The 52,156-nt window shown below is 41.9% G+C and overlaps 1 protein-coding gene across 1 annotated transcript; it reads left to right on the plus strand.

Annotated features, from left to right (window-relative positions):
- The first annotated feature begins 3,164 nt into the window (after positions 1-3,164).
- RPIA (ribose 5-phosphate isomerase A) lies at positions 3,165-28,009 on the plus strand. The gene is made up of 9 exons (XM_063078190.1): positions 3,165-3,500; positions 7,689-7,749; positions 9,278-9,333; positions 16,277-16,336; positions 18,544-18,608; positions 19,846-19,914; positions 20,698-20,839; positions 22,427-22,526; positions 27,055-28,009. Exons 1-9 carry the CDS (start codon positions 3,216-3,218, stop codon positions 27,150-27,152), a joined length of 936 nt encoding a protein of 311 aa, XP_062934260.1. The 5' UTR covers positions 3,165-3,215; the 3' UTR covers positions 27,153-28,009.
- The last annotated feature ends 24,147 nt before the right edge of the window (positions 28,010-52,156 follow it).

The following is a 52,156-nucleotide window of genomic DNA, read 5'->3' on the forward strand; positions in this document are numbered from 1 at the left end:
TTTTCTTCTTTTTTTCCTTAACCATACTGTCTTAAGATTTGTTGCTATTACTTGTGACTTTTAAAAAGACAGGCATTACGTGTGTGTTTTATACAAAGTTCAGGGCTATATTGGGTAAGGAGTGGGGCAATCAATAAATTCTTATCTAGGTAATTCTACCAGGTCAAGGTGTGGCCCTAGAGTAACTGAAGATTTGCAGCCCAGCTTCGCTTACAAGCAGTATGACCTTAGGTAGGTGAGGACATCTTTCATGCTTTATCGGCCCAATGGGATAATAGTATGCACAATGGAAAAACTTCTTGGAATTGTTGAAATTAAATACGATAACATTTGCAAAGCATTTAGCATGGTGCTTGGCACTATTATCAATTATTATGCAGATGAAGTATCATAGGAACAGGATACTCATACTATTCCAAGGATCAGCATAATCTTCAACCCTAAACACTGCCAGTGGGATTTCAGTGACCATGAGAGACCCTGGGCATCACTAACAGACTTAAGGAAAGGGATTAAAAGGAGCGCAGGGATGGAGAAATAAAAACAAGATGGAGAGACTGAGAAGGAAAGAGAAATGAAAGAGGCACAAATAGGTGGGCCTTTGTAGAACACTGTTCACCCTAAAATATTGAGTCAGCTGTTGTGCTTCCTCTGAGGAATAGATGGTCTCTGCCATCAAGGGACTTGTAGTCTTCTGAGTGACTCTCAAATGAATAGAACAAGAGAGACTATGACAGAGAGGGTACAGGTGATTGAAACATAAAAGAGCAGCTGATCCAACTAGGAATGGGGTTCAGGGCTACAGAGTAACAAGTGACAGAGTGGAGTTTTGAAGAACAACTGAGTTAGAAAGGTGCAAGATGTGTGAAGACATGGAGGTGACAGCCTGTGTGCAGAGACTGTAACTGTCTGAAAGTAGAGTGTGGGCTTGAGGCATGAAATTTATTTGTTATTTGGTAATGCTTTGGATGCTTGTTGAGGACTATCTACATGCCAGGCACTGTTTTAGGAACAGAAGATTCTGTAGGGAAAAAAACCCAAAGTCCCTTTTCTCAGAAATATTGTTTTCTAAAGAAGATACATGATAAACAGGTACAAAACCAAGTAAACAAATACATGACCAAGGAGAGTTCTGTGATGGAAATAAATCATGGGTAAAGTGATAGAGGACGGGTGGGTGAGAAACCACACCCGGTGGTGTGGTCAAGGAGACTTTTCTGGGAGCATTTCAGCTGAGTCTGCGGGATAAGATGGACCTGGCAGTGCAGAGATGGGCAGGTGGCAGGTAGAGCATTTAAGTGGTTAGAAGGTGCTCAGGCTGGAGGAGTAAAGAGATTAGCCAACACTTGCTCCAATCTTTTGGTAGTGGGTGCTGAGAAGCCTGAGTAAGGGAAAGGCTGCTCCCATGGAAATACAGAAAAGGTCACAAATTTGCCTAGGGTGGCCTTCAACTTTGCAGACCAACAGTAACAGGAGTCAAGGTATTTTGTCCTGCATCTTAGCCAGCACCTTGTGCTAATTTCTGAATTAGGCCCCAAACCAAGGATTCAAACATCACCTCAAACAACTTTTCCTCCTATAGATCAAGTGGATGTCCATGGGCTGGCAGCCTCAGCAGCACAGTGTTACCGAATTAGGCTCTTGGGTCACAGTGTCATCGAAATGAACAAAGTACCCAGCAGAATTTAAGGCAAGCAATGCTTTATTAAGAAGTAATGTCTTATGCATTAGGGAGACAATAATAGAAAAGCTGTCTCCCTGAGAGAAGTTGGGGAAGGGTTTTTAAAGGCAAGCAGTCCCCAGTCCCTCAGTTGAAGTCAGTATCTTCTTTTGATGATTTCAGATATCTTCACGTGGTCATGGGGCAAGAGTGGGGGGGTCTGTCAGTTCCATCAGTGTCCTGCATGCAAATCACAAAGGGGTCTTAAGGTTAACCTGTGATTTAGTTTTTACAGTCACAGGGAAAGAACAGGTAGGCAATGATAAGTTTTAAAGAAAGAGCAAATCTTGGGGAAGAGGTTTTGCAACTCAGTGAATATCTGTTCCCTTCTTATCTCAGTTTATTTTATCAGGGCGGGCCATGGGGTAATCATGTGTGTGTGTGGGGGTGTGTGTGTAGGGAGGAATACCATGACTGAGGAGTGGAAAAATGACATAGTGTCCTCTACAGGGAAAATTGAGTCAGTTTGGTTCACAGGCCTAGCTCTATGCTATCTCAACAGCACAGTTAGGAAAATCTAAGTGATGGGAGGAAGTAGCAGCGGCCCATACTGGGGGCCTTGCATACAGAAAAGGGAGAAGGCCAGGAGTGAGTATGAAGGAGATGAGTTCATGAGCAGACAGAAGAGATTTCACTAACAAGGACGATTAGCATAAAGGCTATGTGCTTTTACCGATCTCCAAGTGGTCGTTGACGCTGGGGTCAGCATTAGTTTATTTGTCTGTAAAATGGGGGCAATCAGAATTTCTCGCCCCTTACTATTCCCTACAGCAAGAAACCTTAAAAGTAGAGAAGGAAAGAGAAAGCTGTTAAGTTCAGTGAAAGTACTTGTTAGTCACCAAGGATTGCAGGGTCTCTAAAGGACACACTTGCATGTGTGGAACCAGACTCGATCCGCAAGAAGCATTCGACACCACCAAATGCAGAACAATACCTAAGTTAGGGAGAGGATTCTCAATGTATGGTCCTGGGCCTGCGGGGGCCTAGAATGATCTTCAGCAGCACCAGAGTCGCGTGTGCGTTTCCCTGGTGAGTGAATCTAAAGTAGTCACCCTAAAAGGGTCAAGACGTCTACACAAGAGCCACGGCTCTGAGGTCTCAACCATTCTCATTGCTGGGAAAAAACAATATGGTCAGGTCTAACACCCCTTTCTCTGAGGAGTAGGCAGACAGAAAAATTCCTGGGACTCATCTAACAGTGGCGTAAAGACACACCTCCCCTGCGAAGGGAGTCGCCAGGCGTCTCTGCAGGCGGATACACCGACCTCCCAGACCGACGCGCCAAAGCCGGTCGCTGCCGATTTGCGCACCCATTCGCGGAGCTTTGTGGGGCTGGTAGTCCAGACTGGAGCGCGGCTACGGGCCTCTGAAGCCATAGAACTACATTTCCCAGCAAGAACCGCGCGGCAGTGCGCGCGCGCCGTGAACGTGAGCGACCAGACTTCCGGAAGAGCCGGGGGCAGGACCGCGGCGGAGGCTGGAGCGAGGCGTAGGGATGCAGCGCCCCGGGCCCTTCAGCACCCTCTACGGGCGGGTCTTGGCCCCGCTACCCGGGCGGGCCGGGGGCGCGGCCTCCGGCGGAGGCGGGAACAGCTGGGGCTCCCTGGGTTCCCATGTGCAGCCGCCGGGGCGTGCACAGTCCGGCACTCGCGGCGGCGCTGGCACCACAAGCACCAGCGGCGGGGACGCCGGTAGCGTCTACCCGGCCCCCTCCACGATGATGAAGGCCGAGGAGGCCAAGAAGTTGGCTGGCCGCACGGCTGTGGAGAACCACGTGAGGGTGAGCGGTTCGGACCGGGGCTCTTGTCCTTGGCGTGACGGGCTCGTGTTGCGCACTTTCGGTGCTTCCTGCGTGCGCTTAAGTTCCTGGCAAGGCGGGGGTGCGTGAGAGGGGAGAGGGTGGGCACTTGACCCGAGTTTAGACTCCTTTTCCCTGCTCCTTAGATGTGGAATTGGTTGGGAGAGAGTCCCTTAAAAGTTGAGCTTTCTTATGACTCCTTGTTCCTTGTCTGGCTGAACAGTTGGCCAAGTGGAGCCTGGTGGTGTCTGATGTTTGGAGTGGGGGCTAGAAGCACTTGCCCTGTGGCCTCCTCCTCAACAAACGGAAAGTGGTGAGCTGGGAGGCTGCCAAGAGGTCTTCATTTCTCTTCACCGCCCCGGGAAGCGGCGGAGAGCTGGTTTGCAAAGTGCTTTGAAATTTCACTCCAAGGAGGGTCTCAGCTTGGCGCGTGCCCGCCTCTGAGTGTACTTGACGGAGGGAAGGGAAGACGGGCATTAAACCTCCTCCCTTTGCTAGGGCCGGGTGGACACTTGAAGTCTGTTGGATGCTGTTCTTAAGGCGGGGCTACGGAAACGTTTAGCTGTTACTCAATGAGGTCGTGGCCCCTCTTGTTTGTTAGGTCGCAGGTGTGGGTGCCGTTCGTGGAGTCTTTAAACCCAAGTGGATTTACTGTCACTAATCAAATTAATTATCTTAATTATATTACTAAGACAGGGAGGAAGCCAAGTGAAGTATTTCTGCCTCGTGGTGGAGTTAACCCAGCCTTGTTGGCATTTGTTTCTTCTTTTCTTGGAAAGTGGTATCAGATTTCCTTTTCTCTTCTGATAGTTCTTTACATTTGTTAGTGCTTTACAGTACAAAGTTATTTTGCGTAGATGACATCGTTTGAGCTTCACGTCAGCTTGGTTAAGTGGGAGGGGCCAGTGTGGTAACTTGCGGCTCAGCCTGTTCTGCACAAAGGATGACAAATGAGCCACTCCTGTTCCAGTGCCCTTCCACCTGTTCCACTGCCCTTCCACCTGTTCCACTGCTGCCCTGTTCTGACGTAGCGTGTTGCTCAAGTCTGGTTAGCGATAGGATTTTCAATGGGAACTAACAGAGAGAGGGTAAAATGTGTAATTTGGCCCTGTGTTTGGGATTCAGTGTTTCAGCTATAAAATTGGGACAATAAGGTAAAATTTCAAAATACCCGCATAGAAGGAAGAGTTATAGACTGGTGAATGAAATCTATAAGATTAGAAACGCTCCATTAGCTAAGTTATCCTGTTAACTTATATTCATATTTGGTGGCACACGTATCACTACCTTCTGTTGTATAAGTTATGTATTTTATTAAATAAAAATCCGCAATCCTTCACCTCAGGCTAGAGCCCCCAAATACTGGACTCTAGCTGCTTCATTTCATTAAGTTACTAGGTAATCCTAGGGAGATCTCCACTGGCCTTTGGGGGCAGCAGTAGAAATCTTATATGTCCTTCAGAGTTTGGTTCAAAGGTCATTTCCTTCTTTCAGTTTTTCCTTAGCTTCCTAAGGAGGAGAAGATTTCTCCTCTGCAATTCTGTAGCACTTTATACCTCTTAGGTGCTTTATGTTGCTGTCTTATATTCTAGTCATCTGTGTGCTTGTCTCTCCTAACCTCTTAAAGGGTAAACTCCTGGAAGGTGGTTAACCATATCTTCATTCAGTGTTGGCCACAGTGGGGCCTGCGCAGTAAATGTTTGTTGTGTAGAGTATGGATGCAGATATGGAGGTTGTAAGGTTATTGGTGGCCCTTTGCTTAGACTCTTTCGTGTTCCGGTGTGGTGACCACCTGCACGTCTGGGTGGATAGAGAATTTGGAGAGTTCTTGAGCCGAATCCTTTGTATAGCCACCCTGACCCAGATCTGTCTGTTTCTGGGGGTGTAACTGCCCAGGATGGGTCACCATGTAGGACTGTGCTTTCCTGTAGGTCTGTAGCCTCATCCCTTTGTTCTGTTTGGAGCCTGAGCTTTGTTTTTTGACTGGCTTAGCTTGAAAAAGCCGGTGGGCAGTGGTTCCAATTGGTCTGCAGGAGTAGTATTTTTGGGGTTACCCCTTTGGATAAGGTGAGTGAAGTTCTGATGTTGCACATACAACATGTGTTCTAATATTGTGCATTAGGAGGGGCCTGTTCTTCCAGCAAGGCCTGCTTGGCAGCCTTCTGTTGGGCCACCTTGTAGGCAGCCTTTGGCAGCTTCTGGTTGGCTTTGGCTAGGGTGCTGATTTTTGGGCCAGTCATTTGATTCCAAGGTAGCAAGATCACATATTTGAAGAGCTTTGGGCCTGGCAGGCAGTTCTTCGCCTCTTTCAAAAGCCAAAGAAGTCTTGCAGAGAGCTTGTCTGATTCACCCAAGTTCATCTGTGTCCCACTTGCTTGCTGGGAGCCAGTGAGTGACATGAGTGTATGGCTAAGCTTGGTAATGAGAAATCTGGCAGTTGAATTACTAAATAGTTGGAGCTCTCAGCTTCAGGTCAAGTGGGAAAGTCAGGTTAAGCCTACCTAGGAATTGATAAGTCAAGGCATTTTCTCATTACTTGAAGAGTTTTACATGTTGAGGTATTCAGTCATTTTGAATGTTTTCATGCTGTGATGTACCATTTACTTGTCTTGGCATCCTTGCCTTTGGAGTTTGCCCAGACAGCTAAATGACTTTATTGTATACATTGCCTTCTTGAGGGCATCATTGCAGGTGGAATCCTGACCTGCAATCTACTCTGATGGCCCAAGCCTCTTGTGTATTTGGTGACAATCCCTTCAGCCTGAGGACCTTTGAACCACCTTAAATACTCTACCTGCCCACCTGCCATCTCTGCACTGCCAGGTCCATCTTATCCCTTAGCTAAGCTGAAATGCTCCCAGAAAAGCCTCCTTGACCCTGCAGTCTAAACTGGGCTTCCCACCCACCCATCCTCTATGACTTTACCCATGATTTATTTCCATCGTAGAACTCCTCTTGGTCATGTATTTGTTTACTTAGTTTTGTACTTGTTTATCATGTATCCTCTCTAGAAAATGGTATTTCTGAGAAGAGGGACTTTGGGGGTTTTTTCTTACAGAATCTTCCGTTCCTAGAACAGTGCCTGGCATGTAGATAGTTTTCAAGTATCTAAAGCGTTACTGAATAACAGATAGATTTCATTCCTCAACCCCACACTCTTTCAGCCAGACAGGAACTTGGGAACTGAGCTCCATATTAGTTCCTAACTGTTAGTACCCTGGTCATGTTTTGCTGTTTGTGGTCTAACTGACTGACTGGTTTGCTCATTGGTATCTTCTCCCTTTCTTAATGTGGTATGCTCAGTATTGTGATGCCTGTTTCTTGTCCTTTATACTCAGGAAGTCCTCTACATCTATTGCACATTCTTCCTGTTGCAGATGAAGACCATTTCTCATGTTCTTAACTAAGTCTTTGCCCTCTCCCATTTTCTCTGAAGTTGGCTCATGCAAAATGGGGACCCCTTGGCATCAACTGGACAGATGCTGGCGTGATTTACTATTTGGAGGTTACTTCAGACCCTCTCCCCTCTTTTCCTGATGACTTTGGGAGAGCTCTAGATGGTGGTCTTGGTGTGTCCCTGAGGTTTTCTTTGATGCAACCGACTTGAAGGTGCCTGTGGTCAGTCCCCTGCCTTCCACATTAAGCTTGTGTGAAAAGGTACTGAAGCCAGAAACCCCAGCATTCCACTATTACCCAGACTCTTATTTTTCCCTAGGGCCTTTTCTTTCTGATTAGCTCCCTGGGACTGGCCAGGAATCTTACAGTATATATCTGCAGGCCATTTCTGTGAGGCCAACCTAAGTTGCTGAAAAGTTGCTGTGTGACGTAAATAATTGAGCCAATCATTTTATTTGGTAGGATGAAGGGAGGAAGGGAGGAAGTGATTTGGCAGTGTCAGAAATGAAGTGAGGAGGGCTCTGTTGATTAATTGCTCACTGGGCAGTAGGATAAAGCTCTGAGGTTCGTGGTTATGTTTCTGTAAAATAAGCACAGTACCTACCTCGCATCTGCATTGGTGACTTGCTGTTCATAACAATTTTATGTTATTTAAGAAGAAAAAATAAAAAAACATTTTTGTTCATAACAATTTTATCGCTCTATGAATTGGGCTGAAGAGGAAATAAAATATGGTACTAATAAATTTTGTTTTTTCTTCCCCTTTTTTGGCAGAATAACCAAGTGCTAGGAATTGGAAGTGGTTCTACAATTGTCCATGCTGTGCAGCGAATAGGTATGTTCTGGGACTGTCTACTGGGTGTTTTGTGTCTACTTGATGTTTTGTATGTGATGATGGGAGTGGGGAGATAGTGGAGAGGGAGGAAGTGAGGCACAGATTTGGCACTTGCCCAGTTTGGCTCCAGCAGTGCAGAGCTGAGGAGAGGGGAGTGCCTGCCCGAGGTCAGTTGAGAGTTTCTGCTTTTCTCTGGAGAGAGGAATTCTTGGACCTTTTCAGCCAACTTTGGGGGATGCCCTTACTTTTGTTTACTCTTCTCGGCTGGAGGGGAGGAGCTGATGCAGCTTGAGGTCCCAACAGAATTTTGATCACCTTGATGGCACGTTCCCATCAGGGGTCCTATGTGTGGTCTCAGGCTTCCTCTGAAGCCTGTGAATTCCTCAGGCAAACAAATTGAGGTCAGCTTAGGTTTGCCCTGTCCATGACCCTGGAGTGGATGTGGAGCTCCTTCAGTTGGTATGTGGTTCCTGCAGCTGTTCTGACTTTGTTGTGATTAGGGTATCTCTGTGATCAGGGTATCTCTGTGCTTAGGAATGGCTCAGGAATTTTTAGCCTCTGTGGCTGCTCAACAGGTTTTACTGCTCTTCTCTGTGTTCCTGAGAACAAAGCCCAGGGGAGAGGTTTGCTTGAATGCTGATCTCTTCAAGGAGCCAAGGGACAGGGCCCCTAGGCAAAATTAGGAATACTTTGTCTTTAAGGAGTTGTAGACTGGCATGATGGCTTCTGGAAGCCTTCTCATTGGCCAAACAGGAGCTTTAGTGCTGTATACCTTTGTGCCTTAACCACGTGTGTGAATTTTAGGCACAGGAATTACTGTGGGTTTAATACTAGTGCCATCTAAACCCCTGAACATGCAGACTCAGTGATTAAAAAGACTTGAAATTTTAGCAGATAGTTTTTTCCTTAAGAAAAAACTTTTTTAAAAAAGAAATCAGACTTTTCTGAAAGGCACAATCCAAAATGAATAAATTTCCTTTAATCACTCTTTGGGGCCTACAAATGATTATATTTTTTGTTAAATGCAAAAGTATAGCTCTAGCATTTGCCTGGAAAAGGCAATATCGGGTAGTAGTTAAGACTGTGGAGCTAGACTGCCTGGGGTCATATCTGAGCTCCGCTACTCATTAGCTATATAAATACCAAGTTACTTTACATCTCTGTAACTCAGTTTCCTTATCTGTAAAATGGGGCTAATTATCATAATTCACCTTTTGGATTGTTAGGACTAAAAGAGTTCACATATACAAAGTTTTTAGAATATTGTGAGGCATATAACAATAGCAAACACTGACGTTGCTCTTTCTGTGGCTAGTGCTTACCTCTCTACCTTTCTGGTGTTCCTGTCTTCTAGTATGTGAAGTGTGATCACCAGCTTGTTTACTGAGGACGAGGACACAGAATGAAAGGCAGCAGTCAGTGGGAGATAGACCTTTCCCTTTCTGTTGGATTTGAGCAAATGCATATGTGACAAGCAAAGTAAAGCAGGGAGAGAGAAAAACCACCAATTTGGCTTTTGTCTCCACAGCTGAAAGAGTGAAACAAGAGAATCTGAACCTTGTCTGTATTCCTACTTCCTTCCAGGTATGTCCTGCTTTCTATTCTGCACCTTGGCAGCTGCTGCTGAATTATCTGGTTCCCTGAGGACATAGACACTTGGCTTTATGTTGTACATCAGGGTTCTAGGTGAGAGAGTCAGGAGCAGAAGAGATTATTGACCAAGGATTGTTCCTTGAAAGTGTGGATTAAGATGAATTCATTCATTCACTCAGTGAATATTTTAGTGCATTTTGAGTTCAGGCACTGTTGAGATACAGAGATGACCATGAGGTCTCCATCCTCATCCTCATCATCACCCATTTATAGATGAAGAAACTCAGGCTAAAAGGAATTAAGTGATGTGTTAGTAAGGCAGGCACAGTATTTTGATTCCATATGTAATGTTCTTTTATCATAAAATAGTAGGAGCTGGTGGAAAAAAGCAGTGGAGTCAGTTAATTATAGGGAAAGATAAGGAAAGAGTAGACTTCAGGAAGTGGAAGGTAAGAGAGGTTCACAGATATAGCCATTTGCCATCCCTCATCTGGCCATTGCGGGGAGGGGTATGTGTATGATCTCCCACGGAATTAGTCAAGGTGATAGTATGAACTGGGGTAGCAGGTTGGACTTGCAGGTGGCTGGTGCACCTGGGACTTTATGGACTTAGTTGTGGACAGCTGGGTTTTCTTAGACACCCTCCCCCCCGCCGCCCTGCCTCCCCACAAGTCCTGGAGGCTCAGAGTGCTGGCAGCCTGCAGCCAGCCCTGGTGAGGAGAGAGAGAGGTTAAGGTTCCTTATAAGCCAGCCATGTGAATGAAGGGGAAGGAAAAATTACTTCTTCTCTTCACCGTAAGTTCTTCGACTGGGCCACAACTAAAATTAATATAAAGCATATTAACAGGAGAAAAAACATGTTGAATTATGTGCATACACATAGGAGAAGTATCAGAAAAACGAGACTGGAGGAAAAGCCAGATGATTGAAGCTTATATAGATAGCATCCTGTGCTACAGAAAGTAATAGGGGCTTGGGGCTTCTGGGTGGTGGTGGAGACAAGTTATGGGAGGGTGAAGGGAGGAAATATCTGTTGAGTAAAGGTTGTCTTGTTATGCAGATAAGAAGTCTCTCTGGTAATAAAATTTGTCTGGAGCATACTTTCACTACTGTAGATTTTCTTTATAGATGTAAATTTCCTTTACAAAAGGACAGCTTTTCAGAGCTACTCCTATGTCTGCAATATCTAAGAATAACCAGCTTGAAATATACTGAAGAAGCATATTTTGAGGTGGCATATCTGGTCTCCTATAGTCATATTTTGGGGTCCTGAGCCCCAACATGTACAAGCTGAGACTAGTCTGGAGAATAACATACCATGTGGAGATCCGCTCCAGGCTTGTGAGTGAGGCCATCTTACACCAGCCATCTCAGACCAGAATTCCCAGTCAGTCCACAGAATCATGAACTATAGTAAATATTTGCTCTTTTAAGCCACTGAGTTTTATGGTAGCTGCTGTGCAGCAAAAGCTCACTGATGGAGTATGCTTGTCCTCACCTGTGCCTGGCAACTCAGTCCTAAGGCCTGCTGTTTGACATCTGATTCCAGAGAATCATTGTGCTACTTTGGGAGGAGGATATAGAGGTATAACAGGGTCTTAAATAGCCTTTCAACCAGTCTTCCCTTTTTTACTCCTACCATTGTATGTGCTTCCTGGAGTTCACCATATCACTGATTCCTGAATGTTTTGGAAGGTTCTGTGATGTTTATTTGGTCTCTTCTTAGCTTTTTCCAGTATTAGCCTAGGACTTCTCTTTTTATTTCTGCCTCATTTACCATTGTAATCAGTGGTCCAGCTTTTAAGAGTTTGTTGCTGTTTTTCTTCTCTTCTGTGAGGCTTATGCCTTTAAGAAAAATTGCTTGTAGTTTTAGAGAGGTTTTGGGAGGAAGCTGAGCTAAGTACAGGTGTTCAAATTGCTCTCTTTATCTGGAAGTTTGATCCTGTGTTCAGATAACATTCTCCTAACCCACCTTTGTTTTATGGTGATAGCGGTTAACAGTGGATCTAGACTGGAAAATGCTGGCCAATTCCAGTTAATTAGGTGGAGGAGTCACACAAAATTCTCAGGACTTTTAAAAATTCAGTTGTTCAGCTACTTTCTTTTTCCCCTCAAACCCAAACTTAATCTGTGTTAAGTTTAGTTAGATGTAATCTCCTGAAATCGTTGAGAAGAAATCACAATATTTTTGAACAAGTAAACCTATTGGGATATAAATGATTTTGGTAGATTTGTCCTTTAAAATTTAAGGCTCAGTTGGTTAGAGTGAGGGGTCATAATGCCATAGGTCAAGAGTTCAGATCCCCATACAGGCCAGCAGCCAAAACAAAAAATAAATAAATAAAATAAAATTTAAGGCTTTTGGAAGAGGAAAATAAAGTATTGCAGCCAGATCTGATTTAAGCCCAAAACAGCATTTATTGCTCATTCTGCCTTCAGTCCTACCTCAGTTAGGTGGTAGAAGGTTTAGGGGCCAAAGGAAGATATCCCTTTAATACCCCTGAAGGTTCTATAAATAAATCACCTGATATCAACAGGTTAATCAGAAGAAAAGGCATAATAAGTTTTATTTGATCATCGTTTTATGTGACACAGGAGCCTTCAGAATAAAGACCCAAAGATCTAGGGAAAATTGTCCATATTTTTGCTTAGGTTCTAAGAAGCAGGCACAGCCATGAAGAAATGTGATTGGACAAGAAAAGTATGATCTAATGCTAATAGACTGAGTAGGGAAACCCAACAAGGCCTATATGTTAAAATTCTTCATGGCCTCTCTGTGTAGCATTCATTCCTTCTGGAATGGGGGTCTTATGACCTACAGTAGGACAAGGTGGATCAGAGAATTTTATGCCCAGGTGTAAGACGGAGAGGCAGGGGGGAAGATTAGAGTATATCTGTGACCTGCCTTGGGGAAGAGGGATTCTAGATATTATGGCTGGCATCAAGGGAAAATGAGGCTGAGTGACAGGACGGCAGGAAAAGGTCAGGAAATCTTTGCTTTTGAGGCTGCTTCTGAGGCCTTCCCTTTGGAGTATCACTTTCTGGGTCTCAACAAAGGGAAAATGCAAAGAGTTTTCAGGTTTTATTGTGAGATATATGAAAAATAGAAGGCTTGCTAGCCTGTCGCATGCCACCGTCCCTAGTCACAAGAGACATTTGGGGGCACTAGCTGTGGGATTGCAGTGAGAACGCATTGCTTCTTGTCGTTTTTTGGGAACACAAGCTAATCATTAGCTTTCCTGCTCCCTGCACTTTAAGGAGCTCTGGCTGGAAAGGCAGGCAAGGGTGTTTCCTCCACACCCTCAGCATACCCCTTAGCGTGCCAGCTGGAAGCGGCTGGTGTCCAGCAGATGCTGATCTCACTCGAGCTCCTGAGGCTGTATGTACATGAGCCAGTGATGGGGCAAAACTCCCATGGTAGGACTGTTGTGTTGAATTCCCTGTGTTACCACAAATTGTGTAGCTTAAAAAACAGAAATTTATTGTCTCACAGTTCTGGAGGCTGGAAGTCAGATCAAGATGTTGGCGGGGTTGTTCTCTTCTGATGCTGTGAAGGAGGATCTGTTCTATGCCTTTCTTCTAGCTTTTGGTGGGTTGCTGGCAATCTCTGGTGTTCCTTGGCTTGTAGGCCCATCACTCCAATCTCTGCCTTCATGTTCACACAGTGTGCTCCCTGTGTGGGTCTGTCTCTGTCAAAATTTCCCCCTTTTATAAGGATACCAGTCGTATTGGATTAGGGCCCATTCTGATGACCTCATTTTAACTTGATTACCTTTGTAAAGACAAGACCTTATTTCCAAAAAAGTCACACTCTCCAGGTACTGGGAGTTAGGACTCTAATGTATCTTTTTTTTGGTGGTGGTCAGGGGACCTGTAACACTCAGGAAGGATGAGGCTCATGCCATTTTTGATTATGACTTGTCTGTATAGCTGTAGGGTCACTCAAATGGTCCCTGTTAGGAGATGAGTCATAGGTGAGGACAAGAGTCATAGGAGAAGGGAGAGTTGAAGGTTCTGCTGATGGGAGCAGGCTTAAGATGTTCCATCCCACTGGGATCTTGGGGTCATTGTACAGGGCCCCAAACTTCAGTTGTCCATCCTCACAAATAGGCAGAATTCCTGAGCCCTTTGTTATGAATGGGGAAACAGAACTGTTTAAAGGGAGTGCAGATCTTGTCCTCATGTTGTTGCTTACTGTCTGGGCAGATGGGAGAGTCCCAGTGTGTGCAGAAGCTGGGGGCGGGCAGGGGGATCACAGCAGGTCTCCCAGCTGCAGAGCATAGACAACACTCACCTGTGACTCCTCTCATGTGCTAGGTTCTGTTCAGATACTGGGATGGGTGGTTGGTGGTTGTGGTGAGGACACAGGGTTCAGTTGGACACAGTGACCATTTAAGGTGCATATATTTTTATAGGGATATGAAGCCCTTGTGCATGGGGAATGGGATATTACTTACTATCTCCAGTGTCCAGTGTGGTGCCTGGCTCTTAGTAGGTACTCCATAAGTGTTCATTGAATGAATACATTTATGAGTGCAACAAATATATGGCAGAGAAGAAGTAGACATACTGTGCCTTTTATTATTTATTTTATGTCCGTCTGGTATGGGAATCCAAACCTTTGACCGTGGTGTTACAGCTCTACTCTGACTGAGCTAACTGGCCAGCCTAATGTGTCTTTTAAAGGAAGGGGAGCCTATCCTTGTCCAGGACATGGTGATTTTTTTAAAAAGTCCTTATTAGTTGGCAATGTATTAATGATTGGCTTAGTAATACCGTGTGTGTGTGTGTGTGTGTGTGTGTGTGTGTGTGTGTGTGTGTGTGTGTGTGTGTGTGTGTGTGTGTGTGTGTGTGTGTGTGTGTGTGTGTGTGTGTGTGTGTGTGTGTGTGTGTGTGTGTGTGTGTGTGTGTGTGTGTGTGTGTGTGTGTGTGTGTGTGTGTGTGTGTGTGTGTGTGTGTGACTTGAGCATTCCACCCCCCTCACCCTTATGTCCACCCTCCCCATGCAGTGTTCTTTATAAAATAATCTTATAAGTGTTACACTGTCACCTCTGCTATGTGCCACTGGTCACACAGACCGACCCTGGGACATTGTGAGAAGGGATTACCCAAAGGCATAAAAATAAGGAGGTATGGATCATCGGGAGCCATCTTTGAGGCTACCTTCCAGACTTTTCCAGTGTTTCTGTAGCCTCAGGATCTGGAATTAGGATGGTTTATCTAATACTACTTTTGGCATAATCTAGGAATTGAGAAATAACCTAGCAATACCATTTTTATAGTTATTTCCCCCCTTCATTATATATTTGTTTAATAAGAACAAAATCATGGGTTTCTTTTTTTTTTTGAACTTGCTTCTTCAGCCAGCATTTTATTATAGCTTTTTAGTATGGAAAATTTGAAAGTTCAAAAAGGGTAAAGAACAGTAAAATGAGTTTCCGTTACCCAGCACCCTGTTTCAACAATTATCAATTTATGGCTAGTCCTCTTATCTATACCCCATTCTGCTCCAACATTGTTATTTCGAAACAAATTCCAGGCATGATATCATTTCATTACATATATTTTATGATGTCTCGGGAAAATAGGAAGTCTTTTAAACATGACAACAATATTTAAAAAATTATCAATAATCCCTGATAGTGTTAAATAAAAATCCAGGGTTACAATTTCTCCTACTGTCTTATCCTTTAAAAATATTTTTTACAGGCTGGCCAGTTAGCTCAATTGGTTAGATCACAGTGTTATAACACCAAGGTCAATAGTTCAGATCCCCTTACCTGCCAACTGTCAAAAAACCAAACAAACAAGAATATTTTTTGCAGTTGCAGTTGTTTGAATCAGGATCCAAGTAAGGCTCATACATTGTAAATTCCAGGGTCTTTGTGTTTTATTCTTAGTGTTTTAGGATTTTAGGTTGGCCTTGATCATTTCATCTATCCCTATCTTTTTATAGATGAGAAAACTTGCCAAGGCCCATGTGGCTGGTTTATTTAAGATTAGAACCTAGATCTGATTTATAATCTTGGGTGCTTTTCAATTTAAGCATGAATTTATCTGTCTGTCTGTCTGTCTATCTATCTATCTATCTATCTATCTATCTATCTATCTGTCTATCTATCATCTATCTATCTATCTAATTAATTAAAAAAGATGGCCAGTAAGGGGATCCGAACCCATGGCCTTGGTGTTGTCAGCACCTCACCTGGGCTTGGGTGAGCAAATGCGGAAGTTCACGGCACCTTTATTCCAGCTGCAAATCCTGCTCAGGATCATGTGTGGCTGTAACCACTGCTCTCCCCCTTAGCCAGCCTTTTTAAAAGGCCAATTAAGAAGCATATCTTTAAAGTAAATAGTGTTGTCTTTTTTCATGAACATATTAAATCTTTCCAAGTCAGGTGCTCTAAATTTGCCAAGTTCCTTACTTAGCGATTCGGAAGTCTCTGTATACTCTTCTGAGTGTATACTTTTCCCTTTTTTTACTCAACATATGGCCTGGAAATCTCTCTGTATCAATTCATAGTGATCTTCCTCAGTCTTTTATCATACTGTTGGATTGTTTTTCAAACTTTTCTAATATCTTGTGGATTTGGTTCTTTAGAGGTTTTTTTTTTGTTTAAAAAAAAAAATACTTGTATTGCCAGGAGCTTTAGGAGGCCATGGCATTGTCTTTAGTAGCGGTCACTGAGGAGGAGTTCTTAGCTTAGCATTGGAGCAGAGTCTTCACTGTGTGCTGTTTGCCTTTTACTGACTCCAAGGTTGAATTAGCAGTTAGTTTGCCATTTGTGACACTAGATCTCCTACCTCTAGGTGGCCTAGGTTGGGATTTGGGAGAGAACCTGGGTCCAGACTCAGTGTTTGACACTTGAATCCAAAAGAATTTTGAGAATTGTTGCCACGTGCTCAGATAGGTGCTTTTTCTTGTTCTCCGCAGGCCCGTCAGCTCATCCTGCAATATGGCTTAACCCTCAGTGACCTGGATCGACACCCAGAGGTAAGAGAGTCAGACTGCTGTGTCTTTCTACTTTTTTTTTTTAATGGCTATCACTTGTTCATGGGCTCTGGATATCTTGTCAGGTCTAAGGAAAAGTTCAGTTATTCATATTAACATTTTTTCTGGGACTCTGAGTGCTAATCCTGCCTGGTGTTACAAGTGGAGAGAGGGTTAGTTTCCAGTATATTCCCTGTAGTTTAACCCTGAGGGCTCAATGTGAGTGTAGTGAAGAGGAACTGGACAAACTGGATCCAGGGCTTCCTGCGGCCCTTGTAAGAGGTATAAGAGCAAGCCAGCCCAAGGAGCTTACCACTAAGTAGAGATAAGAAGTAATCATTTGGGGCAGCTGTGGACATTTGGAAACAGATTAAAATTAAGTTTTGTGGTAAAGACTGTTAAATACAGGGTTAGTCCAGAGGAGACTGAAGGGTGAACAGCATCACACATCATCCCAGCTGGCATTTTCTGAGCCGTTATTATGTACAGGGATTGTGCTAACTTCTGTACCTGTATTAAACCGTTTAATCTCCAGTAGTCTTGAGGGTGGGTACCATAATTATCCCATTTTATAGATATGAAAAAGGCACAGAGAGGGTAAGTCATTTGCTTAAGGCCACATTGTTTGTAATTGGCAGAGCCAGAATTTGATGTTGGGTACTTCTGGCTCTAGAGTGATATTAGTTAGAAGAGTTTTGTGGGAGGAGGTATGGTTGGAGCTGAGCTGTAGAGGTTAGGTGGCAGGGGCAGGAGGGAACATTCCAGAGGGGTGTAGGTGGGAGACATGGGAACAGCTCCACATGGGCATGTTGGCATATGTGGACAGTGCTCAAGGCTGGTGGGAGTGGTTAGGACAGAGTGGAGTATGTTGGTACATGGTCAGGGAAGGGGGCCAAGGCTTGATGTGGTCTAGTAACCCATGTCGCCATGGTACACATGAGCCTCATGGGGTTAGTAAGAACTATGGGAAGGGCTCGTTGGGGGATTTCTGTGGACAGAGTTAGGGTGCAGGCTGAATCAGCTGTTCAGCAGCTGTGAGGAGAGTGGTTTGAGCTGAAGGTGGGCCCAGAGCCCAGACAGAAAAGGTCACCACCGTCTGGTACTAGAGAGTTGCCACAGCACAGCCCGGCCCTAGGGTTAGTGAAGGGTTAGAGGGAGTGATGCAAGGTGTGATTTCAGACATAGGTCAGAACCTGTAAAAGTACGAAAACAAGGATGCCCCGCATGAAGCTCTGCAGGCTTTGCACCTGTGCTATATAGCACTGCAACACGAATAGAATGTGTACCTTGCATACTACTATTTTAAAAAACCGCACTTGAAGTTTCTACATTGTCCATGTGGAGTACTACAAGTGATGAGAAATATATAACTTCCTTGCTTTCAGTTTTTGAAAGAATGAACCCATTTGCTCCTAGACTGCTTTTGGGGCTGGCAGTGGAGCTTCCTAATAGAGGGAGCGGGTAAGCTTAGACAGTTTCGTGGAGTCTTACTGGGAATGCCTCAATAATGCCCAATTCAGGAAAACATCAGGTGTTTGTCAACTACTTTAAATATCTCTTCAGTTGATCTTCTTGTCCACTTGAAATTGCCTTTTTGCCCACTTAAGTACAGAGACTTCTGAATCAGTTTTTCCTGAGCTTTTTAAAAATTGTTGACTGTCCTCCCACCCCCTGTGGAATTTAATACCACTGATATACTCTATATCTGTTTATGTTCTTGTGGCCCTTTGGAGGGTCAAAAATAATTGTAATATATCCAATTACAAGGTCAAGGATTTGGATCCCTGTACTGGCCAGCCACCAAAAAAAAAAAAAAACCTCATTGTAATATCTAAGATTCCCATCCCCCCAAACCCTCCAAGAGCCAGTTTTTGCTTCCTTAGGATTAATGTCACCCACACTGAGATTGCATGCTCTCAGTGATTCCAGCTTCTCCACCGGGAAGGCTGTCAACGAGAAAGGGAAGTATAATGTCATAGGTAAAAGTTAGACCCAGGTTTGAGTCCCAGGCCCCATGTTTGTTTCCCTGTGACCCTAGCGAAGCGGCTTATCCTCTTGGAACCTCAGTTTCTTGATTGGGTAAATGGAATGCTGTACCTTGCTGATAGGACTGCTGAGGATCTAATCAGCTATTGTATGGTCAAGCTTAGCACAGATACTCCCCTGAAGAGGCTCTTAGTGGTTTTTGTCTTTTCTTCTCCCTGACACAGATTGACCTTGCCATCGATGGTGCTGATGAAGTAGATGCTGATCTCAATCTCATCAAGGGTGGTGGGTGAGTGTTGTGGGGACTTTCTTGCTGAAGACTATCTTCTCGCTAATCCTTAGCAAGGAAAACTGGAACATAGAATAAACAAATTGCCACTGTAATGTGTTTGAGTTTGTCTTTCTAACTAGGATGTTGATAGCATATGGCTTTAGAACCAGCTTGACATTTCTGGTCATTAGCAGCAATCTGGTGACAAGGAACCTGAGTTTCTTCAGTGGGGACATTCATCTTACTGGGTTCTCTGTGTATTTGTGTTTCACTGATTCAAACTTTAAAAACTGTCCAGGCTAGGGCCGGCCTGTGGCTCACTCGGGAGAGTGTGGTGCTGATAACACCAAGGCCACGAGTTTGTATCCCATATAGGGATGGCTGGTTAGCTCACTGGGTGAGCGTGGTGCTCACAACACCAAGTCAAGGGTTAAGATCCCCTTACCAGTCATCTTTAAAAACAAAACAAAACAAACAAACAAAAAACTGTCCAGGCTAAACCAACTTATTATTGGGCTAGATCATTAGGTCTGTGGGCAGAGTATGTGGCCTTTGCTGTAAACCTGCTTTTACCTGTGTGACCAGTTAAGGGTGTTATTCATTCATTTGGAAAATACTTATTGGGTGTTACTTAAGTGCTGATTTGAGGGGTAGGGAATGGTGAATTTAAAAAGCTACAGTCCTGTTCTGCTGATTCTTACTTTCAAGCAGATTATTGAATGATGTAAAATTTGTTTAAAATCACATTTATTGTCTGTAAGATTTTTTCGTATGTATTACTTAATCCTCCTGATTGCAGATGTGAGGTAATTTAGCTGGTAAGCAATAAAGATAGCTTGGACTCAGATCTGCTGATTCAGTGTGCTGGGCTCTCTCCACTCCATCACCCTGACTGTCAAATAGTTGATAGGGCAGGTTGTTCAAAGCTTGTCCTTCTCAGGCTGTCAACCCTCCCATTCATGCCATGTCCAGATGACGTCTCCCTAAGCACAATGCTTCCTCTCAGACACATCTTGGATGGGATCATGCCTGGCCTGAATGGGAACCTTGTCCACTTTCTAGCTTCCTCCCAGACACACACTGCTGTGTCTGTAGTCTACTAGAAGCAGCATGATGGTGTTGGGGATGTCCCTTTAAAAATTTGAAGTTAAATTTCTCTTTAAACCCCAAGATTTAGTAGATTTGGGATTCCTGTATCTTCCAAATTGAGATTTTGTTTTATTCCTATGTTCATTTCCTTCTTTCCCATCCTCAGAGGCTGTCTGACCCAGGAGAAGATCGTGGCGGGCTATGCTAGTCACTTCATTGTGATCGCTGATTTCAGGTACAGTGTCCTGAAGTACCCCATGAGGTGGTAGATTGGACCCAAGCCTCATTCCCATTTTATAGAGGAGAACATTTATAGAGAAATGGAGGGACTATCTAACTTCGTGAGATGGATGGCTAGGATTTAGGGCAGTGGCTGGGAGGGCTTATGTTCTGCTTCCATGCTGAATGTAGATGTCGCTAATTGACCACATCACTATTACACTGAGCTGGGATCTCCAGTACCATTTCATGTGTCCATTGACAGAGGGAGGAAACCACTTGTCACCCTGTTAATAGAGCATGACTTCATGTATTACTCATTTCATCCTCACAGAGAGCCTCAAAGGAAGCAAGGCGTGCCCTGCCCACAGGCAGTGACTCAGCAGGCTCTGCTTCCTCTGGGGTCAGGGTTTGTCACACATGACTTGTATTGTGGACAGCCTTTGACCAGGCTTTCAGATTCTCCTTCAAGGAGTCTGATAGAAGGCAGTTGTGCTGAGCATGTTAATTAAAAATATAAATATGTATGTGTGTGCTTATGAAATATTACAGCTGTAGGAAGAGCATAAATATAAGCACCTGCATACCCACAAACCCACATTTTTGTCATATTTATTTCAAACATCTTTTTTTTAAAAAATAGGAAAACAGCCAATGCATTTGAAGCTCCTGGTAGACTGTCCCTTATCACTTTCCTTGCCCTTCCACCATCTGATTAATTCCATTCCTGACTTTGGTGTTTGTCTGCATCTTTGAGCTTATTTACTTTTTTTGTGCTTTTTTGACTCTTTATTTCCAGGAAAGATTCAAAGAACCTTGGGGATCAGTGGCACAAGGGTATTCCCATTGAGGTCATTCCAATGGCCTATGTCCCAGTGAGCCGAGCTGTGACCCAGAAGTTTGGGGGCGTGGTTGAACTTCGAATGGCCATCAACAAAGCAGTGAGTGGCCGGGGTGAAGGGGGTGTCTGGAGGGCACTCCAGGTTCTCAGTGTGGTGTCCTCCTTTCTTCCCCAGTTAGGTCCTGTACACCTAGACCAGGCAGTCAGCTTTTATTTATTTTTGATCGATTGATTTGTTTATTTTTAGACAGATGGTTTTATTAATTTCTGTATACAAACTCATGTAGATAAGACCATACTTAATACAATACATATCCCCTGTACAAGTGGGGGAATGATTCTTTTTCTGTCCCTGAGGATTTGATGTTCCTCATGTGTTCTTGACCTTTGTACCTGAGGCCTGGACCATCCTGGCTGATAGCTGCTAAACACAGGCTTTGGAAAGCCCCTCTGGGGCAGAATGTTGTTTTAGGTTCCACGGTGTAATATTCTTTTTTTCCTCCTCTTTTCTCTTGTTCTGTGGTTAAATGTGACAAGAAGTAGAATTTCTTGGAGTATGTGAACCCCTCCCTAGGAATATATCCCACTTAGTTCAAATGTTCCTCTTCACCTTCTAAAGTGGGTTGCACAGTACTTTTTTCTTTCCTTCTTACACTTAAACAAGCAAAGGTAATAATCCAGAAGCTAATTATAGTTACGTATATAACTACATGAAAAGTTTGGAAGATATTGAAAAGAAAATGAATGATCTTTAACCGTACCCTGATATATTTTTGTTTTGATGTGTTCTTCCCAGTGTTTTTGTGACTTTTAAAAAAAGTCATAGTCCTAATCATAGTGGTTGTACAGAGCTCTGACTGAGGTCGTGTGGCCCACTTTGTAGCTTAGAGGCCAGGAGGAGCTTGTTGGAGGTTGTCTTGGAGCTGGGGTTACTCCAGGCAAGAGCCCAGGCATCCTGCCTTCAGAGTTCCTAACTGAGTTCCTGCCCCTTCTCCTCTCTACTGCAGGGGAATACTAGTGTCCTTGCCTTTGACCCTGGTGTTGTCAATATTTGTGTTCCTACACACTTAATCTTTTTCTAGTGTCCAAAGCTGTTGAGGAATTCTAGATTAATTAACTAAAACCACCCCCTGCCGTTTGACCTCAGACCTTGAGCAGACTATTGCTGCTCTTTGTCTTTTTGATGAATTGCCTGGTCAGGAGGAAGTTGTGGTGGGTGAAGTAGCACTGTCTTATTTCACGTTATTGATGGTATGTAATGTGAAGCTGGGAGAATGTTGTGTGATGTTGGTAATCTGTTCTGTTGCTGTAGTTTTTCACTATAATGATAGCTAAGACTTGTTGAACCCTTATGTGAGCTCTTACTGTGGTCAGTGCTTGTACATATAATTTATACATATGCTGCCTTATGAAATATGCATCATTATCCCCCTTTTGCATTTGAGGACCTTGAGGCTCACAGAAGTTGTACCTTTACCTATGTAGTGTGAAGTCTCAAATCCAAGTCCTTCTGATGCCAAAGCTCCTGCTCATTACTGCTTCACAGCATACATTCTAGAAAGCACAAGGCAGGAATACTGTTTAAAGCAGGTTAATTAGAATATTTATCTTTGGTTATCATCTCCACTTTCCTGTCCCTCTCTGCCTATCTGTATATCTTTAGTCAATGTGGAAAATTATCTTCCAGGGTCCTGTGGTGACGGATAATGGGAATTTTATCCTGGACTGGAAGTTTGACCGGGTACATAAATGGAGTGAAGTGAATACAGCTATCAAAATGACCCCAGGTAACATGAGTGGCGTTCATTTGGCTTAGACACCTATGCCTGTCATAACTGTCTCCCACATCTGGCCACAGAAGGCACGAGGGATGTGGGCTTTGTAAGACTTGGTTGGAAAGAACTTCCTTTATACCATATCTGGGGTTTCTAACTTCACTTCCTTTGCCTTTCTCCCCCCAGGAATAATGGTTGCTTCTCTTTCATCTTGGTTGCTTGTACCTTTCGCAGCCTATTTGAGTTGGGGTAGTCCTGGAGATGATGGAAAGTCAGAGGGGCTTGCATTGAAATATGGACACCATCTCTGGGTAGAGCCTTATCTTCCAGGAGCTTGACTGCAGCCTCTCTGATTTTTGTGGGCTCTCTTCTTAAGCAGTGGGGAAAAATGACTCAGTTCTTCCACATTCATTGGATTCATACGACAGGCAAGGTGCTGTGCCATCTGTTATAGGGGGTGCTCTGATCTATAGAACATGGAATCTGTCCTCAAGGGAAGACACATGGGAAAGCTGTGTTTGTGTGGCTGTGTAGAAGTCATGCCTTCAAATAAAATGGAATGTGCTGAATACTGCAAGAGGAGTATCAAGAGTTTAGAGTGCACAGAAGTTGCTTTTGGAGAATGTGAGGATGTTCCATGGTGTAGAGATGGCTTTTTAAGTTTTTAAATTTTCTTTTTCCTTTTTTAATTTTTTAAAGACCAGTTAAGTGCAGTGGTGAGAAGGGGGGGAAAGATTAGAACAAGGATTTCGTTCTATGGCTGACTGTAAACATTTGAGATAACTCACTACTATTGGATCAGCCTGGAGGTGTTTTTTGACCTATGCCTTAGCATAGCACAATCTAGGCATAATATAGACCCTCTGCTAAGTGTTTAAATATGTCTCATTTGATTCCCACTTTGATGAGGTGATTATAGAGGAGGACACATGCCGAGGAAGGTTAAGTGATTTGCCCAAGGGTCGCAGCACCGAGATGGGAGCTCTAGGTTGTCTGCCTCTAGTCCCTGAACTTTAATTCCTCCTTTCTGGAGTTTCAGACTGAGGAGAGGCTGTGTGACATGAACACTTGGAGCAGTGGTGAGCCTCTAATGCAGCTTGTGCCAGGAAATGATGGAATAAGGACCAGGCAGTGTGCAGAGGAGTTGTGAGGCTGGAGCCCTAGACCAGGCCGGGGAAGCTATTGAGGGCTCATAAAAGGGGACTAAAAGGAGGAGGCAGATTTGAGAGGTGTCAGTCTCTTATGATATTGAGAGATTAAGAGTCTAACTAGGATATTCTATGTCATGGAATATTCTTGGGCCAGAACTGGCTAATGAGGCAAGTAAGGTCAGTTTAGCAGTGTGGTGGCTGAAAGCAGATCCTGGAGCAGACTGTCTGGATAAGGATCCCAAACCAGCCATGCTGTAGTAGTTTGAACTTTGAGCAGTTAGCTAACATCTCTGTGCCTCAGTTCTTCCTCTGTAAAAGGGGCTAATACTAGTACCTACCTCATAGGGTTGTTGGAAGGGTTGAATTAGTTAAAACAGTGCCCAGCACACAGGAAGTATTTGCTGAATGAATATATCTCTTTGAACAAAGGATACTATCTTCATCATTAATTAAATATACTAGATTCTAAGTTATCCATATCAGTTGGGAATGAAAATGTTGTGACTTTATAGAAGCTAATTCTTCCAACTCTACTTTATTCTCTTATTTTAGTCTTCTGTTGACAATCTTTTACCAGATTTATTAAGTCAAAAAGATGAGTTAAATTATACTCATTCTGTTGCTTATATTATGTTTTTAATGGAAGAACTACAGAGTCAGGAAGGCAGGAGGACACTTAGTAAAATGGGAGAATTTTCCCCTAATGATAATGCAGACAAATGCAGGGGACTGGGTAGGAAACAGCTCGTCAGTGTCAGTGCTGTTCCTCTGTAGGTGGATTTCTTGCAGTGCCCACTAGGTAGCTCTCTTCCTCCTGCTCAGACCTAATGAGACATTGAAATTCCTTTGTGAGGAAATTGTCCCCATGCTTTGCTCTCCACCTAAGTATGCGGAAGCTACATACTTACATCCTAGAGAAGTTCAGTTTTGTAAGGAACTTAGAGTGAGGAAATGAAAAAATGGCCAGCTATTAAATCAAATACTGTGGTGCCAAGAGGACCATCAGAGCAGCTTGTCGTTTTTTCCTATTTAGCCCTTTAGATTCACTGCTGGACTACTCTCAAAGGAAGAGAAGGAGGGCAGGTGTCCCTGTTTATCCCCATTGCCCTGCCCTTGTCCCATGTGCATTCTTATATGTGAGGACACTTTGAGAACACCTCCCTTAGATGTTTCATTGGGTTTTACCCAGAGCAGAGAGACTCTTTATTGAAGGAACAGAGCTATTGGGGTTCTTTCCTCCATGTTCACAGTTAGCATCCTCTGCCGTTTCCCCACTGTATTTTATTTTGGGGGGCGCAGGGGGGATCAGTCACTCCTAGCATTTCAGTAATTCAAAGAGCGGTTGCTCTAAGATCACACCTTAGACTGCTGCCTATTCGTCTCTGCTCTTTCTATAAAGCCTCTTCTGAACCTGGTTTGATTTTCTCTTGATCAGATGGAAGCTTTCACCTTGTATTACAGAATTTTTGAAGAGGAGATGGGTCTTGAGTGGCTACTTTGCTCATCTTTAGGAGGCTCTAGTTGTGTAGGCATAGTTTGGGGCCAGGGACCTTTATATTTCAGTGGCTCTTCTCTGCCTCATGACTTTTCATCCTGATAGGTGAGTCACCACCCCATTTTAATTATTGGGGGCTGTCGTTAGAAGTTTTAATTTTATTTATCCTTTGAAATTAAGTAGTTCATATTACAAGTGAACAGTGGCAAGTCCCCTGTCCCCTTTCCCAGCCAACTGGTTACCCTATCTGGAGGCAGCCAGTGTTACCAAAATTTTGCAGTCTTTTAGAGGTAGTCTTTCATAAACACATAAGCTGAAACTTCCCCTGTCCCACCCCTTTTTACAATGTGACAGCATAGTATATACATGTTCTATTTCCTGCTTTTTTCCCATCTTGGAGATTATTGGGTATTGGTTCACAAACGAGTTTCCTAGTTTTTTTTTTTTTAAGTAACTGTGGTGTTCCGTTTTACGGCTATATAACATAATTTGCTTAACCAGATTCCCACACGTGGACATTATGTTTCCAGTTCTTTTCTAGAAAGGAATTATTAGTTCAAAAGATAATGTGATTGTAAGTGTGAAAGGATAAATCTGTGATTTTGCTAGATGGTAATAAATTGCCCTCCACAGATTTTACCGATTTACTCTCCTACCGGCAATGTATGCAGGTACCTGTTTCCCTACATACCAGGTTCATCAAACTTTTTCTCTGATAGTTGAACAGTGTAGTGTTATCTTATTGTAGTATATGTGTGTGTATATGTAAGTATTTTGGTAGAGGTCACATGTAGTTGTAGTCAGTTCTCTTTGTTGAGTAGTGTTTCATCATATGTGTGTGGAAAAAAATGTTTGTGTATCCATTCTACTCTTGATGAGCATTTGGATATTCCCAGTTTTTAGCTATTAGGAAAAATGCTGCTATGAACTTTCTTATACATATCCTTTGATGACCATGTGTATGTCTAACAGTTGTATGTCTGGAAGTAGAACTGCTGAGTGGTCAGGTATGAATATGTTCAGCTTTAGAAGATCTACTAACAAACATTTTCCAAAGTGGTCTTGCCAGTTTACCTTCCACCATCAATGTGAGAGAGTGTCTTTGCATCCTAGCCAAATTTCATTACACTCATTCTGGTGAATGTTTAGTGATAGCTCGTAGTTTTAATTTGCATTCCCTTTTGACTAATGAATTTGAGTACGTTTTAAAAATCTTTATTGGCCATTTTGTTTGTTTTTTGGTGACTGGCTGATACGGGAACTGAACCCTTGACCTTGGTGTTACAAGGCTTTTGGCCATTTTGAATAGCTTTTTTTGTAAAGTACCTGTTCAAGTCTTTGCCCATTTTTTCTGTTGGGTTGTCTGTCTTTTTCTTAATGATTTGAGTTGTTGTTTATATACTTTGATTTGGGTCTCTTGTCGATATATGCCTTACAAGTATTTTCTTTCACTCTGAGGAAATCTTTCAAGGCTGGTATTGTGATTAAAAATAACTGGGAGTGGGAGCTTCTTAGAGTAGTCACAGAGGGTCTCCCTAGAAGATGACTGATATACATATTTGAAGGACAGAGAAGAGCCAACCCCTGGAAACTCTTCAAGATGACTAGTGCAGGCAAAGGGGAACAGCATGAGCAAAGGCCCCAGGGCAGGACAAAGCTTGGCATATTTGGGTAGAAAAAAGAAAGCCAAGATGAGGGGAGAAAAGAGTGGCAAGAAGAAATAAGGATAATCAGAATCTCTTTTTATTGCTGTGTGGTAGAGGAAGACTTTGGATTTGTTATTTGTCTAGTGCTGCAGATGACAGTTGCTTCTAGTACCCTATGATTCTTGATTGATTCTCTTCTTGCCTTGGAAGCTGAAACTTAATGTTTCTTTTGATCCTTTGTTCTGCAGGCGTGGTGGATACAGGTCTGTTCATCAACATGGCTGAAAGAGTTTACTTTGGGATGCAGGATGGCTCAGTGAACATGAGGGAGAAGCCTTTTTCTTGACCCAGCAAGGTGAAGAGTGTGTTCACCTTGAGTATCCAGCCCACAGCCAAGGTGGATGTGCCTCGCCAGGAGCCTTTGCCTTAATGTATCTGTGCCAGGGTGGACAGCTGGCAGGGTGGGGGTGGAGGGGAGTGGTTAAATCTGAAGTATTGTTATTATAAATGTCTTTTTAAAAAGAGAAATATAAACATATATATTTTTACTATTAAAATATTCAGTTTTTAAAAAATAAAATAGCACTTGATATCATGTTTTATATGAAATATTTACCAAAAAAAAAAAAAGGTGGGGTTCTGTCTTGTCTTTAGATAAAACCTTTGACTTGAGCTGGCTGTTTTAGCTTCTGCATATTGGGTTTGCTGAGAAAAAAAAAAATCAGAACTTTTCTTTAAGCTGGTGAAATGAAGGGCCCAGCCAGCAGTGATCTCCTGATGCCTTACTGGAAACTGTGGAAACTTTGTTTACTTTTCTGCCACTCATTGTTTTGTTTTTAGTTAGTTTTCATCATAATTACGCACAATACTAGTTAGATCTTAAGATCAAGTTCACAAAAGTCTTTCGAATGGAACAGTATGGCATGTAGTGAATGTAAACTACCAGGGAGAAAATGTGGTTGTGCTTTTCCTAATATCAGGGGTTTTGTTAAGGTCAGTATGGTTGGAAGTAATTGCCCAGAAATACTTGCCAATACTGCCAAAGCACTGCTGTGAAATGTGAAATACTTGTTTTTTAGAAATGATTTTCTTTTTGTTAATATTTTTTCTGTTCTTTTATTGTATTTGCATGGTTTGGCATCAGAAGTCATACCTTTTTATATTGTTTGAAGGCTGAAATAAAACAGTGTGGTGCCACTTTGACTCTTTGTCTTTACTGTAGAATTTGTAGTAAAATGGGAATCAACTTGGCTCACCTGGTTTACATGGGATCTTTGATAAGGGGTTGAATTCACTGGAAAAATCTTAAGCCCGAGAGTAGGTAAATACTTCCTTTATTTCTAGGAGAGCTTGGTGTCAGTTATCTAAGGAGATATTTATTCCATAGACCTTTGTTAAACAGGGTATTAATTTTCTTTGTTAATGGAGGGTATCATAGCTGAACAAAAGTCACAAATTATTCCCAAATTTTACATCAGTTAAATTTTACTTCATTAGTCATGGAAGCTGATGAGCAATAAAATAGGTGACCTGAATTTCTTCTTTATCCTCCTCACTCTGTGATGTTCGGACAATCTGCCTAATAAGCAGTGAACTGCCCAGAAAACAGCCTCACAGATAGGGAAAGGCCCTGATGATTCTAGACAAAACTCAGGAACCCATCCTGTGGCAGAGCTGAGAGCCCTGATTTCCCCTGTGCTGATTTTGCACAGTACGTGAACGGTCATTTCCCTGTGCTTACCCTCTCTTTTGAAGCTTGAACTATAATTATCGAACTTGCTGGTATCTAAATTCCTGCTAATAAATCAAATTGTGGAATAAAAGTTCATCAGGACTGAGCATTAAATAGGCTTTTTGCTCCTTGCTGAATTCCTTCTTCTTGACTCTCACGGTGCTTTTTAAAAACAGTTGTCTCAGATATTGTTAGGGAACCGATTGTTAGGAGTGCTTCATTTTTCTTTAAGACTTACGGTTTGGGTGATAATTTTTTCACAAAACAGGCACTAGATCTTAGCAGAAAAAACTTGATAGAACTAGTTTTTGAAATAATCCTTCAAAGCTCTTCTGGCATGGATTAGATTTAGGAATAAAGATAAACAACAAAGTTAAACTGGGTTTCTGAAAAACACCTGCATGCTCCACATCACATGTAAATCTGTGGGTTTCATAGGCATTCACACCTGTGATTCAACTGTTTCTTTGAATGATAATGTTAGGTTTTTCTAATCTTGAAGAAAACAAAACACCTGCTGTGCTTTAAGCACATACACAGCACTTTGCTCTAGAGATAAGTTTTGATTAAAGATCTTCAATAAAATTGTTATTAAATGCAATCTTGCTGGTGATAAGTAGGATGGAAAATTTGTCAGTCTGTGTTATCAATCTGGGGCACAGGGTGAGCTGTGAGTTTGGTGTTTGGGAAAGGCTTATAACCAAGAGAGGCTGCCACACTCTGGAAGGCATCACAGGAGAAAAATCCATTCTGTTTGGTTTCAGCTAGAGCTTCTCCTAAAGTTTTTATGCTCTTCATTTATCAAACTTTTTCTGAGCTCCCATTATGGGCCAATCCCTGGTGAGCACTAGTGGGAGAGAGAGGATGGGACACAGGTGTGATATTCCAGGTGTTTCCAGCCTGGTGAGTGAGAGGTGGGTTGAGAGAGGAATGCCATAATGGAGGAGCATGGAATGTTGAAGGAATTCAGGATGAGCACAGTGGGAAGAGGTGGGCAAGGTGTGGGAGAAGTGGCTATCAGGTGATGCTGGCAACAGCTTCCTGCACGTCATCATTGCTTTGACTCTATCAAATCAATTTTTTTTTTTTTTTTAAGATGACCGTTAAGGGGATCTTAACCCTTGACTTGGTGCTGTCAGCACCACGCTCTCCCAAGTGAGCCATGCATGGGCCGGTCCTTATCAAATCACTTTTAACTAAAGTTAGATAATGTGCCAGTTTATGGTGGAGAAACAAGCCTGAATAGGATAAGCCACTTGGTCATAGACACAAAGCCCATTAGTTACAAAGCCAGCCTGGAATCCCTGGTTTTCAGGTTGGGAGTTTTGTAGTCTCTGGGAGAATATTCTTGTTGGCCATAAGAAGCACCAGGGATGCCTCATTGTGACACTTTATGGGAAAATTCCAGTGGATATAAACAAGTTTTAAAGAAAATCTAATTTTAGAGTATCTTATCAAGAAGCTAGTTTATATTAGAGAAGGGCTTTGCTTTAACGTGCTCTTTTTTAATGTACTATTTCAGTAGTTTCAATCTTTCATTTGAAGGTGGGGAAGGAGGAAACTATCATGTTTGAACATTTACTGTGTGCCAGGCGCTATGCTGGGCCTTTCTTTGCCCTGTATCTTACAGCAACTTCATGGTGATTGTTTTCTTAATTTGCAGAGTGAGAAACTGAGGCTCAGTCTAAATAACTTGCTCAGATCATACATAAGAAAGCAGGCCAGACTTCTGTGGCTGCAGGCCTTGCTCCTGCTTCAAGGTGGTTGTAGGGCTTTGAACAGTTTGTGTTCCTTAATTGTGTCCATCAGTTGTAACTTGAGTCACAAGTAATTTGTTAAAGTACTGAAGTTAGTGAATGGTTTATTTTATGTATGTGTGTTTGTGTAAGCTCATGGTTAATCCTATAATATTAATTTCTGCATTCTGATGAGTTTTCTCTCATGGGAAAAAGGAGTAGAATATTGTACATAATCTGGGGTGAGCCATGGGAAAGAGCCTTTGTAGAAATCATCCTCATCTGACACTCTGGAGTGAAGCTTGGAAGCCATTGATCTTTTTCTTTCTCCCCTATGCTTGTTTCTTCCCCCCCCCCCCCCCCACTTTTCCCTGTGACATAGGCACAATGGCAACCATAGGCATTTCTAGCCTCCCAAGGAGCATTTGTGGTTAAGGATTGTTAATTCCCTTTAGCCAAAGACCATTCAGGAACACACACAGTTGAACAAAGTTGGGTTTATTGGTTCATTGAATGAGGGAAATCACTTGGCGTGGATAGCTGCAGGGTATTTCAGTCAAAGTATGTTAGGACTTAGAGGATTTGGGCTTATGTTTGGATTTAAGGAACCAGGCCCCAGGGCTTTGCTCTAGACTGGTTATTATCAGGAAGCAGGAGTAATTATAAGTAAGAAGAATGGAGTGAGGCTAGAGCTGGCATTGGTAAAGAGGCAACAATTACTTATTAGCTGGGACAGGGATATTTAGTAATTTTTGTGACTTGGACAATGTTCATGCTTTGTTTTGTTCAGATATGATTATGGAGGGTTGTTTTTGTCTTTAAGACACAGAGTGACCTTGCCTGAGGTTGATATTCTGTGAAATTGTTTATGTTCAACAGGAGAACACAACAGCATAGCTGTGGGTGCCAGGCTGGCTCGCAGCAACACCAAGGCCTGACTGATAGAGCCAGGCCAGCTCCTGGATGTCAGGACAGCATTTCCTTCTCAGGATCCAGAGGACCCCAGGATATATCCAGAGGACCTGAGCATTTCATAACCAACTCTTCCACACCCTTTGATTGATATTTAGCACTCACTGTGTACTGGGTACTGGGGTGGGGGAGTCAGGTCCCAGATACTCTATGATGTGGCTCCAGCCCTCAGAGTTCACTGGTGCTATGACAACCATTTCTTGTGACTTTCTTTTCAGATGCCTGCCTGCTCATTTCCTGTCATACTTAGCAGCCGATGCAGCCAGATTTAGGATTGCATCAGCCTTCACTCTCTGCTAACCTTGTTATCAGAAGAGGTTTTTGACATAGGTCAGTGCCTTTGCTTTTTTAGTAGCGGGGTTGTATTGCAGGGTAGCAAAACACTCCAATATAGCCTAGCATTCAAATATGCCCAAGTTGGCCTTGGCAGATAAACAACTAGTGGTTCTTTGAGAAGGATGGAAGTATGACAGTTAACATGGGTGATGGGGTGGAGGCGGAATCCAGACAGAAGGAAAGGTCTTCCCTGGAAAGACAGCCCCACACGGTGTTCTTTGGCAAACGCATTATGTGGACTGATCAACAGAATAAATTCAGTGTTGAAACCCCATTCTGTTATGTCGGATCACTGAGAATCATTTCTGCTCAACATCAAGCTTCCATCTCAGGGGACCAAAGTTCTGGCTGACTGCACATCTGTCAGCCTCAACCCAATGGCAGTAAGATCCCTGAATGTCCTGATGATAGAACTACATTTTGATATCCCAACCTGAATTTCAAATAGGGGAGTTGTGCTTATTTTATTTCAGAAGCTGTTCTCAGTGGAAGATTAGACCAGTTCTCAGTCACTGATGAGTTCTGAAGGCTCCAGAGCTCTGATCTCTGAGTTAAGCTGCACTTGGTCTGTTTTCCTCTGTGCTGATGATTCTGTCTTCTCTTTCTTTGCAAACCTTGAGAAACATTCACAAGGCTATAGCTCACAGGGAGCCAGCACCCAGGGCAGCTCAGGTATGGTCAAGAACAGTATTGACAAATAGAAATGTGAGCCACATATGTAATTTTAAATGTTCTAGTTACCAGACTAAAAAGGGAAAAAGAAACAGGTGACATTAATTTAATTTTAATTTTCTAATTTTAATTCAATCTTATTTATATTTATTTTTGTGGGATACAGTACGTTGTTTCAACACATACACATCCTGCACAATGGTTCACATAGGGTGGATAGCATAGTTTTGTCCCCACCAGTTCACCACTAATCCTCCCTCCCCCAGCCTGCCCCCCCCGCCTCTGGCAACCACCCTTCTACTCCCTACTTTTTTTTTTTTTTTTTAAATACACAAAGATTAACATCCTTATTGCACAAAGAACTCTTAAAAATGAATTAGAAAAATCTAAGCAGAAATTTGGTGAAGGACATGAGCAGATAAGTCACACACTGCAAAGAAACACAGGTGGTTAGTAAGTACATCTAGGATCCTGTTGTGGGTGGTGGCAGGGCTGGCCCGGCTGAGTCTCAGGATCCTGGTCATTGGCTGGTTCTGATGCTGGCCTGGATGTGCAGAGGGGGCGAGGCTGAGGCACAGGGACCCCATCACTGAGGACCCCTGGGTGGAAATCGGGTTGGCTTCGTTGCTGGCCAGTGGTGGGGGCGGGGGGAATTAATTTTAATAAAATATTTAACCCAAAATATTTAAAATATTACTATTTTAACAAATAACCAGTATTTAACATTCTTTTTTTGTACTGTGTCTTTAAAATACTGTGCATTTCACCTCAGCACATCTCACTTTGGACTAGCCCGATGGTGGGGCTTTTAGGCAGTGGAGTGGCGTGATCAGATGCTGCAGGGGGGAGTCTGGGCCAGGGAAGTTGGGTTTGAGTCTGCAGAAATGGGTCAGGGTGGCTTCCCAACTTATTGTAAGCCTTTCTTTAAAGCTGCTAAAATGTTTTCTTTCCAATTTCAGTTCACACAGCAAGTCTGGGTGGTGAGAAATGCTTCTGCTGATGGGAAACACTCTCTTGTGGGTATTTTTTCTGAGACATCCTGGAGTGTCACTAATTACTGTGTAAGCAAGAGGTAAAACTTGGTAAATCCCATTAATTTCAAAGTGTTTCCATTAAAGTGATCTATTGTTTAGAAAGTCCCACAAACACAGTAAGATATAGAGTGGAAGTAAGAAATATAATTCTTGAGGAGACACCATTATCAATATTTGTAGAGTAAGAGCAATATATAAAAGGCAGATATGCAAATGCAGATAAAAGGCAGGTACTGAGTTTAACAGGTTCTTATTTATTTATTTATTTTTTTGTCTTCCCCAGCATTGGAACCCCCTGCTCTATTTGGGGGAATTCTTTACTATGGGAACTTGCTGTGGGACATGGCTCCCCCTTTCCACTGAAGCTGACATGTGCATTCTCCCTGTTCCCTGGAAGCCAGGGCATGGACTGACCTGGGCTTGGCCAATTGGCTGTTGGTGCCCAGGGTTTGAAACTTAAGGGAGTATCTCAGTTATCTGTTACTGCATAAGAAACCACCCTAAAACTTAGTGGCTTAAAACACCACCACCACTTATTTGCGCACAGTTTTGCAAGTTGAACAGGGCTCAGTGGGGATGGCTCATCTCTGTTACTTGTGGCTTCAGCTGGAGCAACTTGGCTGAGGTTGGAATGTCTGGGAGCTGACTGGGCCACTCGCTGTCTGTGGGCCGTCTTGGGCTTCCTCACAGCATGGTGGGCAGCTGGATTCTAAGAAGGAGCATCATTGTGGAAGCAGTAAGCCTTCCTCAGAAATTGTACAATGTCACTCACATTTACCTATATTACTTATAAGTTAAAGTAGACTAGATTCAGGAAGGTGGAGAAATAGATTCCATTTCTTGATGAGGGAAGGAACAGCATTCAGGGTAGCAGCATCAACAGTGGCATCTTATTCAGACTGTTTTAGGGTGGGACCTTGGTGATATTTCCAGATTACCAGGTTCCCTTGGTTCTGCCTGTTTTCTGAACCTAATTTTCCAGCCTTCCCATCCACTTCAGAGCTATGCAATATCCTTTTAATAGATCCCTTTTCTGATTAATTTAGCCAGAGCCAGCTTCTTTTGTTTACATTTAAGAACCCTGATTGATACCCTGGTCAATAAGTGAATCATTAAGGACTGTATAGTAAAATAGACAAATTTACCAAAGAGAAAATGCAGATGGATAATGAACACCTGAAAAATGTTCTACCTCACTAACAATAAAAACAAAACACTTCTAATTTAAAACAATAACACCCAGAGGCCCTTATTTTTTGCCTATAAAATTAGCAAATTAGTTTATGTGATCAGCACTGCAGAGGGCATGTTGAGACAAGCTTTCTTAGACTGTTGGTGGGATTGTAAACTAGTCTAACCTTTCTTCCCGGAGATTTTTTGGCAATATGTCCCAAGAATCCTAAAATGGTTCATTCCTTTTTAGTCACTTCTAGGAATCTAGTCTAAGCAAACTCTTAGAAATATGAATCAAAATTTATGCACAAAAATGTTCATATTGCTGTTACATTTTAACAAAAATTGGGAACTTGAATGATACAAGTTAATTAAAGCATGCTGTAATAAGGTAGTATACAGCCATTAAGAAAGGTTTGTAAAGAGCATAAGATATAGGAAAACCTTTATGGAATAATATTGAGTGGTAAATTATTAAGTAGTACATTAACCAAAAATTATACATGTGACATACACCAGTCATGATCTAGTCAGGAAAATAAATCATTCAGGCATTTCAAACAAAGGAAAGAGCAACCCAAAGTTGAGCAACAGAAAGAAGTTGCCAGCTACCAGGGCTGGAGAAGGTGACATTACCAGAGCCCAGAAGTTAGAATCATGGAGGGGTGCAACCACTGCTGGGAATTCCTCCCCAAAGCAGAGAGAGGGACAGATATCCTGACTTACCCCTTCTTTTCACTCTCCAATCTCTTACCAGTGCCTCCCATTGGCCAAATCTAGCCAGAAGCCAGTGCCAATGCAGCCAGGGACAGGAAATAGATCTGAGAGTAGATGGGCAATGACCTAGACAGCATGATCTTGGCTAGATAAAATAAACGCATGTTAAATGACGTTAAAAGTAGTTATCTTTGCTGACGGGACATATGGCTTTTTAATACATATATGTTTTTTGTATTCTCTAAAGAACCTGAACAATATTATTAACATAAAAATGTCAAGTGTGTGTGTGCCCAAATGGCATTTTTTAAGAAGATAATGTATATAAAGATGGATGTGATATAGTCTAACAATGGAGTTTTAGATGCTGGGTTTTTTCCTAAGCTACAGGCTTTAGTCGGGGGCCTTCAAAAGGCTTAGTGTCCTCCCCTCATGGGGCCAGCAGGGGGTGCTCCAGCCCAGCACACCTCCCCCGACAAGGCTTAGGTTGAGATTTGAGGCCATTGCAGAGCAGGACCCTAGGAAAGGGGTCGCCCTGCCAGCTAGCCCTTGCCCCCGAAATGTCTGCCTCTGTCAGACAGACATTTTAGGCAAGCTATTGCCAGGACTCATAAGAAGGCCAAGCCAAGCACCACTGGAACTTGAATGTCCTTCCTTGTCCCTTTGGGGTGTTTGACACCTGTGTCTATTGAACCTTGAGCCTCACTGTACTGATTATGTGTGGCCTAAAGGGACATACACAGAGATGCTAGTGGTCACCGCTTAGAGCTCTGAGCCCTAGATGACATATAACAGTAAATGCCCTGTTAAATCCATTGTGGCTTTTCCCTAGTAAGTGCCTCACATCGCTTATTTTGAGTTTCTGCTGTCTCTTGGAGCCATGTCACTCTAAGTGACTGACTCTGGGAGACCAGCTCAGGCCACAAACCAGCAAAGCACCAGCATAGCTAGAGCTGTACTATGAAGTGGCCAGAGGACATTTCTTTGCAGTGAGGATGCATATCTTGGATGTTTGGTACCTCTGCTCTCCTAACCCTTATCTTTGCTCCCCTGGGTACACGCAGTCCCCCCACGGCTGAGCACATTGCCTGACTGGACTGGGCTGCAGTTCCTGCCTGTCTGAAGCTCCTCCATGGCTTCTTCAGGCAGATGGTTTTCCCTAGACATCTACGTACAGGGCCTCGGGGTCACAAGAGATTGTTCTAGGGAGCAGGAAGGCCTTCCTGGGGGAGAATGGGTCAAACTCCAAATAGTGGATATTGCAAAAATGTGCCGGGGCTCAGACATTGAAGGCAGCTTCAGCCCCATATGGAGCATCCCCGGGCTGCCACTAGGGCTCCCACAGTGAGCACTGCCAACCTGCTGCCTGTGCAGAAACTCTGGGGTAAGAACTGTCTCCTGGAGTCCCACAGGGGGCTGTGTGCCACTCAGAGTTTGCTCTGTGTGTATGTGTGTGTGGTGGGGTGTTGTTGGCAAATCCAAGGGAAGTCCAACAAGGTGGAAAGAATATGTAATTTCATGTAATTCTTTATAGTTTGTGTTTTCCAACTACCCCCGCCCCCCCAAACTGAGAGTATACTTTTATTTGTGTGGCTTTTTCCTTCCCACAAGTATAGAATGCTGTGCAACTTATGCTTTCTTATTTTGGGAAATGAATTTAAACCACTTAAAGGAAAAGATTGCTTTGGTGAAATGTAAATAAAGAGATAGTGTAAGCAAAATACAATTCTTAAGGGTAAAGAAGGCCATGGATGCAATTTTAATTGTGAAAAACAAGCATGGTTTCATCAGAGTAAACTGTTTTAGGCGTGAAAAGTTGAGTCTCCGAATAAGCATTATCCCGCAATGATAATGCTTGCAAATGTTGATCTTGGAAACTCTTGAGGTACTTTGCAGAGCTGAAAGTTGTGTTCTCTGGGCTTATGCCCCAAAGAGATCAGCTCCCTTCCCTTAAGTACAGTTTACTTGAGTTTTATTTAATGCATTCTTATTTTTTGAGATATAATTCACAAACAATAAAATTCACAACGATGCATTCTTATTCCTAAAACAGATTGCTGTATTATAAGATGTATTTGCATATGAAATTTTACATTTATGTTTAAAAGTTTTGATGAGTAAAGGGAAATCCTTCTTTTTTTTTTCTTTTAACTGTTAATAGCATTTATTTCAGGGCGTGGCATTGGATTACTGGGGTGACATTGTTAACGATTTTTTTCTATAGTTTTGTATTGTTGATGTGCATCATGAGCATATATCATTTTTAAAAAAATTTAAGTCAATAAATAAAGAAACAAAACCTGGATGATTCTGATGACTAGGTTTGGGTACCAAAGCTCTAGTTCCACTCCTACCTCTATGGCATTTCAGAGAAATCCTTCTTTAAGTAACTTGGTGGATTTTGTTTTTAACTGCATGCATGTGACAAGTACTCATTAATTATAAATTCAGTTCATGGGCAAAATATATTTTCTGTGTGCTCCTTTCTATAGAAACCCCACTAGTTTGTTTCTAATTCTGAGTTTGTATCAGAGTCTAAATAATGGCAATGACTAAATGAACCAAAATATTTGTCCAAGTAAAAGATTGCATTCTAGAACCCATTTTTCTGAATAATTTTCTGTAATTAAGATAACCAAGCTTTTTATAATCTGAATTTTATATTAAGGATAATTATAAAATTCCAAAAGTTTTGGCTTTGGAAGTAGTTCAAAAATTATTTTGCTCTACAAGGAGAGTATATACAACTTGTACCTCTAACAGTAGCTTCTTGTTATGCCTTTTCTAATGTATCAGTGTTTGGTTTCTATCCACTTAGAAAAAGCCTACTTTAGAGCTAAAATTCTTTATTAAAAATTTGTCAGCCTGGGAGATATGGAGTGGTAGAAAGCATTACTTCCCAGGGTTACACTTTTGTACTGTTTGATTGTTTTGCCAAATGCCTGTATTACCTTTCCAAAAATTAGATGGAAAAATTTTTAGTAATCAAGTCAGTAAAATATGAGGGTAGTTCAAAAAGTTTACGGGAGGATTTGCATTATCTTTTTTTTTTTTTAAAAGATGACCGGTAAGGGGATCTTAACCCTTGACTTGGTGTCAGCACCACGCTCAGCCAATGAGCGAACCGGCCATCCGTATATGGGATCCGAACCCGGGGCCTTGGTGTTATCAGCACCGCACTCTACCGAGTGAGCCACGGGCCGGCCCTGCATTATCTTTTAATTCTATTTTTCCTTGAACTTTCTGAAGTATCCTTGTATTTGGTACATTTTAGCTTTGTTCTTTAACATATTTTTGCCTTTTTGAATATTCCCAAGAATGGAACTAGACAAATGAATGTGAGGAATTAGAAAGAAGGGACTGAACTAAGTAAAGCATGCATCTGCCCCCAGACATATCCTTGTTAATGTATTTTAGACAATTGTCTAAATCTAAAGTATTTCCAGTTCTCAATCCAGAATGGCTAAACTTAATTTTATGGTTCACATGTCACTGACCAATAAAAAATAATTTATGATTCTGAGAAGTACTTGCTATAACTGATGAAATTTTACCTTTCAGATCGTCTAGTTTAAACTGTTAGGAAGCAATTAGCTCTTACGTTTGTCTAGTTAAGTAACAATGTTTTGCTTTGCTGGAGCAGGGTCTTTGAGGCTGTGGAATGACCCACCCAGGGCTCAGCACAGAGGGATTTGTTCATCTCAATCTGAAAATAAGACAAAGGTTTATTTCTTGCATCCACTGTGCAATTCTGGCAAGTTGTTCTGCCTCTTTTCTTGTTCTTGAATATTACTTATTGTGAAAGTGATATTCTAACAACGAAATTTTGAAGGAAGAAAATTCACAATCTTGCACTTTAATGCAGCAACAGTTTTAGCATTTTTTTTTCCAAGTTCTCTTTCCAATCTTTGTTCATAACACATATATTTTTACATAGAGCTGATTGTGAGGTGTTTAGAATTGCACACTTTATAAATGACTCATTAATTTATAGTTTTCCATGTTGTCACGTAGACTTCAGAAGCTCCCTTTCAACTGATTGCAAGTTAGTCCATGGAGTTGGCTTCCCATTATTCTCTGGGACATTTCTCCTGTTGTTGGGCATTTAAGATTATTGTAATGTTTGATTTTTAAACTTCTTGAAATAATCGAGTTAAAGGGAATGGAATTTTAGTGGCTTTCGATGTATTATTAAATTAAATTATTAAATTTCTTTTCAAAAGATTGTACTGATTTACAATGCCAAGTGTTTCACAAATGTTTTTTTTTTTTTTTTTTTTTAACCATGCGAGAACTATTTTGCAGTTTAAAAAGTGCTTCAGGATTCAGTAGGACATAGATATACATACACATAGACATGTATTTATGGTTACTATAAATGTCTAAGCTTCAGATTTTGAATTTTACAGGTATTTTCTCACTGAGAAACAGAAGTAACCAGCTTAGCTCTAGGCCTCAAGTCTGGCGATAGCCCTATTCTGTGAGTTTTTTGTCACAAACCCTGAACAGTAAAATGGAAACTTTGACTTTCTGTTTCTATGATCGCACATGTCTATCCAGAAAGAGGGAGTTGAGGGCAATTGTTCCTGCTGGGCTAATTACACAGGATTAAGTAAGTACTCAACATCGAGTCAGTAAGGAGAGTAGACTTGTGAACCTGTCACACGCAGAGAAAACAGTGCTCCCTCCTCATGCTGCCTTTCGTGAAAAGGATTCTGCTACCATCCCTGGGAGGTGTCGTTCAGAAGATTGTGTTCAACAAGCCTGCAAAGAGTTTTCAAGAAAATTGTTTGTGTGACCATTAATGAACATTGTGTGGAATGTAGGCAGGTGATTTTAACCTAATTTTATATGGAGACTTATTTTATATATGGGTTAAATGACTCAGTCAGCATCACATAGGAACAGAACTAGAACCTGTTGCGAGTCGGTTTTCAAATCCAGTCTTGTTTTTAAAGTTTTACTTCTATTTTAGGACACTTAAATATTTTAAAACATGTCATCTGAGGGTAGAAATCTCTTAATTAGCATCCACAGTACAGATGAAGGGAAAACTAGATCAGTTGTCTTGGCAATTATGTTTAATATTGACACTCAAACCAAGATACTCAGAAATTTCTAGATATAATTTATGTTTCTCTCTTTTTTTTTTTTTTGACCGGTAAGGGGATCACAACCCTCGGCACAGTGTCGTCTGCACCACGCTCAGCCAGTGAGCGCACCGGCCATCCCTACATAGGATCCGAACCCGCGGCTTCAGTGTTACTAGTGCCGCACTCTCCCAAGTGAGCCACAGGGCCGGTCCTATGTTTCCTTTTGACTACATTTTTTAAACAGTCTGGATCAACTCTTGGACTCTCTAGTTATATTTTTGGTGTCTGTGAGGGTGAGTTCGTGCTTTAGGTGGAAAGATCCTAAGGTCTCTGGAGGCCAGGCGCGTGGCCACGTACATGGAGAGAGTCATAAGTGAAGCTGCATGATGGGCCCAGTCTATCTCTGTTATTTTAGTTCCTCTTTGGCCAATTACCTTCCTTACAGCACTGCCTCTTTAAATGCTTTTTCATTTCATGAAGCTTTAAAAATCTGCACTAAAAGGAATACTGCAAAGCTTCCTTTCATATTAAAGTAGTTATTTCCACATTATAGATGGCAAATCATGCTCAGAGAAAGGACCTTTACAATTCTTCATATTGCCATGTAGGAATCCTAGCATTTTAGATGTGCAGGGGATCTTCACAGTCGCTGAGTCCAACCCCCTCACATTACAGACAGGGAAACTGAGGCCCGGTGACTTGCCCAAGATTGTTAACAAGGTAGTGACCGGGGAGGGACTCCGGTCACTATGTGACTGCATAGGGAACATCCGGTGTTTTGCTTTTCTTCTACAAAAGGGAAGCAGACAAAAGGGAAAATACCCTAGTTCAGAAATCAGAGACAAATAATAATCGTAATCACAGGAAGGCCTTACAATTATGAAGCTCATTATAGTTTAAAAACTCTTGAACACAAGTGTGAATGTGAAAAATAAAGTTTAATTGACATTGTATGAAATAGAGTTTTAATTCACCAACATTTTTGCCCCTTGATAGTAAGTACTAAGGTAATTCATTGTGAGATTCTGAAGTAATTTCTGAATTATCAAAGGAAGAAAATCATTAAAGAAAGGAAATCAGATCTACTGGTTTTATTCCACTTCAGTCATGATCTTTTGAAATCTATTCCATTTATTTTAACTAGAATAACCTATTCCTTTAAGTAAGGCAGCTAAAATGGAATTTTCTGAGGTTACTTAAATTTTTGTGATTTCCTTAGATCTGCATTGAGTATTTTTATTTCATTGTTTGCTAAAGGAATAGGGTTTGTGGATTTTGATAACTGCACAGAACAGATTTTAAATCATCAGGTTTTGATAGAGCAGGGAAGTGTAATGACATGATTTAAACTAAAATGTACAAAATTCTTCAACTTTGAGTGGCAGGTTCTTAGGAGAAGGATGCTACAAAGTGGCCTCTATCACTGGTGGAACCCTGAGCATAGGATTTATTGCTTATGTTCTCATCGGAAGAAACAGAGTAGTGAAGCATCTTGTCTTAAGCTTTGAAAATTGTGAAGCAATGTTCACATGTAGGTTGATAAAATAAGGGTTTAGGTCCTATCTTAGGTGCTTTCATGTTGTCACTATCTTTACAATAAGCTTCAAAGAGGTGCTCTGTTATTATCTTAAAAAATTACTGATGAGGGGCCAGCCCGTGGCTCACTCGGGAGAGTGTGGCGCTGATAACACCAAGGCCACGGGTTCGGATCCCATATAGGGATGGCCGGTTAACTCACTGGCAGAGCGTGGTGCTGACAACACCAAGTCAAGGGTTAAGATCCCCTTATCGGTTATCTTAAAAAAAAAAAAAAAAAAAAAAAAAACTACTGATGAGGAAACTGAGGTTTAGGTAGTGTTAGTAACTTGCTCCAGGCCAGTCAACCAACTTATGGCAGAGCTAGATTCGAGGTCAATTGAATTCTGTCTCTAAAGCCTGTAATCCTCCCATTTTACTTTTATTATTATACTGAATAAATTATTATTAAAATATTTTTCTGCTTTCTTTGACAATTTATTCAAGATCTAACCATTTCCTTTTTCTGGACATGCCGAGTAGGGGGAGCGGGATCTTAACTCCCCTGCCTGTAATGAATAGCTGGGCTGCACCTTCTCTTGCTTCCATTTCTCCTGCTTGATCAGCACACAGTGGGACTACACATGAGCCAGGGTATTAAACAGTCCTTTCCTCTGACTTTGTCTTACTTTTCTCTATGATGTGATGGGGTAACTGAATTGGGAATCTTAGTAGGAAAGACTCCCCCCCATCCCCGTGGGTGTACATCAGCATTTGGCCCCTTCAGTGTAGTTTAAGCAACCTGTGACCTGGACCCTCACACCAGCCCCATAGTGAGAAAAGCCTGTTTTCATTTCTTCTTTTGCCAAGCACATCTGGAGAGAGCAGGTGCAGGGCTGAGCACCTAAAATAGAAGTCTTTGTTCCGTGTGATGTAGCAGGATGGAAACCCCCTTACTTCCTCACCTGTTGTTCAGCTTAATGAAATGATGATCTGTCCCCTCGCTGTGGAATTTTCTTGACTTCTGTGGGACCTTTCATTTGTCAGTTGGCCTCTCTAGTTTCTTAATTTGTAAAATGCAGGACTTGTTCTTGGTAATCTCAAGGGTTCCTCCCAGCTCTGATATTGTGTTCATATTTTTGATCATGGCTCAGATTTTGGAATTCACCATATCTATCTTGTTTAATTTTCCTGGAAATATTATCCTAGCAGTAATAGCTGGGACTGAAAATAATTCTTGTGGTGTAAAGCACATCATCTCAACATTGTGACATTCCATTTGTTCTATAACAGCAACCCTCTCTAAAGCAGGTGTTAAGTACCACTTAAAAGTTCACATAAGTCGTGATGTATGTGTTTAAGATCACAGAAAACAATAGATGATGTAGTTTAATATTAGGGAAGGATATTTTCATGACAACTAGTCTTCCTCTTAGGCATTAAATCTTTTAAGAATTAAAGATTTTTCCCAAAAGTTTTAAATCCCTTTAGAAATTGAACTTTAAGAGATTGATATTTATAAAAATCCCCTGACATTTTTTGTGATGCTCAAACTGAGCCTAGGTCTGGAGCCTCATTCTCCTTTGTAAATTAGGAATAATAATACCGTCTTCATGGGGTTGTTGTGGGAATTAAAGAAAGAATATGGCACTGCTCAGCAGGTACCTGACACTGAGAAAATTATTGTTCACTTAGGGTCAAATAATAAGTTCCATTTTCTGTGCTCATGAGTGCTAGCTATTGATTAGCCTTGAGGCTGAAGAATAAGTTTAAGATGGGCCCTCTGATCTCAAAAAGCTAGTAATATTTTATTTTTTATCATATTTTGTTTATTATGGAACACAGTTGATTGCACATATCTGTGGGGTACAGCATTGGCTAGCAATATTTTAGATGAGACAAAATGAATACATATGAAACAATTAGAGAACAGCTGAAGTCAGGACAGTCCTTCAAATGCTGCACTGGGTACAAGGTAGCTCATGCAGAGTGGGCAAATTCTCACAGTGATGGTCTCTGAGTCAAGTTTTCCCAGAGAGTGGAATGCCAGCATAGTCGATCATCCCAAGAAAAAGTCAAGATCACAGGTTATGGTTTCCAACAGTAGAGAAGAGGCTAAGTAAGTTATTCAGTTAGTAAGAGAGAATGATGTGCTTCATTCAAAATGATCAATAAGATATCTAAGTAGGAAAAAGAAGAGCTATGAAATAACAGCACGTAAAGAAGTTGAACACAAAATTGTGTTGATGGAGTGAATGACCCTGTGGCTAAGTATGAAGACACATAAATAAATATTAGAAAAGAATATAATGTGAGAAATTAAAATAATAGACATGTTAAGGTTATAGGTTCATGGATGAATTTCAAAAACATTGCTTTTATAAGGCTTTTACTTTTAGTAATTGACATAGGCCAAACATTTTGAATAATTTCACATTGAGTAATGTGTTGGACTGAATAATATGCCAGTGCCTGGGTGAAGGCTCTATCCTTCTCTGAGGCTGGACTTCCTCCTTCGTATTCATCTTGATCTCTGCCTTGAATGGCTTGGTTTTTTTTTTTTTTTTTTTTTTTAAGAGAAAAAGTGCAACAAATCCAGTAGGTCATGGGATACTCTCTCTTCCATTTACATTTCTGTGGATCTTTATTTTCAAATTTCCTACAAAATGATATTGAATTCAAAGGAAGGGAAGTCCCTGAGAGCTCTGATGTTAGTCCTCAGGAGTTCGTTCTGCAACTTCTCCAGAAAATGTTCTCCCAAGAATCATTCAGCTCCAGCAGAGACACATGTCCTTTCAAAGAAAAGCAGTATACCAGCAGTCAATTTAGCAAAGGGATAATTCGGGAGGTGATTTACTTTTTACTTTGACAAATAGACCCTTCCTTTTCAAAAAATTTCCCATGAACTTTCTTTAATGTATTGACTTTTCAGGAACACACTGACTTCATGCAGTGACTTACCCTGTAGGTAGCAATGTCTACTTAGGGCTGGCTGTTTGAGTAGGTGGGTTCTTTTTAAGAGGAAGAGTCTGAAGAGATGCAACACAACTGTGATCCTCAGTGGTCTTCTATCTTTCAATTCAACTTAAGTCAAACCAATTCAACTCCGTGCATGCCAATCCAATGCAAACTAGTACAATCTAACTAGTTCCAAAAATACTTGGGTGTCTGTTTCTGTGAATCAATGATCAAATTATCCACCCCCTCACTTCCCCAACCCTGAATTAGAAGTTAACTAAAACAGTACGGCTTAGGTTGCCCTCTAGTCTTTCCTACAGGGAAGCCTGGGGCCCTTCCTCATTCCATATGCCAACTTCTCAAGGATTCTTGGTCTAAGTTTGCTTGAGAAGGTAGAGTAGAGGAAAGAAAACAGGACAGAGAGCCTTGAGACCCGGCTTCTGGTCTTGGTTCAACTTCAACTACTAACAGTGCTGAGTGAGTCGGGCAACTGCTCTTAGCTGCCCCTATCTGTTGAATTAAAGAAGGTAGTCTGGTTTTTCTGGCCACTCATCTCCAGTCTTTGTAATGTAGGAATTCATTTTCAGGTCTTGTATCTAGTTTTTTGACTAATTCTAATCTAGCTCCAATCATTCTATTACTTTTAGTTGGTTATTCTCAGAGCATCAGTGCCTAGTTTGTACTATTATAATTATCCCTTGTTTGTACCCTTAAGAAAAAAAAATTGGGGAGGCAAGAATTGTGCTTTTTCACACAGACTTCTTGAGGGTGGGTGTTATGACATCCACACTTACATCTCCTCACTATGCCCTGTGCTCTTCGGGGCCCTTATCAAAACCACATGTTTTTCAGTGATTCTATCCTTTTAAAAGACTCTTTCTCATACCTATAAAACAGTTGTAATTCAAAAGTAAAAAGTTATCAATATTTTAAATAAATCCTGGAATTTTATAGATCCAAGATTTCTTTTTAGAGTAAATGTTGCAAATAACTTTATAAAAAGTTTTTTTTTTTTTTTTTTTTTTTAAAGATTTATTCTTTTCACTAAATTAGGTTGTCTGACAAACTTGTCTGGAAAGACACATACAAAACATCCTTTCCAGTTGTGAAAGTGCAGTAATTATAAGTCACTCAGGGAAAATAAGCACTTCTTTCCTGGTCAGCTCAATAACCTCATGCCTCTGGTCAAACCACTCTATCCAAAAATGGACTTATCTCTTTGACTCTCAGTGTAAGTGCTCATGTGTGTGCACAGAGGTGGTGAGAGTGGCCGTGGTGTTGAGTACAGGGTGTTGTTGCTGGAGTTGGACTAGATTATCTGGGGTCATGAGAAATAAAAATTCATTTCTAGCTGGCTGGCTCCAGAAGGTGCAATCACCTATCCTTACAGGAACCATTCTTTGGACCTCAAGGCAACATAGAGCAGGTATGTTCTACAAGGAGAGCAGAAGAATAAACAGACCAGCCTCTGAAGGTCACAGGTGGTAAGTGAATTACAAGTGCAGTGAGACTCTTCAGGGGGGCCTGGACCGTCAGACCCAGTGGTGTTGTTCCAGGCGGGTGGTTGTGTGGAGCAAAAAGGCTTGAAATCAGAGAGCAGGTATCTGAGAGAGAACTTTTCCACTTGGGCAAGTCACTTGATCTTTCTGGTCCTGTTTCTTCATCTGTAAACAGGGGTAATAACGTCACACTCTGTGAGTAGGTGCATCCAATAAACAAACAAATACAACCACACACACAGAAAAACAACCCTTATAAACATCCTACAAACATTTATCAGTCATCAACAACTCATTTATTTATTCAGTCATTTATTTATTCAACAAATGCTTGTATGAACAAGGCACTGTGCTTTGTGCTAAGCTCTGCAGTAAGTTTAAAATTGTATAAAGATCAGGGTGCGAAAATTCTAGTTTAGGCCCTCAATAATTGGTAGATGAATTATCAGCACCGCACTCTCCCGAGTGAGCCACCGGCAGGCCCTGGTAGATGAATTATAAACTTAAGAGTGGAAATATAGACTTTCTATAGGTTCTCTAGCTACTATTGTGATTCTCAAATGTTGTTGTTTTGGTACCCAGTTTCCAAGGGAAACAGTGCCACTTTTATATAATGGACAAAAGGCTCTATCTTTTTTTTAGAGCTTAATTTTGATAGGAAATGAAAACAGAGGTACTTGGGACTTATACAAATCAAATACATAAGTGAGGGATAGCATGTAGTGAATACAGTGATGTGGGAATCAAAAGAGAGTGGACTTGATAAAATCAGCAGAGTTTGTCATTATTCACAGATGATCCTTTGAGGGAGATGGGATTTCTTGAGGTCAGCTGGAAATAGAATCAAGCTTTCATTGATTTTCAGACATATTTGCAGATAAGTAGCTCATAAGAGTTATGAGGTTAACAACTTTGACAGTTATAGTTAGCAAGCTATTTGTGCCTCATGATTTCGGGGTGTGTCATGAATCTAAAAGCATGGGTGACAATATTATTTGCAACTGTCATATCAGGTTGGCCTAGTGAAAACATAAGTTTTAGAAACTTGTTTAGTTTTACTTATCAGCTCTTACTTACAGAATATAGTACTCAAAAGAAGCACATTCCTTTTTCTTACATAATAATTAGGGGTTACTGTACTTCTCAGCAACAATGTGTATTACAAAAGCAAGTTGAGGTTGAGGGTGGAGAGAGCCAGTTGCAGGGATGAGAAACTATCTAGACAGAAGATTGTACCTGAGGTGGGTGTGTTGGGCGCGGGCGGTGAGGGTTGGACTGTGTCATTTTTCACATATATTCACTTATCTTCTTCTGTTTCAAGGACTTCGGTTTTTTACAGTCAATTTAGGAGATCCCATCTGTGTCCCTGAGCATTTCCAATATTAAAAGGATGGGTGGGGGTGGGTGAAGGGAGCTGAACGCCAGCTAATGTGAGGGCACAAAGCCTCAGATCCTTTTAGCTCTTTGGCTGACATGGCTCCTTCACTATTGCTGTAATCCAAAGAGATTTCCATCTCCGGGTGGGCTGCTCTGGTTAATATGTCACTGGAGTCTCTTTAAAATGACATAATCTAGCGATGGAACCCTGGTACAGTGAGTGGCAGAAAAGCTAATGAATATTTCAGTGCACAGCAGTTCTCAGAAGTCCACAGTCGGGACACTCCAGGGAATGGCCTCTTATTAGAACTGTCTTCAGAGCCTACCTAGTCTTGCTCTGTTTCTCTGTCTTTTTTCCACCTTCCTCATTATTTCCATCTCTATTATCTTTTGTCCTTCCCTCTCTAATCCTTTAAAAAATTTAGTTTAATTGTACACACTATAAAATTAAATTATAAACATGAATTTGCTAGATAAAATGCTGTGTACACCCACACCTACAGAATATTTTCTACTTTTTAAAAAACAAAAAAAGAAGAGAGAGAATTTAAAACTCTGGATGAATGTAGAAGACGGGGGCAGATTATTAGTTTGGATTCATGATCCTCAATCCAGAATTTCCTCATGTCTAGATTATCATCTTTGGTGGACAACAAAAGAAAATATATATTGGAAACCTATATGTGGATCCTTGAGCCTGTGGAGAGTACAGTGAAAATTGAATGGGAGTAGGTAGGAGGTGCTTCTCATTTTAGTCAGGTCCAAGGAACAAATCTGAGCTTTTGTTTGGAGACGGGCTCTGCCAGGGCTCATGGGGAGTGTTTGCAGACCATGCTGCACTCTGTGCGGAGAGGGGTTGTCATGTCCTCCTTTCCTTGTGTAGCTTTCCTTATCTGCCTTCCAGCCTCCAGTACACAGACCAGTGCTCTTAAGTGTCTATAGGCATGAAGAAATCCAGGAATACGTGCCGGGTCAGAAGCTGTAAGAGACTGCGTTGAATACATTCTGATTCCCTAAGTTGTTTATCTACTTATTTTCTTAATCTCTTCTATCTGTGATGTTATTTTTTTCCTTGTTATTTGTCTCTTTGCACAGTAAATGACAAAAAGAGAAAAAAAATAGTTCTGGCATTCGAGGACTTCAGTAAACATGTCATCACTTACCTGCCCTTGAGCCAAATGGGTGGGGAGGCTGGTTGAAGTTGGCCTGTAGCCAAACAAGAGTTTGTGATGTCTTAGATTCCAGAGCTGCCTTTTCCACAGGACACAAAATGCACCTTTAACTCACTGTTCTAACTGGAAAGGCAGCTGGATGGTTGGACCACTTGAAATTATGTGCTGATGTCTGGAGATCACACTTCTTTTTCTTTTTTTCATAATGAAAATATTGGTCTTTTGGGAAATGCATTTTCCACCTTAATTCTGCAAAATTTTTTAAGTTCCGTTATGGCATCAGGCAGGATGGGCTGCGGGGAAATACACCAAACTGAACTGGATCCTTAGGCCTGTGAATGAGATACAGTATCAGTGAGTAGTGCCTTCGCCTTGAAAGATGAAGAAAATCTTTCAGATTGAGAAAATTTTACTGCCTTTACATGTCAAATAGGTAAAGATGAACAGAAGAGCTGTAATGTATTATTGCATATTGGAAGAAACAAACGTTTCAGGCCAAACTTAATAAACGTTTCCTTGTGGAATTACTGAAGGGAGAATATTCATTGAGCTCAGCCATGGAACTGAAGAACCTGTTAATAATTAAGAATATAAAAAGATCATGGATTGAGCACATAATTCTGTGCCATGCCCTGTACTAAGTGGATTTTACACAATATTTCATTTATGGTTCACAGTGATGTTGAGATAAAGGTTTTATTGCTTTTTATTTTTATTGCTTTATTATAGACAAAGAACCCAAGACCAAGAGGGGCTAAGTAAGTTTACAAGTGATGGATCCCACGTGAGAGCTCGCTAGCCCATGGCTTCCCAGTCAGAGGGCTCGAGCACTGGAATAATTGGTGAGGACACCCTTGGTGTTAGGTAATTCCCAGGTTGGCAAATGTTTGGGTAGGAGGGTGAAGGTATGTGTCTGCTCTGATCCCCAACATGTATTAGGTGCCCCTCCTGTGTGCTTCCAGAGAGCTCTCTAGACACCCCACCTACCACCCCATTGTTCAATGTTGCAATTTCTGGTTACTTGTTTCCACAATAGGCTGGGAGCTCCTTGAGGCTGAGAGCTCTGTCATGTCCACGGTGTTATCGACAGTATGACATACAGAGCCAGGCACACGAGATGCTAATAAATGTCCATGGAATAAATGAAGGTGGACATCTGTACGTCCAAGCATACAAACAAGTTTTTTCTATAGTAGTTAGAGTTTGGTGTAGAAGGGCAGACAGCTAACATCGTGGCTTGGGTAAGGCCCAACAGATGGATAGGTAGGTGGTGAAATGCATGGATGGAAAGGGATATGGTAGAAGACAATGCTTCTGTCATGGGCTTTAGGAAATTTACTGAAATAAATATATTCTGAAATGTTGATATAATTCATCCCTATCCTTCCCAGCCTCTCATCCCTGAGATGACCAAACTATTCAACACAAACCGTTTCTTGCGGCTCTTGAATACCTCCAGAGCCTGCTTGCTCACAACCTCTCCCTCACTTGCTGTGTGTATGGGTCCTGTTACGATATCAGACCTCTTAGAGGACACTGTTTGGGCTGAGGTCTTCCAGTGGCTCAACCCTAGAGCTGGAGATGGGGCAGTGGGTTTAGGTGGAGTGATGTCAAACAAGGTGGGGGTTGGTGCAACTTCTATTCTAGTGCCGGACACAGCCTTGGCCAGCTGCTGTGGGGGGCCCAGGTGCCTGGGGCCATGGGAACTTCTGAAAGGGCGTGGAGTGCACCACCCAGCCTGTTGGAGGAGGATGGGAGTGAAAGCAACAGATGTGCTCCAGGTTCTGTTTTCAGTTCCCCAAAGGGTCTTCTCCTTAACCAAAGCAGTGTGACTATTGCTATGACAATTGCTATCTTGGTCCCTGGGGCTCTCCCTCATAAGGTAGCAATACTTTTTTTAATCTTCTCAGGCTAGTCACCATGAAACTTGGTAATAATCAAACTGGGGTGGGGACGGTTGAGGGCCTGAGTTCTGTGATGTGATAGTGGAAGATGATGGGATGCCTAGAGGGATGTTTGGTTAATGAGTTATTTCTCCAGACTAGACCTGCATTCCTTCTAGTTGCCTAAGGCTTGGTTGACTCTCCATTTTTGCAGAGGTTCATGGATTCCTCCCCTGAGATGTCTATAATTAGCTCATTATTACAGCTAGTACAAACATAACAGGTAGAAAGAACACTGGTCTTGAATCTGAAATCTGTCTCTAAGTGACCAGGCCATGCCATTCAGTCTCTACTCTTGAGTTTCTTCACCTGTTAAATGAGAGATTTGATTTCTAAGCTCGTTTCTTACTCTAAGTTTTACTGATGCTTTGCCCCTGAAAATAGCAACCATGAGTACTAGTTATTGAAGGACAAGCACTATGTTTTAGAGTTAGGGCTCTTGATCAGGCTGCCTGAATTTGAATCCCGATTTTGGAATTTACTGATTGGGTAATCTTGGACACTGTATTTACTCTAAGTCTTAGTTTCCTTGTCTGTAAAAAGGGGGTAGTACAAGCTACCCCAGGGGCTGATGGAGGATTCAATGACATGATGCTTGTCAGTGTGGTGACACTGTATCTGTTACTATTATTATAGAGTAAAAACCTGTTACAAGTTGGCATGTGCTGAGCCACCAGCAATATCATAGGTGGTCTCCCCTATGCTTTTTTTGTTTCCCACTTTGATCATCAATATTTTATTGCTGTGTCACAGGCTGGGGGCTCTTTCTCATTTGCTCTTGAACATGTAGTGAGATAAAAGATTGTACTTTTTTTTTTGAGAAGAATTCATAAGAGAGGAAAGGCCCTTATTCCAATCTGACCTTCTTTTTAGTTTTAAAGGAGTTGACAGAGGCCTGTTACTATTATAAATCACTGTTACTGAGAACCTACACAGAACCACCATGTGCAAAACTGTGACAAAGGCATGGATGTTCGGCTTGATAGCCCTGGTTTAAGTCGTGATTCTACCTCTTACTAGCTCTGTGATCCTACAACATTACATAATCTTTCTTAGCCTCAGTTTGTTCATCTATGAAACAGTGATGATAAGAAACATCTCAGTGTGTGGTATGAGGATCAAAGGTAGTCATACGGGTGACAGTACTAGCAAATATCTGTCCCCTCTCTCCTCTGCCTCCCCCACTCTATCACCCGCCTCCTCTGTGTCACCTCCTTTCTTACTCTGTGCAGAGAATCTTGCTAGCTTCAGGAATACAAAAGGTTCCAGCCAGAGTTGAGACTTGGACCTTCACATAAAGAGAGAAATAACCACATGCTAAGGGTAGGATGGGCTATTCAAATCCTGAGAAGAGATTGGTAGGTAACGGGAGGGGATCGGGAAGGAGAAGGGAGGACATTGTGTCCCTGAAAATGGGAAAG

Source organism: Cynocephalus volans, chromosome 14 (genome assembly GCF_027409185.1).
Source record: "Cynocephalus volans isolate mCynVol1 chromosome 14, mCynVol1.pri, whole genome shotgun sequence".
NCBI classification, from domain to species: Eukaryota; Metazoa; Chordata; class Mammalia; order Dermoptera; family Cynocephalidae; genus Cynocephalus; species Cynocephalus volans.

Excerpts from the sequence above, each read along its gene's own strand:
- RPIA (XM_063078190.1), top strand. The coding sequence starts at position 3,216 with ATGCAGCGCCCCGGGCCCTTCAGCACCCTCTACGGGCGGGTCTTGGCC. Across the intron at positions 3,501-7,688 it reads CTGTGGAGAACCACGTGAGG|AATAACCAAGTGCTAGGAAT; the intron begins GTGAGCGGTTCG and ends CTTTTTTGGCAG. Across the intron at positions 18,609-19,845 it reads AATCTCATCAAGGGTGGTGG|AGGCTGTCTGACCCAGGAGA; the intron begins GTGAGTGTTGTG and ends TCCCATCCTCAG.